The sequence below is a fragment of the Ranitomeya variabilis genome, chromosome 6, assembly GCF_051348905.1.
Source record: "Ranitomeya variabilis isolate aRanVar5 chromosome 6, aRanVar5.hap1, whole genome shotgun sequence".
Taxonomy (NCBI): domain Eukaryota; kingdom Metazoa; phylum Chordata; class Amphibia; order Anura; family Dendrobatidae; genus Ranitomeya; species Ranitomeya variabilis.
The window spans coordinates 40,820,513-40,887,918 of NC_135237.1; the positions used below are offsets into that span (position 1 = coordinate 40,820,513).

Consider the following 67,406-nt stretch of genomic DNA (forward strand, 5'->3'; position numbering starts at 1 on the left):
CCCGACTGTGAAATGTATTGGTGTCTGTGATACCTGCTCAGATGAACTCCTTCAGTGCCATCAGACGTACCATAGCTCCCCATAGTGGCGGAGCCACAGTACTGCAACGACCAGGACTCTGCATATACATGTCCCAGGGGAGGTGGAGGGATATATACATGTCCCAGGAGAGGAGGAGGGATATATACATGTCCCAGGAGAGGTGGAGGGATATATACATGTCCCAGGAGAGGAGGAGGGATATATACATGTCCCAGGAGAGGAGGAGGGATATATACATGTCCCAGGAGAGGAGGAGGGATATATACATGTCCCAGGAGAGGTGGAGGATATATACATGTTCGAGGAGAGGAGGAGGGATATATACATGTCCCAGGAGAGGAGGAGGGATATATACATGTCCCAGGAGAGGAGGAGGGATATATACATGTTCCAGGAGAGGAGGAGGGATATATACATGTCCCAGGAGAGGTGGAGGGATATATACATGTCCCAGGAGAGGAGGAGGGATATATACATGTCCCAGGAGAGGTGGAGGGATATATACATGTCCCAGGAGAGGTGGAGGGATATATACATGTCCCAGGAGAGGTGGAGGGATATATACATGTCCCAGGAGAGGTGGAGGGATATATACATGTCCCAGGGGAGGAGGAGGGATATATACATGTCCCAGGAGAGGTGGAGGATATATACATGTCCCAGGAGAGGTGGAGGGATATATACATGTCCCAGGAGAGGTGGAGGGATATATACATGTCCCAGGGGAGGTGGAGGGATATATACATGTCCCAGGGGAGGTGGAGGGATATATACATGTCCCAGGGGAGGTGGAGGGATATATACATGTCCCAGGAGAGGTGGAGGATATATACATGTCCCAGGAGAGGTGGAGGGATATATACATGTCCCAGGAGAGGTGGAGGGATATATACATGTCCCAGGGGAGGTGGAGGGATATATACATGTCCCAGGGGAGGTGGAGGGATATATACATGTCCCAGGGGAGGTGGAGGGATATATACATGTCCCGGTGGAGGGATATATACATGTTCCAGGGGAGGTGGAGGGATATATACATGTTCCAGGGGAGGTGGAGGGATATATACATGTCCCAGGGGAGGTGGAGGGATATATACATGTCCCGGTGGAGGGATATATACATGTCCCAGGAGAGGTGGAGGGATATATACATGTCCCAGGGGAGGTGGAGGGATATATACATGTCCCAGGGGAGGTGGAGGGATATATACATGTCCCAGGGGAGGTGGAGTGATATATACATGTCCCAGGAGAGGTGGAGGGATATATACATGTCCCAGGGGAGGTGGAGGGATATATACATGTCCCGGTGGAGGGATATATACATGTCCCAGGAGAGGTGGAGGGATATATACATGTCCCAGGGGAGGTGGAGGGATATATACAGTTTCGTGCACATACACAGTTCTACATCACATCATCACTCTCAGAAGGGGCACCGTACCAAACCGGTGACAAACCGCGCATGCGCTTTTTGTTCGGAGCCTGGCTCCTCCTAATCATGTGACTCATCACATGACAGTGACGTCACCACAGGTCCTTCAGCTCTCTGGGACTCAGCATCTCTCGTTCTGTGGCCTCTCCTGATGCGGTGATAGAGGACGGGGCCACAGCAGGAGCCGCCGGAGACCGCGTGTAGTGTGGACGCTGCTGCTCCCGGGGCGGCCGCCATGCCTCTCTTCACATCCAACCCCTTTGATCCTGATGTAGGTAAGATAACAGCACCGGCCGCCAGTCATTGTGTGAGTGCAGCCTCGTCCAGAGCTCCGGCTGCCCCTTCTCTCCCCTCCCCCAGAGGAACATCAGGCTCCGGCCCCTCCCCCGTCTCTCCATTATACCCCCCTCCCCCACAGGAGAAATCCAGCCCTCCTCCCTCGAGGATCTGCACCCCCTCCCCCCAGAGGAGCTTCTGCCCTTCCCTCCCCTATTATAGCAGCTTCGGCTATTTCCCCCTCCGCTAGAGGAGCTCTGGCTATTCCCCCCGCTTCCTAAGAGAGCTCTGGCCAGTCTGTTATTTGCCCAGGGGAGTGCCACGCTGTCTGTCCCTCTCCTCCCTCCTCTATGGGAGCGCCACGCTGTCTGTCCCTCTCCTCCCTCCTTTATGGGAGCGCCACGCTGTCTGTCCCTCTCCTCCCTCCTCTATGGGAGCGCCACCCTGTCTGTCCCTCTCCTCCCTCCTTTATGGGAGCGCCACGCTGTTTATCCCTCTCCTCTCTCCTTTATGGGAGCGCCACGCTGTCTGTCCCTCTCCTCCCTCCTTTATGGGAGCGCCACGCTGTTTATCCCTCTCCTCTCTCCTTTATGGGAGCGCCACGCTGTCTGTCCCTCTCCTCCCTGCTTTATGGGAGCGCCACGCTGTTTATCCCTCTCCTCCCTCCTTTATGGGAGCGCCACGCTGTCTGTCCCTCTCCTCCCTCCTTTATGGGAGCGCCACGCTGTCTGTCCCTCTCCTCCCTCCTTTATGGGAGCGCCACGCTGTTTATCCCTCTCCTCCCTCCTTTATGGGAGCGCCACGCTGTCTGTCCCTCTCCTCCCTCCTTTATGGGAGCGCCACGCTGTCTGTCCCTCTCCTCCCTGCTTTATGGGAGCGCCACGCTGTTTATCCCTCTCCTCTCTCCTTTATGGGAGCGCCACGCTGTCTGTCCCTCTCCTCCCTCCTTTATGGGAGCGCCACGCTGTCTGTCCCTCTCCTCCCTCCTTTATGGGAGCGCCACCCTTTCTGTCCCTCTCCTCCCTCCTTTATGGGAGCGCCACGCTGTCTGTCCCTCTCCTCCCTGCTTTATGGGAGCGCCACGCTGTTTATCCCTCTCCTCTCTCCTTTATGGGAGCGCCACGCTGTCTGTCCCTCTCCTCCCTCCTTTATGGGAGCGCCACGCTGTTTATCCCTCTCCTCCCTCCTTTATGGGAGCGCCACGCTGTCTGTCCCTCTCCTCCCTCCTTTATGGGAGCGCCACGCTGTTTATCCCTCTCCTCCCTCCTTTATGGGAGCGCCACGCTGTCTGTCCCTCTCCTCCCTCCTTTATGGGAGCGCCACCCTGTCTGTCCCTCTCCTCCCTTCTCTATGGGAGCGCCACCCTTTCTGTCCCTCTCCTCCCTCATTTATGGGAGCACCACGCTGTTTATCCCTCTCCTCTCTCCTTTATGGGAGCGCCACGCTGTCTGTCCCTCTCTTCCCTCCTTTATGGGAGTGCCACGCTGTCTGTCCCTCTCCTCCCTCCTCTATGGGAGCGCCACCCTGTATGTCCCTCTCCTCCCTTCTCTATGGGAGCGCCACCCTGTCTGTCCCTCTCCTCCCTTTTCTAGGGGAGCGCCACCCTGTCTGTCCCTCTCCTCCCTCCTTTATGGGAGCGCCACGCTGTTTATCCCTCTCCTCTCTCCTTTATGGGAGCGCCACGCTGTCTGTCCCTCTCCTTCCTCCTTTATGGGAGCGCCACGCTGTCTGTCCCTCTCCTCCCTCCTTTATGGGAGCGCCACGCTGTTTATCCCTCTCCTCTCTCCTTTATGGGAGCGCCACGCTGTTTATCCCTCTCCTCCCTCCTTTATGGGAGCGAAACGCTGTCTGTCCCTCTCCTCCCTTCTCTATGGGAGCGCCACCCTGTCTGTCCCTCTCCTCCCTTCTCTATGGGAGCGCCACCCTTTCTGTCCCTCTCCTCCCTCCTTTATGGGAGCGCCACGCTGTTTAAACCTCTCCTCTCTCCTTTATGGGAGCGCCACGCTGTCTGTCCCTCTCTTCCCTCCTTTATGGGAGCGCCATGCTGTCTGTCCCCCTCCTCCCTCCTTTATGGGTGCGCCACGCTGTCTGTCCCTCTCCTCCCTCCTTCATGGGAGCGCCACCCTGTCTGTCCCTCTCCTCCCTTCTCTATGGGTGCGCCACGCTGTCTGTCCCTCTCCTTCCTCCTTTATGGGAGCGCCACGCTGTCTGTCCCTCTCCTCCCTCCTTTATGGGAGCGCCATGATGTTTATCCCTCTCCTCCCTCCTTTATGGGAGCGCCACGATGTCTGTCCCTCTCCTCCCTCCTTTATGGGAGCGCCACGCTGTCTGTCCCTCTCCTCCCTCCTTTATGGGAGAGCCATCATGTTTATCCCTCTCCTCCCTCCTTTATGGGAGCGCCACGCTGTCTGTCCCTCTCCTCCCTCCTCTAGGGGAGCGCCACACTGTCTGTCCCTCTCCTCCCTTCTCTAGGGGAGCGCTATGCTGTCTGTCCCTCTCCTTCCTTCTCTTGGGGAGCGCTGCACTGTCTGTCCCTCTCCTCCCTCCTCTAGGGGAGCGCTACGCTGTCTGTCCCTCTCCTCCCTCCTCTAGGGGAGGCCACCCTGTCTGTCCCTCTCCTATCTCCTTTATGGGAGCGCCACGCTGTCTGTCCCTCTCCTCCCTTCTCTAGAGGAGCGCTATGCTGTCTGTCCCTGTCCTCCCTCCTCTAGGGGAGCTCCACGGTGTCTGTCCCTCTCCTCCCTCTAGGGGAGCGCCACAATGTCTGTCCCTCCCCTCCCTCCTCTAGGGGAGCGCCAACCTGTCTGTCCTTCGCCCAGGGGACCTCCGGCCTGTCCATCTGTCCCTCCTCTTTCTCCCTCAGGGGAGCTCCTTTGAATCTATCATTACAGGACTTCACCGTTACACACACACCACACACACACACACCACACACACACACCACACACACACGCGCACTGGAATAAATTGTATTTCTTCTTCTAGATGTGACTTGGGTCTTCCTCAGATTATAAAGGTTGGAGTAAATCCCATTGCGGGTTTGTGCCAGGCAGCCTCTGCTGTCTCCCCATACATGGCAGCACTGGTGGTCTTTTCCCTGCTCAGTGTCTCCACCAGACACTATGCTCGTCCATAAATACATCAGATGTGCAATAGTAGCTGAGGATCCATTGTGGGCATTAAAGGAGCTCCTCTCTCCGGACCTGGGCGTAGATACATGGATGGGTGGCACAGACAGAGATTTATTTCCTGCTGTGTGACCGGGATCCGGGGCAGTGGGCACCTAGTGCTATATGAACAGATGTGCTCCTGACATCCTGCCCAGGTTACATCACTACTGCATGATGGGCGTCATTAGGACTCGTGTTCTCCAGGATGGTGGCTGTCCAGAAGTCAGGCTGGAGAGCCCCTCTACATGAAGGGGGACAGTGGGGGGTGCGCAGCTGCTGGCACTGTGCCAGTGACGCTCCCGTGTCTACCTGATGGCAGTAGAGATGAGCATCCAGTGCGGTCCTCGGCCCGGCATCCTGGGAGCCTTTGGTGCTTACTTGGCCCACGATGTTGCGGCACGTTGCACATCATGGTGTAAACTCTCACGGATCTTGGCATCAGTTGAGGTCCCACTGATCAGACCCCACCAATCATAAAGTGACGGCATGTTATAGCGATATACCCGGAATTTATAGGAAATGCCCCATAGGGTTAGAAAAAGGGTCTCTGTTTTCCAGCTACAGCGCCCCTCCTGTCCTTTTCTAGTAATGCTCGTCCTGATTTCATTCCAGCACATAAACCAGAATGTTGACTTTTTTGCAAATTAATTATGGACGACCTCTTTAATTACCAGGAATCAATCTTTAATTTGCCATTCAGCCACACACTGTAAGTACCAGCAAGTCCTGCTGTTGTGCAAGACTAGAGGGGGCGATGCTTAGTGATGGGTGGTCCCAGATTTAAGCCTTGTCATGTATCCGTCTGAGGTTTCTTTATAGCCCCCCCCCCCCATAGGTGCAGCGTCTCCTCACCTGGTGGTGTGAGGAGCAGATTGTGCTGCGGAGTCATCCCGGATGTCCAGAGCCTCGGCCATTACCGCGGATTACCACAATTATATCTATTGTGAAGGATTGACACTCACTTTAGTCATTTCCTCTATGTCTGGAAGGTATTTACTGATGGAGCCTGGAAAAAGAGTTTTCTTCAGTCCAGAGGAAAATGCCTCCCTTGTTCATCCAGTGCAAGGTTATTAATTCTGATGTTACATTCTTAAAGGGCCGGTGCAGTTGCATGTGATTGGATATATGTGTGTAGGAGATGGTAATACGTACCTTTAAGACAACAATTGTGTGATAATTTGGTTAAAGAGAAGGTACTTTTTTTTTTTTTTTTTTAAGCTGTGATTGCCTGAGATGGGAAATACCCCATTAGGCCAGTCTCACACGTCCAGATAATTCCAGTACCGGGAAAATCGGTACCGGAGTTACCCGTGTCCGTGTGCTCACGTGGCACATCAGTGTGGCTGGTGACTGGGTACCACACGGACCGTGCAGGAGACAGTGCTAGAGATAAGCGCTGTCCCCTGCATCTGGTGCTGAAGCCGGAATTCATTCCTTCTCTCCAGCAGCGTTCGCTGGAGAGAAGGAATGAAAAGTCAATGTTTTTTTTTTTTGTGTTTAAAATAAAGATCCTTGTCACCACCCCCCTCCCACCTCCTGTGCGCCCGCCCGCTGGAAATTAAATACTCATCCGGCTCCCTCGATGCTTCCTCTCCGCGTCGCAGCTTCTTCCTGTATGAGTGGTCACATGGTGCCGCTCATTAGTGATGAATATGCGGATCCATCCCTATGCGGGCGGGCGCTCAGGGGGTGGGAGGGGGGTGGTGACAAGGATCTTTATTTTAAACACAAAAAAAATAAAAAAAACAATGATTTTTCATTCCTTCTCTCCAGCGAACGCTGCTGGAGAGAAGAAATGAATGGCGGCTTCAGCACCACAAGCTGGGGGGACAGGGCTTACTGTAGCGCTGTCTCCTGCACGGCACACGGACGGCACACGGACAGCATCCGTGTGCGGTACGTGTTTTACACGGACCCATTGACTTTAATGGGTCCGTGTGATCCGTGCGCTCCCACGAACACTGACATGTCTCCGTGTTTTTCAAACGGACACACGGTCCGTGAAAACACGCTGACATCTGCAGAGACACATTGATTTTAATGTTTCTACGTGAGTCAGTGTCTCCGGTACGTGAGAAAACTGTCACCACACGTACCGGAGCCACTGACGTGTGAAACAGGCCTTAGGCATTATTCACACAGTCGTTTTTTTTTTTGGGGAGGGGGGGGGGATTTACAAGAAAAACGTACCAATTTTCACCAGTGATTTTTCTCAGAATTTTTTTTTCACTGAGAAAAAAGAAGCGTTTCTCCACCTTCTCCTATCAGTCAGTGAGAAAATGGACACCAAGATGGCATCCAAATTTTTTTTTTCACAGACCCATAGACTTCCATTGCCAAGTTTGATTTGACAATCGCATCAATAGCGGACATGTGTCCACTCGCCACTCAGTCCATAAAGAATTACTGATGTGCAGACTTCCTCGCATCTTGTCGTAGGTACTACTAAGTGCTACTCGTGAAAACCTGACATGTGAATGAGCCCTTAGACTACAGCTATACAGTAACTTTTGCCACTACAAAGGCCAAATATTACTGATAAATGGGGTCCAGTGATGAGTGAGCGTAACCGGATAAGGTGTTATCTAAGCATGCTCGTGTGCTAAGAGTGTTTTCAGTGTGCCGTTGGCTGCATGTCTTTTGACTGATAGAAAACCGCAACACATGCAAGGCTCACCTGTTTGTTAGACAATGACTAAATGTGTTGCGGCTGTCGAACAGACAGGAGACGTGCAGTCGCGAGCGCACAAACTTATTTTTCGAGCCCCCGAGCATACTCAGATAACACCTCATCCGAGCACATTTGCTCATCACTAATGGGCTCTTATTGTGATCCCCAAGATACCATGACCAAAAATAATCCAACTGGTTCACACATTTTGTGGCTAATTGATTGTGGTCACATTACTCTGTGGGACGCAGCCGTTCCGCATCCACCTTGTTAGACTGCTATGTAGCAGCAGATAAAGTGCTCTGGCTCTGGCTTCGGCCTCAGTTGCTGTATAGCCTGAGTCGTAAAAAGACAAGAAAAAGTTAAATACCTACTTGTCTAATTGCCATGCTCGAGCACAGGCAGTGTTATCATGGGGACACAAGTACTGCAGGCCTTATAGATCACCTCTGGCATTGCTTCATTAGGACATTTGATGACTGGGCTATATCTTTTAAAGGGAAAATAGATTATGATGAGACTTCGCTGTTTTCTGCTGACAGTCTGTAAAGATTTCACACTTCCCCAAGCTGACTATTTATTAAAACTGTATCCAGCCCGTGACATCCCAGACCCCAGACTGATGCATTGTGGTCGACTACGACCAGAGAGATATTTGTGTGGCTGATCTGTGTTTCTCACAGAGCATCGTAGTCTGTGCAGGCTATTTAGGTGGAAATGCCAACGTCTTCATTCACTGGCAGCAAGTAGATCTTTGAAATTAAACCGCAAAAAAAGTGTTAAAAAGTTTAACGCTTTTTTCATTATCCTGCAATTAGCTCTTACGCCACTTTCGTACTCTTAAATAAAAAAAAAAAAATTGCAAATTAAATATCTCTCCCCCCCCCCCCTTTCTTCTTTCCCCAGCAGTCACTTCTGTCTTGGTGTGTGACCGCTGCCATCAATCAGTGGTCACATGCTGGACTACTGGCATCGCCCCTTGGCAATAAGAGCAGCGATGCCATTGCCCCGCACTGTCCATGGTTCCTGCATAGCCACCTGGGCCTCCCAGCATGCCCCAACAGACTTACTGGTATTTAAAGTAGGTCATTCCTCGGGGACTCTTAACATATTTTTCGAGGACGCTTAAGACACACGGTTGTCCCATGAGCATGCTCAGATAACACCTTATCCAAGCATGTTCTCTCATCACTAGTTCTAATGTATCTTATCAAAGAAACTTGTGCCTTCCTCCACTTATGAGCCTCTTTTCTCTGTCTTCTGAACTAAACATTGACGCCACAAAAACATTTAAAAACCCTTCTTGTTCAGAATAACTCATGCTGCCGGCACTGTAAGATGTTAGAATACAGCTGTCTATTGAAGTCTATGGAGGCGGAAGAAGGATCAGAGGGGGTGAAGAGGTATTTGGAGTCACCGAGAGAGGGGCTGCTTCTGATCATGTAGGAGAGGAGAGCAGGGATCCTTCATGTCTGTGTGTGCTGTGCATGGGAGGCATCATAATATTTAGTCTGCACCCACCAGCTCAGAGACAACTGAAAATGAGTGAAAAATGCCAGAAACAAGACATATAATGGGCAGAGTTTCTTGCTATCCCTCAGTTACCAGAAACGATAGGTATTCTTTAACATTTCTTGTAGGAATATGTGGTTTACTGATCAATGGCGTATTGTGATATTGGTGAATAATATAACCGTGTCTCCTGATGACAGGGACAGCGATGCCCTCACCGAGCGCCATAGGGAAGGCTGGGAATCTGATCACGGACAAGGAATATTAATCAGCAGTGTCGCAGTTATTTCTTCAGAGGTCGTGTACATTCGGTTGTTCGCTCTTTACAAGACATTTATCATTTGAAATGCAGATCTAGGATACTTAGTGATTATCACAAAATGCAGGAAAACAAAAAATATGTATGACGATACTGGGAGTGTGCGTCACCTGTACAGACTGGTGTGTGTGACGATACTGGGAGTGTGCGTCACCTGTACAGACTGGGGTGTATGGCGATACTGGGAGTGTGCGTCACCTGTACAGACTGGGGTGTATGGCGATACTGGGAGTGTGCGTCACCTGTACAGACTGGGGTGTATGGCGATACTGGGAGTGTGCGTCACCTGTACAGACTGGGGTGTATGGCGATACTGGGAGTGTGCGTCACCTGTACAGACTGGGGTGTATGGCGATACTGGGAGTGTGCGTCACCTGTACAGACTGGTGTGTGTGTGTGACGATACTGGGAGTGTGCGTCACCTGTACAGACTGGGGTGTATGACGATACTGGGAGTGTGCGTCACCTGTACAGACTGGGGTGTATGACGATACTGGGAGTGTGCGTCACCTGTACAGACTGGGGTGTATGACGATACTGGGAGTGTGCGTCACCTGTACAGACTGGGGTGTATGGCGATACTGGGAGTGTGCGTCACCTGTACAGACTGGGGTGTATGGCGATACTGGGAGTGTGCGTCACCTGTACAGACTGGGGTGTATGACGATACTGGGAGTGTGTCTGACAGGTCACTATTCTCTATGACCAGCTCCACTTCCCGAGATCTTGCTCGGGTGCCGCCATTTCTCGGGGGCAGCACATGCATAGTAAGGTCCTGATGACATCGCGAGACCGGACTATCAATCTGTGCATGCACCGTCCCTGGGATTGACAGCACCTGAGCAGGATCTCGGGCGGAGGAGCAGGTCACAGTGGAGAGTGACCGGTCAGTCATTGATAGGAGGCCGGTGGTGGGAGGAGAAATAGGGAGAGAGACTGCAGAGCGGTAAGGCCCCTTTCACACATCAGTTTTTTGCCATCAGTCACAATCCGTTGGCTCGATGGATTGACGGATCCGTCGCAGATTGTGAAAAACTGATGCGACGGATCCGTTTTTCACCGGACCCGACTATCGGATCTGGCTAATTGGATCCTAAAAAAAATCTGAGCATGCTCAGTTTAAAAAAATGGAATCCGTTGCCGGATTCCGTCATTTGACTAATCCACAGGCAGACATAACCCATAGGCTTCCATTCTAGCAAACGACGGACGGCAATGGATCCGTCGCTGTCCATTTTTTTGATGTACTCACAAAAACGTTACTTAGGGCTCTTTCACACGTCCTGATATTTCCGGTACCGGGAAAAACCGGTACCGGAGATATCCGTGTCCGTATGTCCGTGTGCTCAAGTGGCACATACGTGCGGCATCCGTGTGCCGTCCGTGTGCCCCCTGAGGACCACACGGACCGTGCAGGAGAGACAGTGCTACACTAAGCGCTGTCCCCCCCGCATGTGGTGCTGAAGGCAGAATTCATCTCTTCTTCCCCGCCGGAGAGAAGAGATGAAAGATCTTTTTTTTTTTTTTTTTCTGGGGGGGGGTTGAAAAATAAAGTTTGCATGTGCCCCCGCGTCCCCCCCCCCAGTGCGCCGCCTGGCCTCTTGCCGCAGAAATACTCACCCGGCCAGCTCCTGCGATGTCTCCTGTGTCCTCTCCGCGCTGCCAGCTTCTCCTGTGTGAGCGGTCACGTGGTTACAGTCAGTGAATAATCCCTGACTGTAATGAGCGGTCCCACGTGACCGCTCACACAGGAGAAGCTGGCAGCGCGGAGAGGACACAGGAGACATCGCAGGAGCTGGCCGGGTGAGTATTTCTGCGGCAAGAGGCCAGGCGGCGCACTGGGGGGGGGGGGGGGACGCGGGGGCACATGCAAACTTTATTTTTCACCCCCCCCCCCCAAAAAAAAAAAAACAACAAACAAACAAACAAAAAAAAAACAACTTTCATTTCTTCTCTCCGGCGGGGAAGAAGAGATGAATTCCGCCTTCAGCACCACACGCGGGGGGGACAGCGCTTAGTGTAGCGCTGTCTCTCCTGCGGGCGGTACGTGCACACGGAGGAGAGTGCACACTGTTCTCCGTGTGCACGTGTGCTGTCCGTATTGTGGTCCGTGCTGCCGGTGGAAAACGGACATGTCGACGTGTTTTCAGCACGGACATACGGTCCGTGTGAAAACACGCACATGTGCATAGACCCATTCATTTGAATGGGTCTACGTGTGTCAGTGTCTCCGGTACGTGAGAAAACTGTCACTACACGTACCGGAGACACTGACGTGTGAAAGAGGCCTTAGTCAGTTGTCTCCGGCTGCTGGACAAAATTTTTATCGGATACGGCGAACGGCAGATGAAACATGAGGCCATCCGTCGCTAATACAAGTCTATGAGAAAAAAAACGGATCCTGCAGCATCAGTCGCCGGATACGTTTTTTTTTTTTTTTTCAAAATTCGACAGATTGCGACTGATGGCAAAAAACTGATGTGTGAAAGGGGCCTTAGTGGAGGCCAAACGCCATGAGCTTTTAGCTCTTTTGCATGGGTTTCTAGAAAATGGAGAAACTGACAAAGGTATAGACGTCATCAACATTTCAGATGCTTTAGACATCTTCTGGGTTATATTGTAAAATATTCTCCGGTCTCTTGAATGTAAAATTCGTGGGACCCTGTAAAATAAATCAGAGCCCCCCGACTCATATATATATATATATATATATATATATATATATATATATATATATATATATATATATATATATATATATATATATATATATATATATATATATATATACTGAAATTTAAAATAAATTCTATATTTACACTGCTCAAAAAAAAAATAAAAGGGACACTTGAATAACACAATGTAACTCCAAGTCAATCACACGTCTGTGAAATTAACCTGTCCGGTTATGAAGCAACACTGGTTGTGAATCAATTTCTTTCTCCTGCTGTTGTTCAAATGGACCAGACAGAAATAATCGGCAATTAGCAAAACAACCCCTATAAAGGAGTGATTCTGCAGGTGGTGACCACAGACCATTTCTCTGTTCTCATTGCTTATGGCTATTGTTTTGGTCAGTTTTGCATTTTGTCATTGCTCTCACCCCCAGCGATACTGCACAGTAGCATGATGCAGTGTCTGCAACCCACAGAAGTTGCCCACCTAGTGCAGCTCATCCAGGATGGCACTTCAATGTGAGCTGTGGCAAGAAGGGTATCCTGTGTCTGTCAGCTCAATGTTCAGAGTATGGAGCAGATACCAGGAGACGTGGAGGGGACCGTAGAAGGGCAACAACCCAGCAGCAGGACTGCTACCTCCTCCTTTGTGCTAGGAGGAACAGTGCCAGAGCCCTGCAAAATGGCCTCCAGCAGGCCACTAAAATTCATGTATCTGCTCAAACTGTCAGAAACTCCTTGAGGCATGAGGGCTTGACCTCCACAAGTGGGTGTTGTGCTTGCGGCCAACACCATGCGGGGCGATTGCCAATCTTGGTGTTCTCTGTCAAATGCCAGATTCGACATTGGCTTCCTGTGCTCTTCACGGATAAAAGCAGGTTCACATTGAGCACATGTGACAGACGTGACATAGTCTGGAGACGCCGTGGAGAGCGATCTGCTGCCTGCAACATCCTTCAGCAGGACCAGTTTGGCAGTGGGTCAGTAATGGTGTAGGGTGGCATTTCTTTGGAGGGCCGCACAGCCCTCCATGTGCTCGCCAGAGGCAGCCTGACTGCCATTAGGTACCGAGATGAGATCCTCAGACCCCTTGTGAGACCATATGCTGGTGCGGTTGGCCCTGGGTTCCTCCTAATGCAGGACAATGCCAGACCTCATGTGGCTGGAATGTGTCAGCAGTTCCTGCAAGATGAAGACATTGAAACTATGGACTGGCCCGCCCGATCCCCAGACCTGAATCCAAATGAGCACATCTGGGACATCATGTCCCGCTCCGTCCACCAACGTCACGTTGCACCACAGACTGTCCAGGAGTTGGCGGTTGCTTTAGTCCAGGTCTGGGAGAAGATCCCTCAGGAGACCATCCGCCTCATCAGGAGCATGCCCAGGCATTGTAGGCACGGTCCTGATGAGGCAGTAATTTTGTATGTTTTCTTTTATGGCATTTTGAGAAATGACAAGGGATATTGCCATTCCTTTATCTTTTTTTTCACAATAGAAAAAGCAACAAGTGAATTGAACACAGCGGAGGACTGGGGACTCATTCTCGACCTATGTGATAAAGTTGGGCAGTCACGTACGGGGTAAGTGCTTTGTTTTCTAATGTGCAAATGGCCCCTTCAGAGAGAGAGGACGTAAGCTTTATAAAGTCACCTATTACAAGCAGCGATCCTACAAGTCACAATTAACCCTTTAACGAGTCTTGCAGTATGACTTAGGATAATATGCTTCCAAAAAGTGATGTCAGCACCGTGACGATTTATGCAGATTATTATTTTTTTTTATAGATAAACTTCAATTTAGTGCAAGCATGAAAGAAAGAAAAAAACCCTACATCAGCTCATTTAAGTAGTTGAAAAATACCCCAAATTTGCTTATTATGCATTTGCTTTGCATTAGTAAATAAATTACAAATATTACTTTATATCTACTCCGAAAACAACTGCTGAAGAAAATGGCAATTTCTCCCACATAATGCAAAGCCCGTCACAGCCACGTCTGTAAGAAAACTAGTTATGGCTGCTGAAATGTGGTCATTAAGGGGTTAAAGTTGATGGGAGGCTCATTAACGAGTTGATTGTTTTTTTTTTTTTAATGTATTTTGAGACCAAATCTGCCTCAAAATCTTGATTGAAAATGGGTGTGCACCCTCCCTTAGAAGTCTATGGTGTATGTGCAAGTTCAGACCGATCCCCGGGGGATCTGTTATGATACGTCGTCGACAGGATCTATACTTTTTACTGCAATTGATCCATAAAGTATTTTGTACAGAGAAGGGGGAGGAAATGCAGATAAAATGTGCTGAGATGGCGACGACAACAACAAGCTTTCTGTAAGAAAAGAAAATGTAACAAGTGAACTAATTTCGTCTTTCAGGCCCAAAGACTGTCTCCGCTCCATTATGAAGCGAGTGAACCATAAAGACCCCCACGTGGCGATGCAAGCACTTACGGTAAGTGTTCTCACTGCCGGCTGCTGCAATCTTACCCCATTAGCAAAGTGCATCATAAAAGAAGGGAAATGCAGAACGCAAGAGGAAGTCAGGAGAGCGATATGTGCGTCCGGCAGAACGAGGGTCCGTCACCTGCACGAACAGCGCGAATAAAATGTGATCACTCATCAAAGTTCAATGGAAGGGGGGGGGGGGATGTCTGTAGGTAACGACCTGTCCTGGAGGCTGGTGTCATATGCTGAGGCCAAGTCTGTGCCTGGGGCACCTAACTTTACACACCACATAAATGACTGGTATTCCGTGGCAGATAAAGCATTGGATGACCTCCTGAACCAGTTTGCAGATGCACCAACAACCTCGCCACCTTATTTATGGCATCTCTGAAAGTGCACGGCGGTTCCTCTGTGCAGGCGTGCTAATCCCAGTCCAGGGCGCCCTAGCACCGTGCGGACGTGCGCCGGGACCGGCTGTGCCCTAGGACCGTGCGGACGGACACCGGGACCGGCTGTGCCCTAGGACCGTGCGAACGCATGCTGGGATTGGCTGTGCCCTAGGACCGCGCGGATGCGCGCCAAGACCAGCTGTGCCCCGATGCGGATGTGTGCCGAGGCCGGCTGTGCCCTAGGACCGTGCAGACGCGCGCCGAGACTGGCTGTGCCCCGGTGCGGACGCCCCACACCAGTGGAAGCCCTGATCCTGGCCATGTCACAGATATTGATTTCTAGGGATTTGACTTGGTTTGTTCTCCACTATGTGGAGGTCACCTCTGCTGCTTACAACTGTGTACTTCAAATCTTTTTGCTCATCTCTTGTAATATTAATCTATGACTCAAAAACGACTCGAGGATCTTCAAGCCCTGTATTGATCCTGCTTAGATCACCGGTTCCCCTATGATCAGCTAGTCATGAATCCTGCTGGCGGGATGGAGATTGCCCACAGTGGAAACCCCCCTTATAAAGAAACGTGTCTACAGTGGTATTTGGATGAATCTGTGTTTCATGAATCGTCGTTGTTCTAATTATGATTTCCGCTTGTATTTCAGCTGCTCGGAGCTTGTGTGTCCAACTGCGGGAAGATATTTCACTTAGAAGTTTGTTCCAGGGACTTTGCGAGCGAGGTCAGCAGTGTATTAAATAAGGTGAGCCAGTCGCTGTCCTCTGTGGTCTGGGCGCTGCGGGATTGTACTTTGCTCCTTCAGTCATACGGGGTATACACTACACGGAGAAAAGGATTGAGACGCACGGCTTAATGTCTATTTACGAACGTGACAGGACGGCTGGTGGTGCAGAGCTCACTGATACCAGCGCGGTCCTGTAATAGGAGCCATCGGCGTTACGGTGGAACAGAGGGCAGAAAAGTCACCAATGTTCTGCTGACTTTATAACCGAAAAGTCCAGACCTCCTTTGGTATTAACATCAGCACAAACATTGCGTCGGGAGCTTCATGGCCAAGTGGCTGCATGCAGCCGTACATCACCAAGCACAATGTTGAGCGGAGATATGTTCTGTGCAGTGACGGATCACACTTCTCTATCTGGCGTCTGATGGACGAGTGAGTCTGGTGAATGCCAGGAGAACGTTACCCGCCTGACTGCATTGTGCCCGATGTACAGTTTGGTGAAGGAGGGAGAATGGTATGGGGATGTTTTTCAAGGATTTGACCCCATCCCCCCCTTGCCTCCAGTGAAAGGAAATCTTAATTCTTCAGTACAAGACCCTTTGGATAGTTAAAGCTTCCAACTTTGGGGGAACAGTTTGGGAAAGACCCTTTTCGTGCCCTGACTTTTTGATATTGATACCATTTTGGGGTAGATACAATGATCGCCTGTTATTGCAATGTTGCATCAGCCAAAAAAAACCCACGTAATTCTGGAAATGAAGAAATTACAAATATCTGTTTTTGTTTTTTTTGTTGTCTTATTTTCAATGGGGCAGTTGAATTTTTTTTTTTTTTTTTGTTTGTTTGGTTTTTTTTTTAAAATTTTTCACCTTTTCCCCTTATTTGATAATCCCCTTTGAAAAGTTAAAGCTGCTATTATCCGATCACCTGTGCTACACACAGCAGGGCATGCGTAACTGAAATCACGATCTAATATGAACACCGGTCATAAGTCAGCGTTCACCGGAGTATCATAATGACGAGTCTTGTGCAGACTCCTGACTGTCATGACAACCCAGCGGTGCTCCACTATCAAGTGATTGGGGCTCCGTTTCATGGCCAGAACGACGCGCGTCATTCCGGCCAGTGTTAGATATCGCTGTCAGAGATTAACAGCGGGATTTAACTGATTAACAGCCACAGGCGGAGCACTGATCCACACGCGGCTGTTAAAGACACATGACAGCTGATTAAATCAGCTGTCATGTGTGGGGAAAGATGCGGGCTCAGCGCCGGAGCCCGCATTGAAGTCAGGGACATGACAAATGACATAAATGTGTTGTTGATCTTGTCCAAGTCTACACATCAAAGCTGACAACAAGGAATTGTTTGCTTATTTAGTTTGCCTTAAGGCCCCGTCTCACATAGCGATTTACCAACGATCACGACCAGCGATACGACCTGGCCGCGATCGTTGGTAAGTCGTTGTGTGGTCGCTGGGGAGCTGTCACACAGACAGCTCTCTCCAGCGACCAACGATCAGGGGAACGACTTCGGCATCGTTGAAACTGTCTTCAACGATGCCGAAGTCCCCCTGCAGCACCCGGGTAACCAGGGTAAACATCAGGTTACTAAGCGCAGGGCCGCGCTTAGTAACCCGATGTTTACCCTGGTTACCAAAAAAGGTAAGGTCCCTTGCCGTCCGCTTCCTGCTCTGACTGACTGCCGCCGTACAGTGAGAGCACAGCACAGCAGTGACGTCACCGCTGCGCTCTGCTCTCACTGTACGGCCGGATCTCAGTCAGTGCGGGAAGCAGACGGCAAGGGACCTGACGGACACCGAAAGGCGAGTATGTACTGTTTTTTTTTTTTTTTGGGTAACCAGGGTAAACATCGGGTTACTAAGCGCGGCCTTGCGCTTAGTAACCCGATGTTTACCCTGGTTACCAGTGAAGACATCGCTGGATCGGTGTCACACACACCGATTCAGCGATGTCAGCGGGACCTCAACGACCAAAAAAAGGTCCAGGCCATTCCGACACGACCAGCGATCTCACAGCAGGGGCCTGATCACTGGTACGTGTCACACATAGCGAGATCGCTACTGAGGTCGCTGTTGCGTCACAAAACTTGTGACTCAGCAGCGATCTCGCTAGCAATCTCGCTATGTGAGACGGGGCCTTTAGTGGCCTCTGAACACTGGAATATTTCAAGATTTTCTATGGATCGCCATATAAATAAAAGCAGATAAAATAATCAGATGAAAATTGAATTCAATTTTATGATAACTTCTTTTTAAATAGCCATTCATTAAATCTGAGAGGAAGGAAATGTTGGGCCGAGACAGGCGAGTACAGACTTGTGCCCGGCCGTACTCGTGGAATAAGGATAAGTAGTTTTGCTCTTTTTATTGTGAGACTTAACTTTTTTTATTTTTTTACAGGGACACCCAAAAGTTTGTGAAAAGTTAAAAGCGTTGATGGTGGAGTGGGCGGATGATTTCAAGAACGACCCACAACTTAGTCTAATTTCCGCGATGATCAAGAATCTAAAGGAACAAGGCGTGACCTTCCCGGCCATCGGGTCACAGGTGAATGTGACGTTGGGTTGATGCCACGGTTTTTTTTTTCCTGTATAAACACTTGTTCGATAATGTCTCAGAACGAAAATATACAACGGGGTCCTGGTTTGGAGAGAGCTACTGCTGAAAAACATGCCCAATTCTGGGCACACCATCTGGAACTAGTCTGTACATTCAAACCAAAATCGTGCTGAAATCCAGGGTTTATTTGGAGATTTTGCTTTGCAGAGGGTTAAATCTGCTGGGAAATCCACATAGGCAATGGACTGAAATGTGGGGGTCTCGGCAGTCAGCCATATTGTTTCCTACATATGTGACTTGTATGTTTATTTTACAGGCGGCAGAACAAGCTAAAGCGAGCCCTGCGCTGGTCACTAAAGACCCCGGAACCGTGGCCACCAAGAAAGAGGAGGAAGATCTTGCTAAAGGCAAGTTATGCTTGTAATTCGGATCCTACGTTGCTTGGTTTTTTGTTTTTTTTTATTATTATTTATTTATTTCTTTTTTAGCGGCACATGGCATCATTTTATGGATTTAATTTTTATGTGGACTGGTAATCCATGTATAGATGAGGGAACGTATCCCTTTTCAAAGTGGATTTCTACATACAGTATTATTATTTTATGACAAAAAGAAGAATGCAGATTTGAACAGATTCCTAAATGTTCTTCTAAGGACCCGATTCACTTTTTATGCTGTTTCTAAAAAAGTTCTTAATGTTGGAAGATAATGGGGGGTGATCTGAATTATGTAAGCCATTAACAATGGTCATGTATGTGGTTAAACAGCGACAAACGGAGCTAGCCCAAGGTGCTGGCACCCGCCGTGTATTGGGCGGCCTCTGTGCCATACATGCGCAATAGATATTGTAAGATTGCGCTCAGTAACGCATTGGGGAATACTCGCTTGGCACAGGATTCAAGCACACGGGCACGTTTTTTCACTTAAACACAGTCTATACGGTTTATTATGGCATCATATACCGGGTTATGCACAGTTCATGGAACACAATAGGCACCAACCGGTGACATTAACTTGCAGCTTTATCTTAGACACTTCTTATTTCGGCTTTATCTCACGGACACTAAACATGCTGGACCTCTCACTTCGTCCAGTTACCATGGGTGTCCGTACGCCGAACCGTTCTCCAATGTCCCTAGTCATATAGCGCACATGACATTGGGTCACGGTCTGTAAACACGCTGAACCTCACTTTCTCTCTTTCACCTCTTTCTCTAAGGCCCCCACACGGCACTCAGCAGCCTGTCTCCGAAGCTCCTCTTGCATCAACCGGTATCCACTTCAGGCCCCACTCCTTTGGTGGCCTCCTCCACTTCTTCACAAGGTGCAACTGGTACAACTTCTTTGCACCCTTTACGTCTCCGGCGACGGGAGGGCTTGCCCTTCTTGTGGGGCTTTTTTTTACTGTACTCTCTTAATTCCTCAGAGTCACAGTCACCCCAAGAGCCTGTATCACACCCCACAATATGAGGTCCCCGACAGTCACTCTCTATCTGGGTGTCCGCTCCACTCTGTTTAACAACCCCATCCTTATCTACCAGACCACTACCAGTCATATTGTGGCACACTTCAGGTGACGTCAGGTCAGTAAGTTGGGCAGACGCACCTTTTCCTCTGGTCACCCGTATATCTGACCCGTCAGTTTTGGGAGGTGTTACTGCCAATGTCGTGTCACTAAGTTGGGCCCGTTCACCATTTTCCTTGGTCATGCCCACCTTAGGACTGTCAACTCTAGGGGGTGCATTCTCAACATTACTACCTCCCATACACATTATTTCCACAAACACTTCATCCTTTTTCCACCAGTCCCACAGTGCTTCCAAATCTTGTCCTACTACCATGGGACATGACAAGATCAGAACTACAGCTACCTCATGGTACGTGGAAATATCAGCTGAGACAATGTAGAGAGTGGCTACCTGAAGACCTTTAGTGTCCCCACATATGCCACTTACTTTCACCTTTGTCCCAGGTGACACAGAACTTTCAGGAAGGGTCCTCAACAAAGATGCTTCCCTCCCCGGGTCTATCAACCCCCCACACAAGCTCTCAATCCAGCCAAAAAGGACACAGTTGTGACTCCTCATTGATTGCCGCCACTTTTTTGGCTCTGCCCCCTTTTGGGCAAGTGCTCCATTTTTTTACACCACCCCTGTTCGGGTTACAGCCCCCTTTTGGGATTCCACCCCTTTTTGGGCAACCATCCCATCTATCCCTGTTTGGGTTACCGCCCCCTTTTAGGGACACCACCCCTTCCCTTGGGCATATCCCGTGGACTCTCCCACGATATACTCAGGCACCAGTTCGCACAGTACAGAAAAAAAAATGTCTCTGGGTCTGCACTGGATATTAACAACTTGCAGCTTGTTAAGATATTAACTTGCAGCTTTATCTTAGAAACTTCATATTTCGGCTTTATCTCACGGACACTAAACATGCTGGACCTCTCACTTCGTCCAGTTACCATGAGTGTCCGTACGCCGAACAGTTCTCCAATGTCCCTAGTCATATAGCGCACATGACATTGGGTCGCGGTCTCTAAACATGCTGGACCTCACTCCGTTCAGTTACCGTGGGAGACCACACAGTTCATAGACTATCACATGCACCAACAATCAGTGGTACCTTGTGGGAGCTCCTGCTCCACCTGCTGACTCCTCGTCAGTCCTCTCTCCTGGGGAAACTGCTTTACGGGGTTCACCAACTTGCCTCGCCGGCACACATCAGTCAGTCCAGAGCCACCGAAGAACAGTAGCTTCCCCAACACAGACCAACCAGGTCCACGGTCTCTCAGGTGCTCCAGGAAGACTCCACTCACAGGAGCTTCCGACACAGACTGTCCAGGAACATAGTCTTACTGTGCGCTATTCAGGACGTCCATCCCACCTGGGACCGTCCAACATACTGGCATGTGCTCTTCTGGACTCCTACTCCCAGGATTTCCAACACAGGTTACTCAGTGCGCTATTCAGGACGTCCCTCCCTACCGGGGACCGTCCAACACACAGGCATGTGACCTGTCCGAGTGCTATTCGGGACGTCTGTCCAACACCCCAGGCCACCAGGTCCAAAGCCCCACCATGTGCCCTTCAGGGAGACGACACCCCACAATACATAGCCTCTCCAGGACCTTCCAGCATAGACCATTCAGGTCCACACTCAGCGACCATGTGACCCACACCCTGGTCACCTTATGATGCTGTAACCACTCCCACAGGTGGGAGTGTGTATGTGTGGCTGGATCGACCCACCCAACTCTCATAACTAGCCTAGTAAGTCTCCCTTACCACTACACAAACACTTGTGGGACTACAGGTCCCAGAACAACAACATTACATCAGACTTACTATGCAGACTCCCTCTGCGACACATATCGGCCACTTACAATTCTGCCAGTCACTGTTTCACCACCATTATAACAACAGATACGCCTCCATGCATATCCCGAGGAGCACACACAGCGCCCCCTAGCTGCCACAGTGGTCACTGCATCACACTATCGCCCATATATATAAAGAATATTGTATGAAAAGTGTCATTAAAGGCGGCTTATGTGTATTGTCTCATCTCAACAAGCCCTTTAAGTTGCTGACCCAACTTCAGAAACTCGTAGCTAGTGCAGGAAACATTTCACCCAAACATACTGTTATATATGTTGTCTTTTTTTTTTTTTTACACCTGAGATGGACAGAGCTATTTAAAAAAAAAAAGTTGTGCTCCAGTCTGTCTTCTATAATCTGGAAACCAGAAAAATACTTCTGCTATTTTTTTGTCTTTCCTCCTGGACCTATTGGGTGCCAGATTTCTGAAACGATCCTATGTAAATCAACCGGGTCGTTTATGCACCATACTGGAGGGCAAAATAGCCAAACAAGCCAAAAACCAGAAGGCTGTATATATGTGATCACTTCCTTAACGTCGTCTAGAATGTGACTTACACCCGACATGTTGGGTGTGTAGAGCCGCTCCGTCAGCTCCGATAAGTCCTCTCTGCTCCAGCGCAATCTTTGCCAACTGCATCTAAATGGTTAGATCTTTAATGGGTCCTATTAAACCCCCCCCCCATCAGCCAGGAGATCATTAAAAGAAAAGTTATGGATCTCAAAACAAAATATCTTTTACTATCTGGTAATGTAGGATATTATAACTTCTGACTTGCCGAGGGGACTAGCAAGTGAGAATTAAGGGTAGAGTCAGGCCGCGCAGAGACATGGAGACCTCTGACTATACTTTTATTACATTGCAGCAATCGAATTATCCCTGAAAGAACAGAAACAACCCGGGGCGGTGTCCGCTCTGTACCCGAGCACGAGCTTCTTGTCCGGTCACAAGCCCGAAGGCCGGAAGGTGCAGGCCATCTACGACTTTGAAGCCGCTGAGGATAACGAGCTGACGTTTAAAGCGGGTGAAATAGTCACTGTGCTTGATGACAGGTGAGGACCGAGGCCTCAGTCCCTAAAGGGGACCGTTCACTAGATTTAGGGTTCCAAAGGTAAATAGATTATCTTGCTGGTCATTAAAGGGGTTTGGGAAAAGTCCTACCCACGGCTGCAATTGGTTACAAAAAAATAATAAAACATTTCATTGCTCACCCTTCCCAGGTCCAGCGCTGAGTCTCAACCAATGCTCTACCGGTGTCTATTTTTCTTTGTCTGCAACCAATGGATCAAATCTGCGTGAGATGATGACATGAGCCACTGAGCTCACCGATTGGCTGCAGCGCTATCTGCGTGACATTAGCGCTGCAGACAATAACACACTGGCAGCAGACATGGAGTCTCAGTGATGGGATGAGAATACCCCTTTAGTAGAAATCACTGCTCATCTTTCTATTAGTAGAGCGTATATAGGAATATTCTGGCTCTGCTGTACATCATTATAAGTACAGTTCATATAACTGACCAGGAATTGTGAGGCAGAAACTTTAATGAGGCTGTCCATTATTAGAAAACATGGCTGCTTTCATCCAGAAACAGCACCACGCCTTTCTTCAGGTTGTGTACGGTATTGCAACTCAGGTCCATTAATGTCACGAAGACAGCTTCATTAATGGATGGATGTGTTTTTCTGATCCTATACAATTGCTTGAGCAGTCCAAGGAGCCGCCATCCCTGTGACATCAGGGGTCCGGCATATTCATGAGCCTCTTCTCCCCCGTTCCCCAGCCACTGATTGACCACTTTTTACAAATGCACAGTCAGTGGCTGGAGACCAGGGGAGCCGCAGCTTCTGAATACGCCGGACCCCTGACGTCACAGTGATGGACCGTAGCTGCAAGTTTACAATGCAGATGGCCACATAAGTAGGCTTCAGACGGCTGGGATCCACTTACCCCCGCTAAGCCTGGTGCCGGAGATCCGCATGCCCCCACCCCGCTATGCCAGACAGCTGATCTCCGCATGCCCCCACCCCCACTATTTTAGAATTTTGAAGTACATACAAATTGAAGGACCCAGTGGGTTCTCTTTAAGGCGACATTCTGACGTTCGTGGTCGTTGCTTTGTCTGGACCACCCAAGGGTCTCTCCTAACCTGAGCTAGTGGCATCATACTTGTGGAGGCCAGCGAGCGGGCGATCCAGACCGTGCTCAGGCCGTGAATGTCAGATGTGTGAGCTCGGCCTAAGGATCCAGCATTGCCCCCTCCTCGCAGGAGTGCATGTAACACCTATACATTTATTTCAGTGACCCAAACTGGTGGAAAGGAGAGACGAGGGAAGGAATTGGATTATTTCCCTCAAATTTTGTCACCGCTGACCTGACAGCGGAGCCAGAGATGAGTAAGTATGTTGTAATCGGAGCTCGATGTGATTGCAGCCATTACTCTCGAGTGCTGACTATATGGACGGAGTCCGCTCCTGAGCCTGCTGCATAAAGTGCCTGCACGTGGCTCATTTCCACAAGGGGTTTTATCAGGAGGGAAACATTTTCAAACGTGATTATACAGCCATTATAACAGTTTCACAGCAAGTACATCGGCATCATCAGGTCTGCTCTACTGAGAGATCCCATCAGGTATAGACTTTTATTAACCAAAAACCTTTCTATTCCGGTTTTTGGTGTAACCTGTGACCCCAAAAAGGCACAAATTATATTTTACAAATTTACAGGAAAATGTAGAATTATTTTCTTTTTTCGTCACTTACCAACTCTGAAAATTGAGTGCAGTCTCCAAGGACTTTTGTAATTTTTTTTAATTTTTTTTATGACCATATCCAAATTTGTTTATTCTTTTTTTTTTTTTTTGGACAGTCTTGCTTCTTGCTTCTCGCTTTGCAATCTTTCCTTTGCCTACACCAAATATATTATTTTTTTTATTTAATACTCTTTGATACTATACTTTTATTTTCTTGGCCAAAATTTAAAAAGTGAATGAAGTACAACACATTTATTAATACTTCTTGAGTCTCCAAAAAGTTGCATTTTTTTTTTTATATACAGATAAAAGCTGTTGTTATAAAGACGTGGAACAAATACATTTTAACATGCGTTAACCGGTTCCTGTGATGACGGATACATTACATGTCAGGTGCTGGTCGGTCTGTGGCTCAGACTCAGGCCCCTGTCTCCAACCTCTAACAGCAGCAAAAGGGGCTAGCTCTGATTACTGCTCCTGTTTCAACACTTCAATGCTGCTGCCTTTAAGGTGTCTATTGTCCTTCCCGCAACACGATCGCAGGGAGCTGATGGGTTGCAATGGAGCCTGCTGACAGTCCACACAATTGCCATCTTTGTACAATTCCACCAAACTTGGATTTTTTCCCCTATTTCTCAGTACATTCTATGGTATGGTAAAGTGAATGGTTTTCGTACAGCTGCACTTGTCATAAATTCCTGCCTTTATCTCCAGTGAAGACTGAAAAGAAGACGGTTCAATTCAGTGATGAAGTCCAAGTGGAGACAATAGAACCCGAGCCAGAGCCGGTGTACATCGATGAGGTAACCCGTCATGTATGGCGGTGGGGTGATGTATGGGATGGAAGGGGAACTTAGTTTCTGCTGAGGGGTACCAACTCCGCTTTGTCAATTGTACTTTTCCTTAAGCTCTGAGGCCAGTGTCGGAGCACAGACTGTGATGGCTGCTAGTCTCTCTTGACCCACACTCAACAACCATGTATGCCTGTGAGACTGTCAAAGGGATTGTCCTGGCAGTCCGGTGGGGGTCCGACACTTGGCGCCCCTGCTGATCAGCTGTTAAGAGCATGATGAGTTGTGGGGTTTTGCCACACCTGGAGTGCCACAGGAACTTTGTCCTAAGGGTTTGTTGACCCACAGTGGATACACTGGGAATTTTACAGGTAAATTAGTGGGAAAAAATCCACAGTGGGATACTAGCAGATAAGTGGCTGACCTTCTGCAACATGGAATCCAGGTAATCTGGGATAACGCTGCAGTAGAAATCGACCTGCGGATTTTGTCAATGTATGTTGTTAATTTCCCATTACGTTTAGTTTAGAAGTCAGATGGGGTGTAAAATCAGGAAATTCCCCTCCAGTGGTACAATTCTTCTGTGCTCCTTTTTACCATCCTGTACGGACATTTCTGCAGTGCCAGAGTCTCTTGAAAAGTATTTGTTTGCCCATTGGTATCTCCCACCAGCGGGAAGGATGGCCACTCGTGGGGTGCCTCCCACCAGCGGGAAGGATGGCCACTCGGGGGAGTGCCTCCCACCAGCGGAAAGGATGGCCACTCCTGGGGATGACTCCCACCAGCGGGAAGGATGGCCACTCCTGGGGATGCCTCCCACCAGCAGGAAGGATGGCCACTCCTGGGGATGACTCCCACCAGCGGGAAGGATGGCCACTCCTGGGGATGACTCCCACAAGCGGGAAGGATGGCCACTCGGAGGGGGGTGCCTCCCACCAGCGGGAAGGATGGCCACTCCTGGGGATGCCTCCCACCAGCGGGAAGGATGGCCACTCCTGGGGTGCCTCCCAACAGCGGGAAGGATGGCCACTTGGAGGGGGGGTGCCTTCCACCAGCAGGAAGGATGGCCACTCGGGGGAGTGCCTCCCACCAGCGGGTAGGATGGCCACTCGCGGGGGATGCCTCCCACCAGCGGGAAGGATGGCCACTCCTGGGGTGCCTCCCACCAGCGGGAAGGATGGCCACTCGTGGGGTGCCTCCCACCAGCGGGAAGGATGGCCACTCGCGAGGGAAGCCTCCCACCAGCGGGAAGGATGGCCACTCGTGGGGGGAGGTGGGCCCCCACCAGCAGGAACTATGCTGCCGCCTCTTGCAGTAAAGTGCAGTGGGAGGAGAGGGGATTGGGTTGTGAGATTTGTCATCCAGCAGATGTTACAGAGCGGTTTCTCTGCAGGCTGCCATGCATCGCCATAAGCACACATATATAGATGCTGTGGACACCACGTGAGACTAAATTATCTGAAACTTCAGTGACCATTTTACTTTGGGACAGACTTAATTGGGTTCATTTTTGGCAGTTACACATCCATTAATTCTTCCGTTTTCTTTTCTCTGTAGGAAAAAATGGATCAGTTACTACAGATGTTACAGAGTGCAGATCCCACCGATGGATTACCAGATCCAGCAGATCTTATTCACCTTGAAGGTGAGCATGGACAAGACCAAGAAAGTCTCCTTGATGATCGGCCATTTTCGCTTCCTTTAGATCCCACGCTGTTATTTTCTGCTACCGGTCATTATGATTTTTGAAAGTCGCATAGACTAATATTGTACTGTAAATTGTGTGCACTCAAAAAAATAATAATTCGGGGGACTTTTTTTTTTCCTTTTGGGGCTAAAATAATTTTTGCATTTGGGTTTTGTTGTAGCGTTTGGCTTATACAGACTTTTCCCTGCACATCACTGGCTCCCGAATGAGCTAATCTTCTCGGTGAGCTGTTTCTGACAAAGTTTAGAACTCTTTTATTTATCTATTTCTGAGCGCTTCTCAGCTGATGTATGACCACATCAAAGTTAAGCTCCTCTTCGATGTGGTCTGTGGTCCTAAATCGGCACAGAGGAGTTCAGAAAAAGATTTACAGAAGTGTTACGATCTCCCTCTTTTGGGCTCATTTACAGATTCTTAGTTAAATTGTTCTGCAGCCAGCAATGTCCAGGGAAACAGAAGAGCCGCACTGTTCAATATTTTTGATCAAACCCTTTTGTAACGATTATGTTCATCCCCAAATCATTACAGTTGGGTTAAAGAATAAATGTCCTCCAAGGTGTTCATATCCTTTTAAGTAACGTCTGAAAATTAAATCCAGTAGGTGTGTAGGAAGTTACAGTGCATATTGCCCGGCTGTAAACGGGCAGCGCCACACAGTGCAGTATATGGCTAGCTAATATTGAAAAGCGTAACCTTGACCAGTGACGTGCTGCCAGCTGACTAGTGATGGATTGGCTTGTCTGACTCCCTGGTCCGGACATAATCGCAGCCATTTGTCAGCGCTATTGACGCGTTTACATTCAGATTTCCCAACTTAATTTACTGCAGCACCCGAGTGTCTCATTTGTCTTTTCCGTTCGGTGCATACACAAAGCATTTTAATAGAAAACTTCCATGCAGAGGACTTGTCGCCCCTCCTGACTCCTGCATTTAGAAAATCCTTCCATCCCCCGATAATGAACTTTTACTATTCCCTTTGATTTGAGGACCCCCTTTTGAGAGTGTTCAGTGTTACACTTACAACTGATAATATTGATTTATTTCCATGAGGAATAACTGAGGGATGGCTCCAAGAAAAGATGCTCCAGAATATTTTTTATCATATATTGTGTATAAATTTCATTTACTGCATTTACTTTTTATTCGTAGCTGCCTGTCACCAGATGGGGCCAATGATTGACGAAAAGCTGGAAGATATTGACAGGTAGGTTTAATCTCTCCACTGGTTATATTAATTTAACGGAGGCTTAAAGGGTTTCTCGGAGCATACGGTATTGATGACTTGCTCACAGGATAGGTAATCAACACCAGATCATTGGGTGTCCAACACCAGCACCCATCCGATCAGATCGGTATCTAGAAATAAACACCTTGAATGGGTCTGCTAGGCAAACACAGCTGATGGGTGGGAGTGTGAGACCCTCAACAATCTCTCTATCTGGCATCTGATTGGGAAAGTTCGGGGTGGTAGAACATGACCGGCTGCAGAAAGCCCAGACCTGAACCCATCCAACACTTTTGGGATGATCTACGTGGTAGATTGTGATCCCGGCTTCTCCCCAACATCAATGCCTGACCTCACAAATGCTCCTCTGAATGAAGGGGCAGAAATTCCCACAGACACCTCCAAAATCTTTTAGAAATCCTTCCCAGAAAAGTCGAAGGTGATGAAGGGAGAACGCCATAATTAGTAGCCGCTTTTTGACCCACGATTTGGTCTTGTTTCGTATAATACTGTAACCTTCATGCAGAAAATGTAACTCCGTACCGTGACCCATCTCTGCTGTTCTGCAGGAAACACTCTGAACTTTCAGACCTAAACGTCAAGGCCATGGAAGCGCTGTCATTATACACAAAGCTAATGAACGAAGACCCTATGTATTCCATGTACGCCAAGATGCAGAACCAGCAGTACTACATGCCGCCAGCAGGGGGCGCCGCACAACAGGTGCTGTAATCTGCGGGTGGACGGTGCCCTGCGTTCTCCTGCAGGAGGAGACTTTTCTATTGATTTCATTTCCTTGTCTCCCTTTTTAGACGTATCAAGGACAACATCCGAACGCCACTTATCTTGTTAGTGGGAACACGCAGATGGGCCCCATACAGACCTACCCAGTCCCTCCAGAACAGCTTCCGGTAGCCACAGTGCTTCCTACGGCCTCCGAACTCCCCAGCCAGTCACCGCAAGCTTCCTATAAGTAACGTGAATATATTTTTGTACTTTTACACAGCACGCGAGCGATAATGTTCTCCCATATCTCTGTCACTGGAGCTTCTATTAGTCTATTGTAGAAGAAGATGATGGGAGTAATCCCTGGCGCAGCTTCATCATGACTCGCTATAAACATCAGCGCCGGCGTCCCTTTATCCCGACATTACTGCTCCTCAGCATTGCTGTGGCGGGAAGGGTCGTGTGACCGCTGCAGACAATCTGGGCAAACTAGTTGCTTGCAGCGGTCAGAGATGAGTGTGTATTTTATTTTATTTTAGGGCCCATTTTTAAACAAATAAAGTATTGGACAACCCCTTTAAAACACTTTTTGTACAGTACAATTCATTTTATATAGCATTGGTGAAAAGGTTCTGGTTCCATCTTCTGAGATCACATGGTGTGTGTATATGTTATCTATTTTACTTTTTTTACTCGCTTATATAGCGCCATTATTTTTAACAGTTCTTTACAGACATTATCATCGCTGTCCCCATTGGGACTCCCAATCTAGATTCCCTATCAGTATGTCTTTATAGTGTGGGAGGAAACCGGAGAACCCGGAGAAACCCACACAGACACAGGGAGAACATGCAAACTGACATGCTTGACCTCTGCTTCATTCATTGTTTATAGTACTGCTGGTAAAAATGGAGCGCCGTGCTCTGCTGTTTCCACTAGTCCCATTGACCAGGAATAGAGCAGAAGTTGAAGATGTTCTCCTCTGCTTATTTCAAGATCTGGGCTCAGCATTGCCGTATTTATGGGCATCCCAAAGCACGGATCTTAGTGTGGTTTATTCTGTGTCGTTTTTGGCGGTCAGTGTTTCTTTCTCTCTTCATTGGGGGACACAGGTAACCATGGGGTGTATGCTGCGGCCACTAGGAGCCTGACACTATGCAAATAAAGAAAAATATAGTATACACCCTCCAACAGGCACCAGGCAACTCAGTTGGTGCAAAAGCAGTAGTAGGAACAGGTGATATAAAACTCAACCTATGTACCGACCCACAACAACGGCACGTTAGCCAACACGGTACAACCTAAAGGGAGGGTGCTGTGTCCCCCAAAGAAGGCTCCAAGAAAGAGATTTTACGGTAAGAACCAAAAATCCCTCTTTCTTTCTCGCTTCATTGGGGGACACAGGTAACCATGGGACGTCCAAAAGCAGTCCCCAGGGTGGGATAATAAGAACAGAGAACTAGGTCGGGCCGGTGCGAAACCGCCGCCTGCAATATCTTCCTACCCAGTCCTGCATCCGCAGAAGCCCCAATGAAGGCTCCTAGTAAGATTTTATGTTTTTTTTTCTCTCCGAGAGTGATGTTTTTTTTCTGACCGTTTTCCAGTAGTCTTTTCTTTGCACCTGAAAAACAGAAAAGCATAGGCTTGTATAATACACTAGATGCTAGCCCGATTCTAACGCATCGGATATTCTAGAATATGTATGTAGTTTATTTATGAAGATTTTAGAATAATACATTGAATAGACAGGATTCGGACAGCCGCGACCAATTAGTGAAGCGTGGTTCAAATCCCACGCCAATTCGCGGCTGGACTGCGCCTGTCGCTGATTGTTCGCGGCCGGCCATGTAGTATATAACAGCCCACATAGTAAATAGCACAGCCACGTAGTATATAGCACAGCCACGTAGTATATAGCACAGCCACGTAGTATATAGCACAGCCCACGGAGTATATAGCGCAGCCACGTAGTATATAGCACAGCCCACAGAGTATACAGTGGGGCAAAAAAGTATTTAGTCAGTCAGCAATAGTGCAAGTTCCACCACTTAAAAAGATGAGAGGCGTCTGTAATTTACATCATAGGTAGACCTCAACTATGGGAGACAAACTGAGAAAAAAAAATCCAGAAAATCACATTTTCTGTTTTTTTATCATTTTATTTGCATATTATGGTGGAAAATAAGTATTTGGTCAGAAACAAAATTTCATCTCAATACTTTGTAATATATCCTTTGTTGGCAATGACAGAGGTCAAACGTTTTCTGTAAGTCTTCACAAGGTTGCCACACACTGTTGTTGGTATGTTGGCCCATTCCTCCATGCAGATCTCCTCTAGAGCAGTGATGTTTTGGGCTTTTCGCTTGGCAACACGGACTTTCAACTCCCTCCAAAGGTTTTCTATAGGGTTGAGATCTGGAGACTGGCTAGGCCACTCCAGGACCTTGAAATGCTTCTTACGAAGCCACTCCTTCGTTGCCCTGGCGGTGTGCTTTGGATCATTGTCGTGTTGAAAGACCCAGCCATGTTTCATCTTCAATGCCCTTGCTGATGGAAGGAGGTTTGCACTCAAAATCTCACGATACATGGCCCCATTCATTCTTTCATGTACCCGGATCAGTCGTCCTGGCCCCTTTGCAGAGAAACAGCCCCAAAGCATGATGTTTCCACCACCATGCTTTACAGTAGGTATGGTGTTGGATGGATGCAACTCAGTATTCTTTTTCCTCCAAACACGACAAGTTGTGTTTCTACCAAACAGTTCCAGTTTGGTTTCATCAGACCATAGGACATTCTCCCAAAACTCCTCTGGATCATCCAAATGCTCTCTAGCAAACTTCAGACAGGCCCGGACATGTACTGGCTTAAGCAGTGGGACACGTCTGGCACTGCAGGATCTGAGTCCATGGTGGCGTAGTGTGTTACTTATGGTAGGCCTTGTTACATTGGTCCCAGCTCTCTGCAGTTCATTCACTAGGTCCCCCCGCGTGGTTCTGGGATTTTTGCTCACCGTTCTTGTGATCATTCTGACCCCACGGGGTGGGATTTTGCGTGGAGCCCCAGATCGAGGGAGATTATCAGTGGTCTTGAATGTCTTCCATTTTCCAATTATTGCTCCCACTGTTGATTTCTTCACTCCAAGCTGGTTGGCTTTTGCAGATTCAGTCTTCCCAGCCTGGTGCAGGGCTACAATTTTGTTTCTGGTGTCCTTTGATAGCTCTTTAGTCTTCACCATAGTGGAGTTTGGAGTCAGACTGTTTGAGGGTGTGCACAGGTGTCTTTTTATACTGATAACAAGTTTAAACTGGTGCCATTACTACAGGTAATGAGTGGAGGAAAGAGGAGACTCTTAAAGAAGAAGTTACAGGTCTGTGAGAGCCAGAAATCTTGATTGTTTGTTTCTGACCAAATACTTATTTTCCACCATAAAATGCAAATAAAATGATAAAAAAACAGACAATGTGATTTTCTGGATTTTTTTTTCTCAGTTTGTCTCCCATAGTTGAGGTCTACCTATGATGTAAATTACAGACGCCTCTCATCTTTTTAAGTGGTGGAACTTGCACTATTGCTGACTGACTAAATACTTTTTTGCCCCACTGTATAGCACAGCCACGTAGTATATAGCACAGCCCACGGAGTATATAGCACAGCCACGTAGTATATAACACAGCCCACGTAGTATATAGCACAGCCACGGAGTGTATAACAGCCCACATACCATATAACACAGCTACGTAGTTTATAACAGCCCACGTAGCATATAACACAGCTCACGTATATAACAGCCCACGCACGCAGTATATAACACAGCCCACGTAGTGTATAACACAGCCCACGTAGCGTATAGCACAGGCCACGTAGTGTATAACACAGGCCACGTAGTGTATAACACAGGCCACGTAGTATATTGCACAGGCCACGTAGTATATTGCACAGGCCACGTAGTATATTGCACAGGCCACGTAGTATATTGCACAGCCCACGTAGTACATTGCACAGAGGTAACGGAGTGCATTACACCGCGGCATAACGTGGCCCGTTACTGCTGCCATTAACCCTGTGAGCGCTGACTGGAGGGGAGTATGGAGCAGGCACTGACTGCGGGGAGGAAGGAGCGGCCATTTGCCGCCGGACTGAGCCTGTCACTGATTGGTCGCGGCAATCAGCGACTTAGATTTCAATGACAGACAGAGGCCGCGACCAATGAATATCCGTGACAGACAGAAGGACAGACAGAAAGACAGAAGTGGCCCTTAGACAATTATATAGTAGATTATTTAAAAAAAACAAAAACACAGCGCTGACATTTCATAATGAGTAACATGTAATTGGGAGATGGATTAAATCCTGATGTAATTAGCTCACATGTGTGAATATATATTGTAACATCCTTAGCTCTGCTGTGCCGCTGGGCTCTGCTGTGCCGCTGGACTCTGCTACTTCTCTGCCTGTGTGAGACACCTGGTTTTCCCCAGCTCTGCTGCTGGGCTCTGGGAAAATAAAACCTTACCTCTGCTGCCTCTGTAATTGTGAGTCACCTGACATCTCTGCTATAAAGCTCAGCTCTGGACTGTTAAGCTTAGTTTGATTGTGAGTCCACTGACCAACACCAGCAGCGTCACGGATCCCTATGATCCGTACAACCCACCGTCAGCAGCTGTAGTACAGATACATAACGTGCAATATGATTGTGGCCGCAGGAAGTTCCCAAGAATTTTCAATCAGTGACCACAAGATATTGAAATGCAGAATTGAAGCTTTGACTAGTGTAAAGTTTTGCTATCCTTTTTCTTTGCGAGGATGGTAATCCCTAACTAATACTTCTCTCCTTTGCCCTTGTCTTTCAGGCCCGCAATTGCCGGAATCGCCGCAGGAAACACGTATGTCGGGCCAACGCAAGGATACACGCCACATCCTACCGCTGCTATTGACCTCCCTATTTATCAGACTGGTACGAACATGTCTCATGTCCCAAACTATACACTACCCTCTACTACTCTCTCCCCATCGTCAGCCAGCCAAGATCAACCACAGAACTACTCCCAGAAGGCTCTTCTATAAGCCCTAGCAGCCCGGACTCTTAGCTGTAGCACCTATGTAACACCTGTACCGTCATCACCCCCATTATTAGACCTTGCCCTTTTAATTTCACGATTAGCCGGTTTATTAATCCGAGGTTTAGGTTCCACAGATCTTCGTCCCATTGAAAACCTTGTATAATACACTGTAAAGAGAGAATCTAGTCGACTCTGTTGTCCGGTTTGCGGACATTTCTGAAGTTCTCGTTACGCCGCCAATTCGTGATGGGTAATTAGTGACGTCCTGGTGTTTTATTCCTGGTGACCATGTACTTGCACACGGTTGTGATATCTCTCGTATCGTACATGATTCTCTGTAGGATCACCTGTAGCACTGATGTCCTCTTTCTTTTGTCTGCTGTGTGAGAATTTCGACTTCTAATTTACCTATTACGTAATTGATTTTCGACATCTTTTATCTTTGGCCAAATTGAGTCAATGGTTCCGCGTGCGCGAGGGGGTCTAGTATTACAGTGAAGGTCCAGGCTTGGTGTCCTCTAAGGGACATTGATTTTGCTGAGCATCAAGGAAACATTTTCTCTTATTTTTTTTAAGGGGTATTGACACACCAAAAACTCTTATGGTCATCCTCCAATGGGTCCTAATTTGTGATGAGCGAACGTGCTCGTTAAGGTGTTATCTGAGCATGCTCATGTGCTAAACAAGTGTCTTCGGTGTGCTTGAAAAATATGTTTGAGTCCCCGCAGCTGCATGTCTCATGGACACATGCAGGGACACATGAATATCAGCACTGAAAAAAGTTATTGGGGGCCTACAGAGCTGTAGGGAAATACATTCCAAGGGGTTTTTTTGGCATAAAAGCAGGGAATAGTATAAAAATCACAAAATAAAAAAATCCCGTATTCTCCTTTTAATTCTACTACTCCAGGGTTGATGGTCCGAGCTGGCCTTTGTTTCCTATGCTGCAGCGATCACCTGCATTACGTTCACCCAATCACTAGACTGATCATTCTTGTGCCGTACAAACAGGCATAACGCCCCTTTAAGGCCAGTGATTGACTGCAGCAGTCATGTAAATGTTTACCTATGCTGCAGCGATCACAGGCTGTACAAAAACTGTTGAGGATTACATCTAGCGTTGGAACATGGTGGAACGAAGAGAAGAGTTTGGAAAATTTTTATTTACACCATTCAACAGAATTCTAATCCTTAGCGACCCCCATTCACGTTGTCATGGATTAAACAAGCTGATTTCCCCCCCCCCAGTAACACCACCGAATGTTTTAGTGCGCTGGGCCCCATTTAAGTGAATAGGGCTAACCTGTGATGCCAGACAAAGGACAACAGACGATCCTTTTTTCTAATCAAAGCCAACCCCATTTAGTGTATCGTTGCGACCACAGGTAGCAAATCTTGAAACATCGAAATAAGTTTTTCGAGTAAAACACTATGGGCGCAAGTTCATTACGACAGGTGTTTCATAGTGACGGGAGTAACATTTCCGGCGTAACTTAAGCCATAAATTTTAATGAATTGATCAGGTGGGATTTGCCCCGTCTCACCCCAGCTCAGCTCACTTTGGTAGAACAGGCTGAAACGAGTGTGAAAACTCTTTGAAAGACAAAAGTTTTACGACTTTTCTTGGTGTTTTACGCCAGAAAACGCTTTGATGAATCGTTACCTGTAGACTTCTGTGAGTATTACGACAGGACATTTTACACCAAAGAAGGATTATGGGAATATCAATTTTTTTTCATTCTGTATGATAGGTCATGATTAGTGTTGAGCATTCCGATGCTGCAAGTATCGGGTATCGGCCGATACTTGCTGTATCGGAATTCCGATACCGGGATTCCGATACTCTTGTGGTATCGGGTATCGGAACAACATTAATGTTAAAATGTGTAAAATAGAGAATTAAAATAAAAAATATCGCTATACTCACCTGTCCGACGCAGCCGGGACCTCAGCGCAGGAACCGGCAGCGTTGTTTGTTTAAAATTCCCGCTTTTACATGGTTACGCGAAGTCCCGGCTTGTGATTGGTCAGGGCGGCCATGTTGCCGGGCCGCGGACCAATCACAGCAAGCCGTGACGAAAATACGTCACGGCTTGCTGTGATTGGTCCGCGTCCCGGCAACATGGCCGCCATTAACCAATCACAAGCCGTGACGTCACGGGAGGCTGGAAACGCGCTCATTTTAAAAAGGGCGCGTGTCCAGCCTCCCGTGACGTCACGGCTTGTGATTGGTTGCGTCGCGGTCAACCAATCACAAGCCGGGAGGCTGGACACGCGCCCATTTCAAAATGAGCGCGTCCAGCCTCCCGGCTTGTGATTGGTTGATCGCGGCGCAACCAATCACAAGCCGTGACGTCACGGGAGGCTGGACACGCGCCCATTTCAAAATGAGCGCGTCCAGCCTCCCGGCTTGTGATTGGTTGATCGCGGCGCAACCAATCACAAGCCGTGACGTCACGGGAGGCTGGACACGCGCCCATTTCAAAATGAGCGCGTCCAGCCTCCCGGCTTGTGATTGGTTGATCGCGGCGCAACCAATCACAAGCCGTGACGTCACGGGAGGCTGGACACGCGCCCATTTCAAAATGAGCGCGTCCAGCCTCCCGGCTTGTGATTGGTTGATCGCGGCGCAACCAATCACAAGCCGTGACGTCACGGGAGGCTGGACACGCGCCCATTTTAAAATGAGCGCGTGTCCAGCCTCCCGTGACGTCCCGGCTTGTGATTGGTCAGGGCGGCCATATTGCCGGGACGCGGACCAATCACAGCAAGCCGTGACGTAATTTCGTCACGGCTTGCTGTGATTGGTCCGCGTCCCGGCAACATGGCCGACCTGACCAATCACAAGCCGGGAATTCACGTAACCAAGTAATAGCGCGATTTTTAAACAAACAACGCTGCCGGTTCCCTCGCTGAAGTCCCGGCTGCGTCGGACAGGTGAGTATAGCGATATTTTTTATTTTAATTCTTTCTTTTACACATTTATATGGTTCCCAGGGCCTGAAGGAGAGTTTCCTCTCCTTCAGACCCTGGGAACCATCAGGAATACCGTCCGATACTTGAGTCCCATTGACTTGTATTGGTATCGGGTATCGGTATCGGATTGGATTCCGATACTGTGACGGTATCGGCCGATACTTTCCGATACCGATACTTTCAAGTATCGGACGGTATCGCTCAACACTAGTCATGATGTGTGTTATTTCGTTTACCTATTTTTAAATTAATTAAAGGGATCATTAAAAAAAGAAAAAGAACAGCAACTTTTATTCTCAAACGACTGAAACTCCCATGAATTTTCTGTGAATCTATTTTTCATAGCTACACCCTGTACATAAATATAATTCACTTGTATAGATATGTTTAATTTAGTAAATAAGTTATTTCTTTACTCGGGTAAATTTGCTGAATTCAGTTTTTGCCATCATCTGTTTTTGTTTTGTGATTTTGTTCTTTTTGTCTCAAGTCATTAGAAATGTCTGTGGGTGATAACCTTGTTACACCGGTACCCTGAATGGCTTGATCTTCTGCCATGTAAAGGGGGTGTCCAGAGCTGAAGAATAGGGGTCATCTTCTGCCATGTAAATGGGGTGTCCAGAGCTGAAGAATAAGGGTCATCTTCTGCCATGTAAAGGGGATGTCCAGAGCTGAAGAATAGGGGTCATCTTCTGCCATGTAAAGGGGGTGTCCAGAGCTGAAGAATAGGGGTCATCTTCTGCCATGTAAAGGGGATGTCCAGAGCTGAAGAATAGGGGTCATCTTCTGCCATGTAAAGGGGATGTCCAGAGCTGAAGAATAGGGGTCATCTTCTGCCATGTAAAGGGGGTGTGCAGAGCTGAAGAATAGGGGTCATCTTCTGCCATGTAAAGGTGGTGTCCAGAGCTGAAGAATAGGGGTCATCTTCTGCCATGTAAAGGGGATGTCCAGAGCTGAAGAATAGGGGTCATCTTCTGCCATGTAAAGGGGGTGTCCAGAGCTGAAGAATAGGGGTCATCTTCTGCCATGTAAAGGGGGTGTCCAGAGCTGAAGAATAGGGGTCATCTTCTGCCATGTAAAGGGGATGTCCAGAGCTGAAGAATAGGGGTCATCTTCTGCCATGTAAAGGGGGTGTCCAGAGCTGAAGAATAGGGGTCATTTTCTGCCATGTAAAGGGGGTGTCCAGAGCTGAAAAATAGGGGTCATCTTCTGCCATGTAAAGGGGGTGTCCAGAGCTGAAAAATAGGGGTCATCTTCTGCCATGTAAAGGGGGTGTGCAGAGCTGAAGAATAGGGGTCATCTTCTGCCATGTAAAGGTGGTGTCCAGAGCTGAAGAATAGGGGTCATCTTCTGCTATGTAAAGGTGGTGTCCAGAGCTGAAGAATAGGGGTCATCTTCTGCCATGTAAAGGTGGTGTCCAGAGCTGAAGAATAGGGGTCATCTTCTGCCATGTAAATGGGATGTCCAGAGCTGAAGAATAGGGGTCATCTTGTGCCATGTAACGGAGGTGTCCGGAGCTGAAGAATAGGGGTCATTGCTCTCCACCTTGTAATGGACGTATTGATACTTTTCTGGACACAGTTTTTCTTTTGGAAGAATTGGTCCAACTGCTCTGACAGGGTCTGAGCCTTGAGGGCACTCTTTGGGGGTCAGACTCCATACCTTGGGGGTCGTCCTCCATAACTTTGTGCCTCCTCCACAGTGTTAATGATGTTCACATTAATGGGTCTCTAATGAACTTGCTCGAAGGTAGCGTCTCTCTCCGAGTTGGAAACCTAGTGGCTCTATCTCGGGAAGACAATTTGTTCTTTAGCACTTCTGAAATTGTGGAGGCCAAGCATGTGCCCTTAATAGATGAAAGATGCTGTGCTTAAGTGTTTTCTGTATGTCCACCTCAAATCCCAATCTCCCATACATCTTGCTGTCCACCTGGAATGGACATATTGGTACTTTTTCATTATCTGGACGCTACTTGTCTTTTGGAAATTTGGCCCAACTACTCGTATAGGTTCTTAGCCTCGGGGACACGCTTTTGGTGGTTGACGTCTACAATTTGGTGCTGCCTCCAGAGTACTGGTGATGCTCGCACTAAGAATGCTTCATTCAACTTGCTCTAAGGTGGCATCAGCCTGAGGATAGGAACCGTGAGTTCCTTTATTTCGGGGAACCAATCTGTCCTCCACCATTTCCGAGACTGAGGGGGATGGGGGCAAATATATGATATGCCCATAGTAGATGAGCGGGGCTGTGCCCCAAAGTCTGTTTGTCAACAACAAAGCCCAATATCCCATAAGTCTTCGATAGGTGCAAAATTGGCGCCAACATAATGGATTCATTCTCTGATTTCCAAGGTTAGATCTCCGACTTTTCACTTGTCCGTTGACACACAGCCATACAACGAGGGAGACTGATCTAAACTTGTGATAGAGAACACATGAAATTTCGATATGGGATGGGCACAGTTTCTGGACTTAGAAACTGTTTTTATTCTGTGCAGACAATTGATTTCAATGGCATTTATTTCAGAATTGTGTAATACTACATTTAACCTGCGGAGGTGCTGCAGGGAATGTAAATACTACTTCTAGGCCTGAATGATGGGTGCCACAACAATCAGTCTCAGATAATGAGAAGGAAATCTCTGTTCTTCAGCCCCGGGCGACCCTAGTAATGTCATCTCTAGTGATCTGTAGTAATATGACGTCAGTATTAGTTACACTATCACCGCTATCTGTGTATAATAACCTGATGTAGATTATACCATGTTTAGTGGTTTTACTGGATTTTTTTGTTACTTTTTATATTGAGGGAAGGATTCTATGTACTTAATGGCGGACTAAAATCTAATTGTGCTGTTTCTGTGGCTGGGACCGGGACTGTTCTGCTTTTGCATAAACCAAGCACAGAGAATAAGTGTAAATCTCTGAGTATTCTTGTACATAGCTCAGAGGAGAGGATTTTACAGGACACTAACCCCCCAACCTCTTCTGTGTATAACTCTGCCTGGCACAGAAGTGGCATATATGCTGGTCATAATGTCGTCTATACAGCTTCTTTACCGTTTTTTTTTCTTTATTTTTACGCTTTCTAAAACCAGAAAACCCATTTCCTAACACCCTGTCTTAGAAAAACAAACTATAGAACAATGGATCACACTTGTTTAGGGTCCTAACCAGAGCCATCAAGAGTTGCTCGCTTTGGAGGACCCATCACATTTGTGAAGCTCAGTGATGACCATGTCATACTTCATTTTTCCTGCGGAGGCACTGCAGGGAAATAAATCACTTGTTCAGCTTCTCTACCAGTCAGATGTACATTGCTTTTTAATAGTCTTTACTCTTCTTCCCATTTTTCAGACTTCCCTAGACAGATTTCAAAATTCCCCTGGAAATCGTCCCTATCAGCTGAAGCTCATCTGATAACAAAAATTCAACAAATGACAACTAGTATAAAGTGACGTTTTTTTTTTTTTAATGGCAATGCAGTCCTCCAGAAAATATTTTAATTTGCTCTTTCTGATGATTTTGTGGTCAGACGCTCTCCTTATTGGGAATCTGTCAGCAGTTTCTATGCTATGTAATCTGTCAGCAGCACGATGTAGAGATGGAGACCTTTATTCCAGTGATATCACTTACTGGGCTACTTGCTGCAGTTTTGATAAAATCACAGTTTTAAATTATCTCTAGAGGACTATATAGAACAAGCGATCGAAACATTGCAGATCCAAGTTCTCTAAAGAAAGTGAAAAATAAGCTAAAAATGAAGAATTTTTTTTTTATATTTTAATCACCAGTTTAACAATAAATAATAAAATATAAAATAAATCAGATTAATTATGCCATACGTTAAATACCATAAGAAAAGAAAAAAAAAATTAAACCCTAAAAATGTAATCAAAAGCAAAGAAAGCATCATGTATCCCCCCAAAATGTTATTTAAAAACACAAAAACCCCCAAAAAAACAGCTTGCAAGAACACTAAAAAAATGCCCTTACACAGCTTCATTGACAGAAAGATAAAAGCTATGGATCTCACAAAACAAATCCACCAATTATTATTTTTTTTTTACTTTTTTTAAAAAAAATTCAGAATTTTTTTTTTTTCAAGCACTAGAAAAAAAAAATTATGTAGAATTATAGTATTGCTATATCCGTACCGACCTGGAGAATAATGCGGCCCCGATCATTTTCACCATGCACTAACTGCCAAAACCTCTTAAAACAATGGTGAAAAAAATAAAGAATATATATATATATATATATATATATATATATATATATATATATATATATATATATATATATATATATATATATATATATATATATATATATATATATACACACAAAAAAATGACACTACTTTATTTAATTGATGGCCTATCTTTATAATGGGACAGTTGATTGGGGCTGAACTGCAATACCAGAACTCTCCTATGGACAAGAGTGGCGCTGTTTTAGATTAAATTAGAAAGAATGGTCTAATTTACCAAACGACACAGCGGGCAGGTTCACACATTTCATTTGGTGACTGTGTACTCTGAGTTGCTGTGTGAAATGTGAGGAATATGGAAATTAATTTTTGCATATAGTGTAATGATTTATTTTATAAGCTATTAATATGTGTTTCAAATGTTTGTTATATTGGTCTCTAATAATAATTTTTTTTAAAAGTTTTGCCATAGCAGAAATTACCGTACTTTTATATACATTTTTTTTTCCTGTTTTTCTTGATTATCGGGAGAGTGGTTCACCTCGCTGAGGTACGAGGCTGATAACAGGAGGAGTACTGAATAGGTCAGGCCGATTTGATCCTAATCTCCTAATGAATCATTAATTATTTGTGCTTCGTTCATTGCTTACAGGTGGAGGTTTTGGAATCTGTAGTAATAATTGGTAACGAGTCAGAACAATATCTGGTTACTAGATATTGCGTGATACCGATAAATAACGTCTGACTCATCGTTTTTACATTTTTTTATGAATTGGCCTTAATTTTAAGAAAAAAAACTATGTTTATTCCCCTCTCTCTATCATTTGTTCCAAATTGCTTTCTGAAAATGTCTTTTTTTTATGTTCTAAAATAAACCGGAATATCTAAAAGATTGTGACTGAGGGTCTGCTTTATTTGACGTATTAAAAAGTTGTATAACAATTCATGAGCTTCATTGTATTTACATGTGAAAACCGAGGAGCAGAAGAAATCCGGACTATCCTGGTACCGGTGAGTCCCAAGCAGGGGTGCACAAACTTTAAGTCTGAGGGTCACATTATCAACTTTTTCTCTTTCTTTAAGGGGCTGCAATAATACTTAAGCTGCTTTGTTTCTTGGTAAGATGGCATTGGTATGCAAGTGGTTTCTAAATCATGAAATTCTCCTATGAACTCCCCTTTAGCATTGCTCATTCTTCTCCACCTGCAGCTATTCAGGTCCTATTCTATACAGCACATACGCTGCTCACATCGAACATACAGCTCACATATCACACATATCAGACACATGCAGCGCACACTGCTCACATATCAGACATATGCAGCACACACACACTGCTCACATATCAGACACATGCAGCGCACACACACTGCTCACATATCAGACACATGCAGCGCACACACACTGCTCACATATCAGACACATGCAGCGCACACACTGCTCATATATCAGACACATGCAGCGCACACACTGCTCACATATCAGACACATGCAGCGCACACACTGCTCACATATCAGACACATGCAGCGCACACACTGCTCACATATCAGACACATGCAGCGCACACTGCTCTGATATGAGCACACACTGCTCACATATCACACATGCAGCGCACACACTGTTCACATATCAGACACATGCAGCGCACACACTGCTCACATATCAGACACATGCAGCGCACACACTGCTCATATATCAGACATTCAGCGCACACACACTGCTCACATATCAGACACATGCAGCGCACACACTGCTCACATATCAGACACATGCAGCGCACACACTGCTCACATATCAGACACATGCAGCGCACACTGCTCTGATATGAGCACACACTGCTCACATATCACACATGCAGCGCACACACTGTTCACATATCAGACACATGCAGCGCACACACTGCTCACATATCAGACACATGCAGCGCACACTGCTCTGATATATGAGCACACACTGCTCACATCAGACACATGCAGCACACACACTGCTCACATATCAGACACATGCAGCGCACACTGCTCACATATCAGACACATGCAGCGCGCACACTGCTCACATATCAGACACATGCAGCGCGCACACTGCTCACATATCAGACACATGCAGCGCGCACACTGCTCACATATCAGACACATGCAGCGCGCACACTGCTCACATATCAGACACATGCAGCGCACACTGCTCACATATCAGACACATGCAGCGCGCACACTGCTCACATATCAGACACATGCAGCGCGCACACTGCTCACATATCACACATGCAGCGCGCACACTGCTCACATATCAGACACATGCAGCACACACTGCTCACATATCAGACACATGCAGCGCACACTGCTCACATATCAGACACATGCAGCGCACACTGCTCCCATATCAGACACATGCAGCGCACACACTGCTCACATATCAGACACATGCAGCGCACACACTGCTCACATATCAGACACATGCATGTTATGATTTTCCCAATGGCAGGGAAATCAAAATAACAACGGACTAGCTCTCGGGTGATGGGAACTAAAGTGACCGTGACCTGAACCTGACACGACACTGGAAGTAGCCGGGGAGTGTTTCCTACGATGCCCTAGACACCACGCGCCAGCCGGAGATCTAACTACCCCTATCAGAGGAATATACAGGCCTGCCTTACCTCCAGAGATGAACCCCAAAAGGAGATAGCAGCCCCCCACAGATATTGACGGTGAGTCAAGAGGAAAAGACATACGTAGGATGAACAGCAGATTTAGCACAGTGAGGTCCGCTTACTAGATAGCAGAAGTACAGGAAAGAGTCACTTCACGGTCAACTTCAAAACACTACTCAAAAACACCATCCTGAAATTACTTTAAAACTCCAGTGACAACTCATGCCACTGGAGTGGCAATTCCAGTCCACGAGAGCTTCCAGCTACAGAGAGTCACATTGCAAATAGCTGGACAAAAATAGCATTAACTAGAAACAAAATTCAACTTAGCTGAACAGGATCTTGAGGCAGGAGAATGCAACAGAATGCTACTGATACATTGTTGGCCGGCATCAGACCAGCAGCCAAGCAGCCTTAAATAGGAAACTCCCCTAATGGGTGTCAACAGGTGATCAAGGATAGAAGAAGGCAAATAAGTGGCACTACCATAAAACACCACCGGGGGAGCCCACAAACAGAATTCACAACAGTACCCCCCCCTTAAGGAGGGGGCACCGAACCCTCACCAGAACCACCAGGGCGATCTGGATGAGCACTATGAAATGCACGAACCAAATCAGGAGCATGAACATCAGATGCTGTCACCCAAGAATTATCCTCCTGACCATAGCCTTTCCACTTAACCAGATACTGAAGTTTCCGTCTGGAAACACGGGAGTCCAAGATCTTTTCCACCACATACTCCAACTCACCCTCAACCAGCACAGGAGCAGGAGGATCAGCAGACGGAACAACCGGCACCTCATACCTCCGCAATAATGACCGATGAAAAACATTATGAATAGTAAAAGATGCTGGGAGGTCCAAACGAAAGGACACAGGATTGAGAACCTCCAGAATCCTATAAGGGCCGATAAACCGAGGCTTAAACTTAGGAGACGAGACCTTCATAGGAACAAATCGAGAAGACAACCAAACCAGGTCCCCAACACAAAGACGAGGACCGACACGCCGATGACGATTAGTGAACTGTTGAGTCTTCTCCTGGGACAACTTCAGATTGTCCACAACCTGTCCCCAAATCTGATGCATTCTATCAACCACAGCATCTACTCCAGGACAATCCGAAGACTCCAATTGACCGGACGAAAAGCGAGGGTGAAACCCTGAATTACAAAAAAATGGAGAAACCAAAGTGGCAGAACTGGCCCGATTGTTAAGGGCAAACTCTGCCAATGGCAAAAAATCAAGCCAATCGTCCTGATCAGCGGACACAAAACACCTCAAGTAAGTCTCCAAGGTCTGATTAGTACGCTCAGTCTGGCCATTAGTCTGAGGATGGAATGCAGACGAAAAAGACAAGTCGATGCCCATCCTGGCACAGAACGCCCGCCAAAATCTAGACACAAACTGAGTACCCCTGTCAGACACTATATTCTCAGGAATACCATGCAAACGCACAACATTCTGAAAAAATAGAGGGACCAGCTCAGAGGAGGAGGGCAATTTGGGCAAAGGTACCAAGTGAACCATCTTGGAAAAACGGTCACACACCACCCAGATGACGGACATCCTACGAGAAACAGGAGGGTCAGAAATAAAGTCCATAGAGATGTGCGTCCAAGGCCTCTTAGGAATAGGCAAGGGCAACAACAACCCGCTGGCCCGGGAACAGCAGGGCTTAGCCCGAGCACAAACATCACAAGACTGCACAAAAACACGTACATCTCGAGACAAGGAAGGCCACCAGAAGGACCTAGACACCAGATCCCTGGTGCCAAAAATTCCAGGATGACCTGCCAACGCGGAAGAGTGAACCTCCGAAATAACTCTACTGGTCCAGTCATCAGGGACAAACAGTCTACCAGGCGGACAGCGATCAGGCCTATCCACCTGAAACTCCTGCAAAGAGCGCCGCAGGTCTGGGGAGACAGCTGACAATATAACCCCATCCTTCAGGATGCCAGTAGGTTCGGAATCACCAGGCGAGTCAGGCTCAAAACTCCTAGAGAGGGCATCCGCCCTCACATTCTTAGACCCAGGCAGATATGAAACCACAAAGTTAAATCGAGAGAAAAACAACGACCAGCGCGCTTGTCTAGGATTCAGACGCCTGGCTGACTCAAGATAAATTAGATTTTTGTGGTCAGTCAAGACCACCACCTGGTGTCTAGCACCCTCAAGCCAATGACGCCACTCCTCAAATGCCCACTTCATGGCCAAGAGCTCCCGATTTCCAACATCATAATTTCGCTCAGCGGGCGAAAACTTTCGAGAGAAAAACGCACATGGTCTCATCACTGAGCAGTCAGGACCTTTCTGCGACAAAACTGCACCTGCTCCGATCTCGGAAGCATCTACTTCAACCTGGAACGGGAGCGAAACATCAGGCTGGCGCAACACAGGAGCAGAAGAAAAGCGGCGCTTAAGCTCCCGAAAGGCCTCCACAGCCGCAGAGGACCAATTAGCAACATCAGCACCCTTCTTGGTCAAATCAGTCAAAGGTTTAGCAATGGCAGAAAAACCCGCTATGAATCGGCGATAGAAATTAGCAAATCCCAAGAATTTCTGAAGACTCTTTAGAGAAGTAGGTTGTACCCAATCACAAATAGCCTGAACCTTAACAGGGTCCATCTCCATAGATGAAGGGGAAAAAATATATCCCAAAAAGGAAATTCTCTGAACCCCAAAAATACACTTTGAGCCCTTCACAAATAGAGAATTAGCTCGTAAAACCTGAAAAACTCTCCTGACCTGTTGAACATGAGATTCCCAGTCCTCCGAAAAAATCAAAATATCATCCAAATACACAATCATAAATTTATCCAGATATTCACGGAAAATATCGTGCATAAAGGACTGAAAAACGGAAGGGGCATTCGCGAGACCGAAAGGCATTACCAAATACTCAAAATGGCCTTCAGGCGTATTAAATGTGGTCTTCCACTCATCCCCCTGCTTAATCCGCACCAAATTATACGCACCACGTAGATCGATCTTAGTGAACCACTTCGCCCCCTTTATGCGAGCAAAAAGATCAGTCAGTAAAGGTAACGGATACTGGTATTTAACTGTAATCTTATTCAGAAGTCGATAGTCGATACAAGGTCTCAATGAGCCATCCTTTTTACCCACAAAGAAAAACCCTGCCCCCAGTGGAGACAAAGAGGGGCGAATATGACCCTTTTCCAAAGATTCTCTGATATACTCCCGCATAGCAGTATGTTCAGGTACAGACAAATTAAACAAGCGACCCTTAGGAAATTTACTACCGGGAATCAACTCAATAGCGCAGTCACACTCTCTGTGAGGAGGGAGAGAATCAGTTTTAGGCTCCTGAAAGACATCATAAAAATCTGACAGAAATGCTGGGATCTCAGAGGGAGTAGATGAAGAAATGGGAACCAAAGGTGCATCCCCATGAATCCCCTGACATCCCCAGCTCAGCACAGACATTGATCTCCAGTCCAAGACTGGATTATGAATTTGTAACCATGGTAATCCAAGTACTAATACGTCATGTAGATTATATAACACAAGGAAACGAATAATCTCCTGATGGTCTGGGGACAGATGCATAGTCACTTGTGTCCAATATTGTGGTTTATTGCTAGCCAAAGGTGTAGAATCAATACCCTTTAAGGGAATAGAAACCTCCAGAGGCTCTAAATCAAACCCACAACGCTTGGCAAAGGACCAATCCATGAGACTCAGAGCGGCGCCAGAATCCACATAAGCATCCACAGTAACAGATGATAAAGTACAAATCAATGTCACGGACAAAAGAAATTTAGACTGCAAGGTACCCATAGAAAAAGATTTATCAACCTTTTTATCAACCTTCTTTATGCGTTTAGAGCATGCTGATATAACATGAGCTGGATCTCCACAATAGAAGCACAACCCATTTTTGCGCCTGTAATTCTGTCGTTCGCCTCTAGACAATACACTATCGCATTGCATATGCTCTGGTGCCTTTTCAGAGGTCACCGCCAAATGATGCACAGGTTTTTGCTCAGAAGATACCGCCATATGGTGCACAGGTTTTTGCTCAAAAGATACCGCCATATGGTGCACAGATTTTTGCTCAGAAGATACCGCCATATGGTGCACAGATTTGCGCTCCCGTAAACGCCGATCAATCTGGATAGCCAATTTCATGGCATCATTCAGACCTGTAGGCACAGGGAACCCCACCATGACATCCTTCACGGCATCAGAGAGACCTTCTCTGAAATTAGCTGCTAGAGCGCACTCATTCCATTTAGTAAGCACCGACCATTTACGAAATTTTTGGCAGTATATCTCAGCTTCATCTTGCCCTTGAGAAAGAGCTATCAAGGCTTTCTCAGCCAAAATCTCTAAATTAGGTTCTTCATAAAGCAACCCCAAAGCCAGAAAAAACGCATCTACATTTAATAACGCAGGATCCCCTGGCGACAATGCAAATGCCCAACTTTGTCGGTCACCCCGCAATAGAGAAATAACAATTTTAACCTGTTGCGCAGGATCACCAGCAGAGCGAGATTTCAGAGACAAAAACAATTTACAATTCTCTCTGAAATTCAAAAAACGGGATCTGTCTCCGGTAAAAAATTCAGGCATAGGGATCTTAGGTTCAGACATTGGAGCACGTATAACAAAATCTTGTAAGTTCTGGACCTTTGTAGCCAGGTTATTCAGACCTGCAACCAAACTCTGTGGATCCATGATTCAAACAGGTGTAACCAAAGCCATTCAGAGATTAAGAGGAGAGGAAAAAAAAAAGGCTGAAGACTGCAGTTTAAGCAAGGAGTACAAATAAGCACTAAGGTGCACTTTCCAAACACAGAAGGAAAAAAAACCTTTTCATATCCTTTCCTGCTTTAGTGCATAGTTTTAACACATGTGGGCCGGTCAAACTGTTATGATTTTCCCAATGGCAGGGAAATCAAAATAACAACGGACTAGCTCTCGGGTGATGGGAACTAAAGTGACCGTGACCTGAACCTGACACGACACTGGAAGTAGCCGGGGAGTGTTTCCTACGATGCCCTAGACACCACGCGCCAGCCGGAGATCTAACTACCCCTATCAGAGGAATATACAGGCCTGCCTTACCTCCAGAGATGAACCCCAAAAGGAGATAGCAGCCCCCCACAGATATTGACGGTGAGTCAAGAGGAAAAGACATACGTAGGATGAACAGCAGATTTAGCACAGTGAGGTCCGCTTACTAGATAGCAGAAGTACAGGAAAGAGTCACTTCACGGTCAACTTCAAAACACTACTCAAAAACACCATCCTGAAATTACTTTAAAACTCCAGTGACAACTCATGCCACTGGAGTGGCAATTCCAGTCCACGAGAGCTTCCAGCTACAGAGAGTCACATTGCAAATAGCTGGACAAAAATAGCATTAACTAGAAACAAAATTCAACTTAGCTGAACAGGATCTTGAGGCAGGAGAATGCAACAGAATGCTACTGATACATTGTTGGCCGGCATCAGACCAGCAGCCAAGCAGCCTTAAATAGGAAACTCCCCTAATGGGTGTCAACAGGTGATCAAGGATAGAAGAAGGCAAATAAGTGGCACTACCATAAAACACCACCGGGGGAGCCCACAAACAGAATTCACAACACATGCAGCGCACACACTGCTCACATATCAGACACATGCAGCGCACACACTGCTCACAGATCAGACACATGCAGCGCACACACTGCTCACAGATCAGACACATGCAGCGCACACACTGCTCACATATCAGACACATGCAGCGCACACACTGCTCACATATCAGACACATGCAGCGCACACACTGCTCACATATCAGACATGCAGCTCAGACACATGCAGCTGACACACACTGCTCACAGATCAGACACATGCAGCACACACTGCTCACATATCAGACATATGCAGCGCACACACTGCTCACATATCGGACACATGCAGCGCACACACTGCTCACATATCGGACACGTGCAGCGCGCGCACACTGCTCACATATCAGACACGTGCAGGGCACACACTGCTCACATATCAGACATGCAGCGCACACACTGCTCACAGATCAGACACATGCGCACACACACTGCTCCCATATCAGACACATGCAGCACACACACTGCTCACATATCAGACACATGCAGAACACACACCGCTCACATCGTATACATACAGCACACACACACACCGCTCACATACTAGATACACACCGCTCACATCGGATACATACAGCACACACACACCGCTCACATATTGGATACATACAGCACACACACACACCGCTCACATACCGGATACATACAGAACACACACCGCTCACATCGGATACACACCGCTCATATCGGATACATACAGCACACACACACCGCTCACATAATGGATACATACAGCACCCACCTCTCGCATATCAGACACATGCAGCGCGCGCACACACACTACTCACATTTGGGATACATACAGCATGCGCACACACACACCGCTCACATAACGGATACTTACAGCGCGCACACAGACATCGCTCTGCTCACATAACTGATACATACAGCACACCCCATGCCACTAAGACACTAAACAAGGCAGTGTGATCACCTTACAGTGTGATTAGCCTTGAGATAAATATTGGTATCAATAAGCATTATCTAATTTTCGCTCTCCTAAAAACCACTATCCAGGATGGTAATGGACCCCAACTTTATCTGGTACCTGTATGACAATATTGGGGTTATGTAATCCATGTAATGCCTGTCTTTCTCCGTTTGTCAAATTTTGCTTTGGGATTATATCAGATTTTTCCTGTAATATTTTCAATTTTCTCCACGATATTTTGAAAATCCACCATGTTATGGGACCTGGACTGAACAGTATAAAAGGAAGGTTCAGTATGTGACAAGGAGATGGGGTTGGAAACATAAAAAAAAGGCACAAGTACAGAACGAGGAATATTGGATGATAACATGGTAACCTCACAGTTTTGTCAAAGTAAAGTGTTGAAGGTTTGACTTCTGTTCCGTCATCTCATTTTAATTTATAGCAAACTATTTTGGATGTCAATCGATTTGGTAGTTCATTAACAGTGAAGAAACATTTCTGTAAAGACCAGGAAGATCGCTGCTGGCAGGAAGATCCCCATCTACTAAACAACTGAAGCCAATTTAGGACTCATCATTTATCTTATTCATTTACAGTCATTATGCGAAGAAGGCAATAATGAACTGCCCGCAGTACTAGATGATGCAGACACATGACTATAGGAAGAGGGGACTCCCAAATCTGGGAGTTGTATGTGGCAACAACAAACTCTGGAGGAACTCAAGTAACACTGGCAGCGTTGATGAATTTCTGAGTACAGATCACCGTTAAAACCTTGAATTGGTCAAGGAGTCCGTGGAAGAAAGCAACAGCGAGGCGTAGAATTTATAAGGAAATAATCCCTGACTAGATGCCTGTCTTACGATATCCCTACTGCCACACCTCGCAGTAGACGAAGTGCAAATAAGGGGTAATAACATAACCCTAGTCCATGCCCTCATCGCCCGCCTTGACTACTGCAACCTCCTGCTCTGTGGCCTCCCCTCGAACACTCTCGCACCCCTCCAATCTATTCTAAACTCTGCTGCCCGACTAATCCACCTGTGCCCCCGCTATTCCCCGGCCTCTCCCCTCTGTCAATCCCTGCCACGGCTCCCCATTATCCAACGACTCAAGTTCAAAAACCTAACCATGACATACAAAGCCATCCACAACCCATCTCCTCCATACATCTGTGACCTACGATCCTCACAAGATCTCCTTCTCTACTCCCCTTTCCACAATCGCATACAAGATTTCTCCCACGCATCCCCCATACTCTGGAACTCTACCGCAAAACATCAGATTCTCGGCTACTGTGGGAACCTTCAAAAAGAAACTGAAGACCTACCTCTTCCAACAAGCCTACAACCTGCAGTAACCACCGATCGACCAAACCGCTGCACGACCAGCTCTACCCTCACCTACTGTATCCTCACCCATCCCTTGTAGATTGTGAGCCTTCGCGGGCAGGGTCCTCTCTCCTCCTGTACCAGTTATGACTTGTGTTGTTCAAGATTATAGTACTTGTTTTTATTATGTATACCCCTCCTCACATGTAAAGTGCCATGGAATAAATGGCGCTATAACAATAGTATCTATTTTAATTACCCTATTTTTCGGATTATAAGACACACTTTTGTTCCCCAAAATTTTTCGGGAAAGTGGGGGGTGCGTCTTATAATCCGAATCTGTGTGCTGTGCTGTGCTGTGCTGTAGAGGAGGGGGGGGGGCAGCTCTGGAGTGGTGTCAGGGGGCTGGAATGGGCCGGCTGCAGAGACAGCAGGAGGTCCTGTGCTCCCGCTCATTAGCCTCATGTAATACTCACTGCACCTGCTGTCCATCACCTCGGTGCTGAAGTCACAGAGTTGATTCACAGGGGAGCAGCGGATATTGCCTGTGCCTGCATCTCCCCCCTTCCAACATGGATATGGCCCCCCTGTGCTGCTGGCAGGCACATGCTCCCCCCCCTGTGCTGCTGGCAGGCACATGCCCCCCCCCGCCGTACTGCTGGCAGGCACACGCCCCCCCCCCTGTGCTGGCAGACACATGCCCCCCCTGCTGCTGGCAGGCACATGATAAAATAACAAACACTTAACTCACCGTCCGATGATGGCTCCGTGCTCACAGCTCCTCGCAGCATGGGGGGGGCATGTGCCTGTCAGCAGCACGGGGGGGCATGTGCCTGCCAGCAGCACAGGGGGGCATGTGTCTGCCAGCAGCACGGGGCATTTAGTGACTGGGGAGGCTTGTGCCTGCCAGCAGCACAGGAGGCATATAGTGACCCAGGGGCATGTGCCTGCCAGCAGCACAGGGGGGCATATAGTGACCAGGGAGGCATGTGCCTGACAGCAGCACAGGGGGGCATATAGTGACCGGGAGGCATGTGTCTGCCAGCAGCACAGGGGGGCATGTGTCTGCCAGCAGCACAGGGGGACATATAGTGACCAGGGGGTATGTGCCAGCACAAGGATGGGGGTTATATAGATACCAGGATGAGGGACATATGATTTGTAAGATGGACACTGGTATAAGACAGACCCCCATTTAACATTAAAAAAAAAAATGTTTCTCTTTTTCTTCACCAAATTTGGGGGTGCGTCTTATAATCAGGTGCGTCTTATAAAGCGAAAAATGCGGTAACTCAGAAAAAAGTAATTCGTTTAAAGTAGCAGCATCAGCGACTTATTTCATCAACCCTCCTAGGGAATGTAGTGGAGCGTTTCGCATCTACTGAAAACTGATATGGAGGAGACCAGGATCTTCTGTACTTACTGTGCAAAGTATCCTGTCCTGGCTGTAAAATCCTGCATGCAGCGTGAAAACTTCCTATGTGATAACCACCTGACAGCCCACAACAAGACACTGGATAATATACTAATAGAACCTACTAGTTCTTTTGGTTTCCAAAAATGTTCCCTCAACTAAAAGGTGGAGCCTCAGAAAAGCATTTTTTCCCCATTACTGTAGGTCTCCTACACTGGTAAAGCATATGCACTAAGTGCAAGGGATGCCAAAAATTAGGAGGCACTCCAATACCCCTTTGAAGAAACATAGTGGAGGGCCTCAGAAAACATTTGTAGCAGATTATATGAAGTGGGTATCCTAGACAGATAATGCCCATGAACTATGTGCATGGGCTGAAAAACATTTACTCTTGTGGGTATACTTATAAATAAAATAATGTTCAAAGTAGGCCTCTAAAAATTATTGCAGGCGTCATAAACTCCCATTAAAAAAATTATTGCGAGGGTAGCATGATCACCCTGTTGACTTATGGTGGTGGAGGAGAAGGACGACACAAAAAATACAAAATCCAAATCTTCAAACAAAATTCTTCAGAATACCAAAATTACTCAGTTCTTTCGGTCAGTACCACACCATCAAACGAAAAGAAAAGAGAAAACGAGGATGTAGGGGAAAGGGAAAACCCCCCCAAAAAGTTTTGGGTTTCCCCCGAATACCCTACTACATCAATAAATTCTGATATGAGCATTGACCGTTCTAGTATTTTTAATCTATCTGACTACACCCTCAGCAGTGAGGAGAAACTACTTCTCGAACGTGGGCTTTCGTTTTGCCACGACTCTCCACTTAATGCTTTCAGTCTTTATTTGGATTTTAATGATTTTATTAGGAAACTGACGGTACAACGACATTTTTTGATTGAAGGTAGAAACAGGTCTGGGACCACCAAGACAAATTCATTATCCAAGGGGGGTGACCCTTTTCTGCATGTTAATCCTAAAGCCACCTCAAGTAATTTTTACCCCTTCCACCACAAGGGATCCCACATTGAAACTTTTCAACAAGTAATTTTCAAAGAAATTCGGTCTCTTGTCATCACTTAAAAAGAAAAACTGCAATCTCAGTATAGGTGAAAAAGTGGCCATTAAATCCCTAAGGGAAAATGTCGACATTATCATCAAGAATGCCAATATAGGGGGAGGGGTGGTGGTTATGAACAGGGGGTGGTATATCCAGGAGAGTTTTAGAATTCTGGATGATAGTGAATATTACAATACATTGGACCAAGATATTTTCAAAAACATTTTTTCTGAATATAAGACTTTCATTAATGAAGCTCATTCCTGAGGTCTATTTAACAAAAAGGAATTCAGATTTCTGAATATTTCTCGTTATAATATTCCTTTTTTTTAATTTTCTACCAAAAATCCTTCCAACCCCCCCGGGCCGTCCGATTATCTCGGGTATTAATTCAATCACCAGTAATCTATCACATTACGTGGATTTATTTCTCCAGAAGTATGTCGTTAATCTCCGTTCTTATCTTAAAGATTCATCCGACCATTGATACTCTTCAATCTTTTCCCAGTGTACCCAATTGTATCCTCATAACAATGGATGTTCAGACCCTTTATTCGAATATACCCCATGATTGGGGTTTAGAAACAGTCGATCAATTCCTGTCCAATGATGAGCAAATGCCAATTTTCCCCAAAATTTTTTTTAATAAATGCCATGAAGTTTGTTTTATATAATAATGTATTCACTTTTGAGCACTTTTTTTATCGCCAGGTGAAAGGCTGCGCGACGGGGACAAGATTCGCCCCCAGTTATGCAAATTTGTTCATGGGGGGCATTTGAGTCTGTCTTCATCGCGCAGTCTCACCTGGCTATTGGCAAAATAGCTCTGTACCGACGTTTTATAGATGACCTTTTTATTATTTGGACGGGTAGAGAGTTGGAAGCTCGGAATTTTGTCAGTAACTTGAATTTGAACCCCTGGGGCGTTACCTTCACAGCAAATCTGTCCCACACCTCAATCCAATTTTTAGATTTAGTGGTACACATTGATAGTGAGGGTCGCTTTTTTCACGACTACACATTTTAAAACTGTGGACGTGAACAGTTACCTAAGTTTCCACAGTGGACACCTCCCCAAATGGATCTCGAACATCCCTTATGGGCAGTATTGGCGCATTAGGAAAAACTGCACAAGGGATGAGGATTTCCATGACGAAGCAAAGGTTTTAAAACAACGTTTTCGCACCAAAGGTTACCCCAAGAAATTAGTTCATGATGCATTTCTAAAAACAGAGACATTGTCCCAGCAGGAGTGTATACACAAGATTAAGAGCAATAAGGGTAATAAGTGTTCTATTTCTGAACTCTCTAAATGGAGTCTTGTTACAACCTTTAATCAATCTCAGAATCTTCTAAGGAAATACTGGTTCATATTGAAAGAGGACCCCATCCTTTCCGGCCACATCCCTGTCCATCCCAGAACAATCTTTAGAAGGAGTCGTACATTCTGTAATCTGGTTGCACCCAGCAATACCACTAGAAGTCCCCACGTTTTCTCCACTTTTCTGCTGGTTGAGAATGCTGGGTGCTTTTCCTGCAGGACAGCTAAATGCCTGTGCTGCAGTTCCATCCAAAGTGGGTCCAACACCACCAACACTAGCTATAAAATTAAGTATTATGTTAACTCTCAATCCATGTTTGTAGTTTATTTAATAGAATGCGGCTGCGGTCTTCAGTACGTGGGCCGCACCATACAGACTATGCATGCAAGATTGAACAAACGTCGTCAAAATATTCGGAATGGTTTCTTGCTGCATAGTCTGTCCAAACATTTTTTACTTACACACCAAAAAAACATGGAATCTCTTAAACTAACGATCATAGATTTTATTCCGGAGACTGTGTCTGACCGTTATGGTAGTCTTATTAAAAGGGAAAGCTTCTGGATTTTCAATTTGGGCACGTTGACTGCCGAGGGGTTAAATCTCACTATTGAGAATGTTATTAGGTAATTTTTCCTTTCTGAGCTCATTTTAGACTTTTTTTTTTTATATATTTTTTTCTTTTATTTAACATATGTGTTTTAGTTTTATGATGTTTTTAATTCTTTTAATGGAGGCATTTATGTTTTTGCATTTCATTTGGTTGTGTTGTTTTATCATGTGTTTTATCATGTGGCTTGTTTGATAGAATGTTAATTTTGATTGGTTGTACTGCCTTTAAATACCCCTTCCTGTCCACTCACAATAGACTTCCACCTGATGAAGACGGGGTACCGTTGAAACGCGTTGTGGTTTAAACCAATATTTTTGTCCTGGCTTCATTTCAGCGCTCCTGTGACCGTGCTTGGTTTTTCAAGTTTCATTTTTGACTTTGCGACAGATTCATGAATTGCGAGCACCATTTTGATGAATTTGGTGCCGAAACAGAAACGAATACCACAAGATAAAAAAAAGAAAGTGACTTAAAAAAAGCTGCAAATGATGAGCCAAGGTGTAAACGATTCTAACCACAGCTGTATGTTCTATTATAGGCCCAATACATTTGGAAGAGCTTCCCGCGTCCCTGCTCGGGAGACAATTTTGTAAGTTGGTGTAATAAACAGGGTAATATTTGTCAGAGGATCCCCCATATAATCTATTGCCATAATCAATGCATCTATAAGGGGGAACGATGTAAAAAGCGTAGGAAATCCAGGAGGATTTCACATAGGGCACAGTCAGACAGCCATATAACGGGGATGACGATTGTGTCGCAACGCTCAGACTGGCCGGCGGCTATCCCAACCCATGTGTGACAGTTATATAGAGTTACATGCTGTCATGCTCAGGCCAGTCTGAGCATTCCCATGCAATAGTCGTCCTTATTTTACGGCCGTCTGACTGTGCCCATACCCTCATTGTCACTGTGCCACCATCAGCCGACACAGGGGCGCTCATGTCTGAAAACTATTCTAAGACAAAGTATCAGTGTGGCCCATCAGAGCCAATCAGATTCCAGATTTTAGCATCTCAGTTTCCTTTGAAATGAGAGCAATGATCTGATTGGTTGCTGTGAGTGACACTGACACTTATTCTTAGAGCTATTTACATGGATCTTGCCTGGGAGGTTTATGAAACCATTTATGTCCTCCATACACAGTTCACCATAAATTTCAGTCTTCATTCTGCCACTGGTTGGCAACTGGAGGATAACATCGACCATGGAATAAAAATTCTAATTTTTTTAGAAAACATTATCATATAAAATAAGTGATTGTAACACTGGTAGTTTATGAGAGTTGCTAAATAGAGTCTATGTTATATATCCAATAGTGAAGCGAGCAGTGAGGACATCGGATTGTAGTGAGGTTATAACGTTCTTCCAGAATATCCCAAGTCTCCCGGGAAAAGATACTCAAGGATCCATCTATAGCAGCTGTATACAGGCAGATGACTTTATCCGTAGGCTTGCTTAGCATCATTTCTTCTAACCAGAGCTGTATGTTCTTATTTCAGGAGCTTTGGATGCCGTATTAAGATCGCATGGCCCAGTGAGGAGTCACTGCCGTAAGTAATTGGTGCAGTCATGGTGCACGACTTTCACTGTTTGAAGTCTTCCGCTATTTTTCACTATGAGACTTAGATGCAATCAGAAGTGTAAACTGAATATCTCAGGTCCCAATATAAAATATGTAACAGGGACCCTCAACTCCCATAAACCATTTACAATACTGATGAATTTAGTTAGATGTAGCAGAAGGGATTTTGGATCCTTAAAGGCACCAGGTCCCAATGCAACTGCTACCTCTGCCCCCCTATAAATATGTAAATGTATATGTCACCCCAGGCTCTGTGCACTTGTACAATGTCTGCTTTAAAGAAAACCCCATCAGATGCCGTAAAACTTCACTTTTATTCTATCCACATACTGGAAAGTCTGGTGTCGGTTATGTTATTCCTAATGACTCCCTATATGCCCCTGAATGCTACTAATTATAATTGCATTTATCAACGAGACGCTAATCAGATGATATTTTCCGTTACTTGAGTATCAATTTTTCTAACATAAGCTAATTTTTTTTTTTTTTTTTTTTATAGGCGAATGAGACAAATAATAATAGCCTGGGCGAAGTAAGTTATCAGAACTATCACGGCCGCATTTACACTAATGCACCCCATAGACCGTGACTGGGGAAGTCCTGGAAAACATCTTATCTTGGAGAACACCTACATATATATATTATATTTGTGCAAGAAACTAACTTTAGAAACATTTCTAACACTTTTTTCACTTTTTCTATTCAGTAGTGTCAGGGTTAATCCATTGCTTATTTAATGTCCTTCTGTGTTGTAACACACAGGGAGCCTTCATTGTTCCCCCTCCTCCGGCACTTGTCTGTTATGGAAGGGTACTATAGGGGGGTCAATATTTGTCAATTGGTCAGATAGGAGATACTGAAAAGAAGGCCATAAAAGTGACAATAACAGGAAAGTGGCCTAAGTGTCCCCTAAGTGCCCATTTGCCCCTTTAGCAGGGCCGTATTTGGTGTTCATGCTGCCCTTTAAGCGATCACGACCCCTACTGATCAGTCACACTAAGGGTATGTGCACACAGTGACTTTTTCAAACAGATCTGTTCTGTAACCTGCCTGAAAAATCATTAAATAAATGCTAAAAAGATTAACCTCATACACTGCAGTGTAAAAATGACTTGCTGTGCATATGGTCAGTGTTTTATAAAGGTGTATGCAGATTAATTGGCATTTTGGGAGTGAAAGATTTCCTTTAATACCATTGTTCTCAGCGACACATTGTCCTGTGTGAACGTGCTGCTGAGAACAATGGTTTGCTATGTGCACAGGACGATCATGTTAACAATCGTTTTGTAGACATGAGAGTGAAGTCACATCCCGCGATGGCTATTAAGTGACTGTCGATCGGCTTCATATAGCAGATCAGCGCTCGTTTACAGGCTGCAACTGAGCAATGTAAATGCACCTAAGTACCTGACTCCATGACTCTTCTCAGCCACTGCTCCTCTCTGCAGATTTCTCCGGTCTTCTGCAGCACATCCCGACACGGTGCCCTTAAAAATATCAGTGTCATTATAATGCCACCTGCATAAAAATATAAAAATAGCCACCCATTTTGCACCCTAAATAAGCCCTATGCTGTGCCCCTGAATAAATAATTGCCCTTCCCTGTGCAAAAAAATGACGCCACACTATGTATGGAGTGTGATGAGGTGACCTCTTCACATTACCATCATGTCAGTAGCGTGAGCGCGCCGCTGCATGTTGGGTTAGGAGCGCCATTGACTCCAGAAGTGCCAGCGAGCTCAGAAGTTCATTTGTATTTGTGTCTTAAAGATACAAATGAATGTGGCGCTCCCCCTGCCTTCTTCATAAAGATGCAGAGAAGAGAGAGGGAGATTTTTGAAAAAAATACACAGTTTTGATACAAGTGCCGCCCCATGTAAACCGATGCCCTATGCAAGTGCCGCCCCATGTAACCCGCCGCCCTATGCAAGTGCTGCCCCATGTAACCTGCCGCCGCCCCATGTAACCCGCAGCCCTATGCAAGTGCCACCCCATGTAACCCGCCGCAGCCCCATGTAACCCGCCTCCCTATGCAAGTGCTGTCCCATGTAACCCGCCGCCCTATGCAAGTGCCACCCCATGTAACCTGCCACCCCATGTAACCTGCCGCCCTATGCAAGTGCTGCCCCATGTAGCCCGCCGCCCTATGCAAGTGCCACCCCATGTAACCCGCCGCCCTATGCAAGTGTCACCCCATGTAACCCGCCGCCCTATGCAAGTGCCACCCCATGTAATCCGCCGCCCTATGCAAGTGCCACTCCATGTAACCTGCCGCTGCCCCATGTAACCCGTCGCCCTTTAGTATCATTCTGCTTTGCGCAAACAAAGCAAATTTTCTATTCATTGCTCCTGTAGCACCCAAGTGGCACAGAAGAGCACTCAAATGGAACAATGGCAAGTGGGCACTAAGGAGGCACTGAATTACGTACTAGTTGCCAAATTTTTGCAAAATCACAGCAAAAGCCATTGCACAAAAATGCCCCATGACTGCGGTATGTGTCCACAATCTAACCCTCTCTTCTAATGGGTTATGTTATTCAGTGAGGAAGTGAGTGAAGAGACCCCCGTGATGGAGGCACGGGAGATGAAAGCGAAGACAACATCAGAGCGTAAGTAAAGAGATAATGAGATATACACATATTATGGATTGTAACTGACTTGTTCCATGGAGGCCACGACATGGAGGCCTCCAGAAGGTTCCCGGCTGCCGTAATAACCTATCGTCACCCGACAATTCTGTCTCACGGAGGGGGGGATGTCAGTGGCTGTCAGAAGTGAACCCCCTCACTAACTTATAAAAGGATTGTTAGAGAGTTAATGCATAAAGTCTGTTACTGTATGTGTAACAGGGTGGAGACTGTGGAGGAGATAAAACATGGCTGTACATATACATGGCTGTAATGTTTCCTCTATAACATGGTCAGAGAATCTCAGTTGTGGAGAAATGAGATAATAAACGTAAGGTCACAAAAGAAGCAATACATGGAATATAGTCACAGAAATCAGTGACTCCTATGTGCCGTTTGCCCCTTTGGTCCTTCTGGATGATCTTTTCCAGTTTATTGCTCATGTAGCACCCAAAGGGCACAGAAGGGCATTAATAATGATAAATGGTAAGTGGACACTCAGAGGCACTGATTTTTGTGTCAGTTTGCCATTTATTGCCCCTTTAATTATGCCATTAATTTCCATTCAGTGCCTGAATGTCCGCATTTAATCATCTGAAGCTCACGATGACTGACTTTGGGCCAGAGAAGTAGAAGGCTGTTGTAGTGCTTTGTCGTACACCCGCTCTCCTAGTGCCTGCGGCGTGATGTCAGCAATGCGCTAGGTCCACAGTGTTCCCCAACTTCGGACCTCAAGAGCCACCAACAGGTCATGTTTTCAGCATTTCCTTAGTATTGCACAGGTGATAATCGCATCACCTGCACAGGCAATAATTCCATCACCTGTGCAATACTAAGGAAATCCTGAAAACATGACCTGTTGGCGGCTCTTGAGGACCGGAGTTGGGGAACACTGCGCTAGGATGTATCACTATTTACTACATAACATACAGTGTTCTTAGGCTTAATAGCGCCACCTGCTGAAGTGGTGCAGTACTGTGCGCTGTCCTGTAAAATTCTGAATTTGTCAGAAATATCTTACACCTATTAATGAACCATGTATTTATCCGCACTATGGTGGGCTCACACAAAGTGATCACAGCGCATGTTTTTGTCCAAAACGTAACAGTTTTCCTTTGGATTTGGAACAACACAGCAGTAAATGCACCATTGTTCCATTGTATGAACCCACGGTAACACTCCCTATAAAGGAGCGATTACAATAACGTTTATTTATTTCTGCCTGTAATCAATGTTATGTGCTCAGTAGTGAGGAAGAGGAGCAAGAGGTGGGCAGGGATAGAAGATTGCTCCAAATAAGAGAGGAAGACCGAAGCGAAGGTACCACCAGACTGTGAGTACAGAGATATGGAGTATGCAGATATCACAGGTTGTATACGATTGTACATAGTTATTAGTATCTGATGAATGACTTGTTATCACTGGGTGGAGACTGAGGAGGATAGTAAATATCGCTGTACATATACTCCAGGATTATCGGGGGCACAATTTTCTGAGCTCTTGGTCTTGTCTAAGCAGTGCTGCCGCTCCAATGTGGCCATGGTGCACTGAAAACAGTTTTGCTAATGGTCACTGTCACTGTCAAAGATGAAGGTAGAGGCGCTGACAGGTGGCGCAGAGGAGGCAGACATACAGTGTGATTGTATTTGACCTGTGAGAAAAAAAAACAAATGTCTACTAGAGCTGGCCCCCAAATACCACTATTGATCCCGCATTTCCAGTCCGGCACGCTCTGGGGTTACTACAAGGCCATTTACAACACTCGCTGCCCAGCTATGATGCACTTCCTGAGCGGCCTTCACCTGATCCGGAGGTTCCCTCCTCTTCTCCCTACATCATTGCACACCCTCCTTGTGCCCTCCCAAACATCTAAGTGCGCACACTCATGTGCCCTCCCAAACATCTAGGTGCGCACAGTGCCTACTACCCTGTCTCCTCCACTAGCTGAGCGTAGGTCTGCTACTAAGCCAGTGCACTCATGCCATGATTTATATTATTGCTTTATTTGGTCATGTATTCTCCATTTTGTTTTTTGCCCATTGTTATCCTTTTGCTACATATATTGAGATCTTACCCTTTTTGTTCACTTTCTGCCATCTTGACTCTGTGAATATTATTCTTTCAGTGCTGTTAATGAACTTATTTTCTCTCCTTTCCTAAATGTCCTTCTCTGTGAGAGTCACCGCACCCTCTACATTCCCCTATACACTGCTATCTACCATCCCCACAACCCTAACTTCTCCTGCAGTATTGGGGTCCTCCATTCCTTAGAAAGATGCCCCCAACACATTTATTCTTCCTTTCCTCCCTTTTTTTCTGTCGTGACTAATGTAATAAATATCAAGGTTGGCCCTCAACTTTGTCCAAGTTTTTAATTATGGCCCACTGTGTACTTGTTAGACATCCCTGGATACAACATGGCTGCATATACTGTATATAATGATAACTAAGTCCAAAAACACAAGGCCAGTGAGACCAGAAACCCTCCAGTCGTTTGTTCTGAGGTTTTCACATGCAGATGTAAAGGTTCTTACCTAGATGGTATAGAAGTGAAATTTATGGAGGCCGTTGTTGGTTATCTGTTTTTTTTAATCTATTAACGCTCTATAACTGTGCCCCTGACTCTACAGATATTTTCTGATATTTTCTCTGCTTCTAATGAAAACTTCATTTTTATTATAGATATGAAACAAAGATAGCGTGGCCGGACACAGAGCCGATCCCGTAAGTAATAAGAGCAATCATGGCTGCATTTACGCTAACGAGACCTTGGACTTTTGAACGATGACGTCAAAAGTGACATAAGCGCAGGACGTTATACAGGACAATATCGCTGTATAAATCCTCATAGACTGATCAGAATGATAATGTGAACTGTCTGTGTCTCAGTTTGTTTGTGTGGATTTTTCTTCAGATGTAAACGTAAATGGTGGATGCCAAAATTTTGGCATCCAAAAAGTAACCAGGAGCCAAGAACATGTAGGTATTTTAACACTTTCCACAAATGGACATGCCCTTATTTCCTAAATTCTGTCTTCAAGATGCAAAATTATACATTATAAATTTATTTGTGATAATTTATTCTATTTCTCCAACAGCAGAAGAGATAACAATGAGAAAGTGAGCCGTCCATCAAAGTAAGGAAACTCTTCCCCCATTATTGTATGTGACATGTTGTTACACTAAGGCTCATTATATCAGGGGCAGATGCACTTTGTGTCTTCCCTTTATGTCTTTCTACTATATTGTATATTTTTAATGGAAGAAGCCAGTATATAAATGCCTATTTATATGTCACATTATGAGAGAAAAGAATTTCCCTTTTCAGTTCATGTCGTCCAAACTCGCTAACCTTCCCGTCCTTTTGTCTAAACACTAGGCTCCTCAAAGTATTTCTCTGCTGCTTTAACATCACAGCAACAGAATAAAGAAGAAACGTAAGTATAATTTTTTTATTGAAAGATTTTAAGATTAACAAACTCTAAATCAATGTCTTCTTAAGTATTGATTATCATATAACAAGTCAGTAGGTGACAAATTAGTTTAATTCTTATGCATAGAAAATAAGGTAGGAGGACACATAATTATTTTACATTCAAAGATAGATTATTTTTACAGAAGCAAGGCACTGCCATGGGCACGGCATTGGGGCCATCTTATGCAAATCTCTCAGCCTATAGGAGGAGATTTTCCATGGAACCCCCAGTCCACTTCCCATGTGTAGTGCAAGTACAGATACATCAATGACCTGTTTATAATTTGGCAGGGCACCAAAATTGAACTTAAAGATTTTATAACTGTGTTGAACCACAATGACTTCAATGTCAGGTTCACGTACAGGTTTCATTAACAACAAACAACAACTCATTTTTTGACTATCCAACTCAAAACATCTGGGGATAGCCTAATACAGACGGATATCTTCAGAAAGAAGGTTAATTCATTATTGCACACAACTTCCCGCCATATTAGATGAACTATATGGGCCATTCCCACCGGTCACTTCCTGCCGATGAGGAGAATCTGATCCTCTGAAGAAAGTTTTGAGAAAACAACGGATGATCTGAAAAATACATTTTTGCCTCGAGGTTATAGCAAAAGAGCTATCAAATATAAGTATAGCCATGCTTAACCTACATCCAGCTTAAATATATTGACCTCCACTTTGAAAAACACAGAGTGATCCCACATTGAGACTTATTTTTACCAATATTTCTCAAAAGGAGGTCATCAGTGACATTTTGCAAAATCATTCATCTATCCTAAAAACTGAACCAACACTATAACACTCCCTGAAGTTCCCATATTGACAACTAGAAGGAATAAAAACTTGAAGGATTTGCTGGTCAGGAGCCACTATGTGGCCACACTAATCAGACTATTCAATACTGTACGTAGGGGGAGTGAAGTGGGCTGGTTTCCCCTGCGGAGATTGTATTGCATGTAAACGAAAGGAAATATTGTGCACTGCCAATATGATAAATAAGGGTGCAACGTCATGTACCAAATTAGGAGATAGACAAGAAAAAACAATACAATAGCGATGAGTACATCTAAAATAATAATGATTTTATTAAAGAGACAATACAAGTTGAAAACTGGATTAAAAACACTAAAAAAACCATAAACACATACTGACATCCACTGTATTCAGTGCAGAAATATGCAATAGGCTTAAGAATATAATGGACATGTCCAACTAGACATGGACTAATAAAGTCTATACTATCAATGCAGGCTATGTATACAAATGCTATATGAAATGTAGAGCGGGGACCTGTGAAGAGGCATATAATGCAATAACAGAAAATACAATAAAAAGAGATATACAATTGCAGCGCCCCAGAGTCCTGGTCGTTTCAGTAATGTCGCTCTCCCACCAGGGGGAGTGATGTTACGTCTGATGGTACTAAAGGAGTTCACATGACCAGGTATCACAGTCACACACTACACTTCACACTCCAGTCCACCAGGGGAGCAAAGAGTTCTATCTACTAGGCCACTCCTCACACTCAGGTAAAACTGGTGGGTTGGATAGGAAGTCAGGCAGAAAGCTACCTGGGTTCGACCCAGAGAAGACCTGTCAGGCAGACAGGGGGAGAAGGAGGAACATCGGAGCTGCAGACAGAGGTCCCTGTCAGGGGTGGGATCCTGACAGAGACAGAGCACGAGATAGAACGTTACGGAGCTGCGCCTGCACTACATTGCGGCAGCATCATAAGAAAGGACGCGAAGCGCAGTATATTATGGAGTGAGAAACGAGATCACAGCACAAGGAGATAACACCGGGAGGAGTTCTGCCTTAAGATCGGCAACATCCTTCTGAGGCGCGTAGCCGGAACACCGAGGGAGGAACAGACTCTACGCATTACTTTGAACTATGGCAGGACAGTTAATTCCAAGTTGGTCGCCCAACCTTAAAACCTAATGAAGACAACGGAGGCAAATTGTGGGAGAGGGGCGACACTAGGGTCCCTATAAAATAGCTCCAGGCCTACCCCGTCATACGGGTGCGTCCTATCCATACCATCTGGGGAACGGAGAGAGAGAACACCAGAAACATACACAACAGTTGTGAGGACTATCCCGTGGTGCTCAGCAGGGAGGTACTACAACACCCAGGCGCTAGTAGGAAGGCTACTGATTTCCACCTGCAAAGGGAACTCTGGATGTGCCTTCGGACCGGCCGGACTCAGCCAGCCCTGTTAGCAGTGCTCTGGACTGTGGACACTGAAGTCTACAGTAAAAGGTAAAGAGACTGCAACCTTGTGTCCTCGTTATTTACTGTGCCTTACACCATCACCATCTACTCTACCGGGAAGCCCTGACATTTCACCTGTGGGAAGTTACACCATCTAGCTGCCATTCCATCACCCCAGCGGACTCCTAAGTAGCGTTGGTCACCCTGACCGAATACCACAGGTGGCGTCATGAACACCGTACAAACAACAAACTAATTACACCTTTAATTGGACGCCCCTCAAAGGGCCATGGACCGGGTCGGGCCACCGTAACATCCCCAGAACCGAGAAGGACCCGGTACCGAGTACCCCATTGCCCTGACGTGGGGGCGCTCCACAAATACTTCCTATAAACCAGCCAATAAAGTAATGTACCTAATGAGTGTGACAGTTGTAAAGGCAAAATAGCCAAATACTAAACCCAATCTTTGAGGATCTGACTGTAGATTGTGTCTGCTGTGTAGCATTGGGTGTCTGGGCAAATCGCAAGTATTGCAAAACCTCCAATTGTCCCCTTTGAATCTCTTTTCTACAGTCACGACTTTAGTAATGTCAGGGTCCTCAATATATATGGCTGTGAGTAAATACCATATTTTTTGGACTATAAGTGGAGGAAAATGGGGGGTGCATCTTATAGTCCAGATGTATTGTCTCTGGCTGTGGTGGGGAGGTGAGGGAGCGGTTTTGGTGGAGCATCGGGTCACTAGAGGCAGGAGCCGGTGACTCCGGCTAACTCCTGTGCTTGCTGGTAAAGAGAAATGAATATACACTGCATTCCACGCCCATGGGCGTGGAGGGCAATGAATATGCATTTCTTTCTGGTATCCTGGTATGATTGGCCCCATCTTGTTGCTGGTATGATTGGTCCCATCAGAAAAGATTAAAAAAAAACAAAAACATTACACTTACCTTCCTCCTCTCCCTCACAGTGTCCTGCTCCGGTGCCAGCAGCTGCCGGAATACTCACCGGACCGTTCATCGCAGAGAGCGGTGAGTATCCATTCCTCTTCAGTAGTGCGCAGTGTCTCCGGAGCATGTGCGCTGGAGACGGCCATAAAAGAGGTGCAAGGATTAAAAGGAGGCAGTCAGGGTGTATGTCTCTTCCATCGAATCAAGCAAGGAGAGTGGGGTATGTGAAGGCTCATAGTTATATACAGAGAACTGGCCACCAAAGATTCCAGAGAAATTCAAAGACGTAGTTCACATTGCTTTACCCATTATGTACCTCAGCTTCCTATTTAGTAGGATACTGTGGCTCACACTCAAAGAGGGAGAATGATTGCGTGTGAACCAGAAGATAGTTCAATAATAATTTTACTTGCAAAAAGACAATGTGCTTGATGGTTGCAGTCTCACTTGGGGGAAGAAGCTGATGTCACCAATCTTACAAGA

The 67,406-nt window shown here is 46.3% G+C and overlaps 1 protein-coding gene across 2 annotated transcripts; it reads left to right on the plus strand.

Moving 5' to 3' along the window:
- The first annotated feature begins 1,545 nt into the window (after positions 1-1,545).
- On the plus strand, positions 1,546-37,289 carry STAM (signal transducing adaptor molecule). Of its 2 annotated transcripts, none has more exons than XM_077268306.1 (15): positions 1,546-1,752; positions 13,599-13,683; positions 14,477-14,552; positions 15,596-15,691; positions 18,096-18,242; positions 18,571-18,661; positions 22,501-22,687; positions 23,938-24,032; positions 25,103-25,191; positions 26,737-26,824; positions 28,037-28,091; positions 28,682-28,835; positions 28,925-29,085; positions 33,689-35,649; positions 37,086-37,289. In XM_077268306.1, exons 1-14 carry the CDS (start codon positions 1,713-1,715, stop codon positions 33,900-33,902), a joined length of 1,578 nt encoding a protein of 525 aa, XP_077124421.1. In that variant the 5' UTR covers positions 1,546-1,712; the 3' UTR covers positions 33,903-35,649; positions 37,086-37,289. The 2 variants fall into 2 exon arrangements, with proteins under 2 accessions (XP_077124421.1, XP_077124422.1); XM_077268307.1 differs by having other exon boundaries at positions 1,556-1,752; positions 28,925-29,090; positions 37,086-37,139.
- The last annotated feature ends 30,117 nt before the right edge of the window (positions 37,290-67,406 follow it).

Coding starts and splice junctions, on each gene's coding strand:
- STAM (XM_077268306.1), top strand. CDS start 1,713: ATGCCTCTCTTCACATCCAACCCCTTTGATCCTGATGTAG. Junction 24,033..25,102: donor GACAGCGGAGCCAGAGATGA/GTAAGTATGTTG, acceptor CTTTATCTCCAG/TGAAGACTGAAAAGAAGACG. Junction 26,825..28,036: donor AGATCTTATTCACCTTGAAG/GTGAGCATGGAC, acceptor TTTTATTCGTAG/CTGCCTGTCACCAGATGGGG.